General features: G+C 36.2%; 3 protein-coding genes and 1 non-coding gene across 4 annotated transcripts; 1 reads left to right on the plus strand and 3 right to left on the minus strand.

The window, feature by feature from the left end:
* Positions 1 to 8,077: 8,077 nt before the first annotated feature.
* LOC133798853 (small nucleolar RNA R71) lies at positions 8,078 to 8,184 on the minus strand. The gene has a single exon (XR_009876070.1). It is a non-coding gene; the product is annotated as a small nucleolar RNA R71 (small nucleolar RNA).
* An 8,264-nt stretch (positions 8,185 to 16,448) lies between these two features.
* LOC133797833 (phosphatidylinositol-3-phosphatase myotubularin-1-like) lies at positions 16,449 to 26,708 on the plus strand. Its single transcript, XM_062235911.1, has 19 exons — positions 16,449 to 16,763; positions 16,884 to 16,952; positions 17,569 to 17,643; positions 17,872 to 17,943; positions 18,741 to 18,810; positions 19,300 to 19,349; positions 19,889 to 20,178; positions 20,293 to 20,366; positions 20,450 to 20,513; positions 20,621 to 20,686; positions 21,629 to 21,728; positions 21,826 to 21,939; positions 22,363 to 22,532; positions 22,635 to 22,719; positions 23,142 to 23,369; positions 23,921 to 23,980; positions 24,080 to 24,144; positions 24,801 to 25,080; positions 25,780 to 26,708. Exons 1-19 carry the CDS (start codon positions 16,653 to 16,655, stop codon positions 26,299 to 26,301), a joined length of 2,565 nt encoding a protein of 854 aa, XP_062091895.1. The 5' UTR covers positions 16,449 to 16,652; the 3' UTR covers positions 26,302 to 26,708.
* Positions 26,709 to 36,980: 10,272 nt separating this feature from the next.
* Positions 36,981 to 40,252, minus strand: LOC133797834 (uncharacterized). The gene is made up of 2 exons (XM_062235912.1): positions 39,720 to 40,252; positions 36,981 to 37,351 (listed from the first exon to the last, which is right to left on the minus strand). The coding sequence occupies exons 1-2, from the start codon at positions 40,026 to 40,028 to the stop codon at positions 37,241 to 37,243; spliced, it is 420 nt and encodes a 139-aa protein (XP_062091896.1). The 5' UTR covers positions 40,029 to 40,252; the 3' UTR covers positions 36,981 to 37,240.
* A 12,295-nt stretch (positions 40,253 to 52,547) lies between these two features.
* On the minus strand, positions 52,548 to 56,141 carry LOC133795643 (uncharacterized). The gene is made up of 4 exons (XM_062233096.1): positions 55,940 to 56,141; positions 55,423 to 55,728; positions 53,055 to 55,294; positions 52,548 to 52,988 (listed from the first exon to the last, which is right to left on the minus strand). The coding sequence occupies exons 1-4, from the start codon at positions 56,139 to 56,141 to the stop codon at positions 52,548 to 52,550; spliced, it is 3,189 nt and encodes a 1,062-aa protein (XP_062089080.1).
* Between the last annotated feature and the right edge of the window lie 15,948 nt (positions 56,142 to 72,089).

The raw sequence follows: 72,089 nt of genomic DNA on the forward strand, positions 1-72,089 counted from the left end.
CATTGGTACCTTCAAAGATTTAGAAACAAAAATTCCAAATAATAGCAATAGATATAAAATCAACCCATGTTATAACAAACAAAACTAAGTAATAAATAAAAAAACTTACATTAGTTGGGCTATTGCTTATGCATCTGAAATCCAATTCCTGAAGAACGTCATCTCTGGAAGAGCCAAAAACTCCACCTACATATTCATGCAACAACATCTTCATCACATACACCCCACAGTCATAATCCATACACTCTTTTTTGTGTGAGGCGGGCTCAGCAATACTGAAATCACGAAAATATACATCATCCCCATGCATGGCCTTCAATAACTCACTAAATGCATTGTCCATTGATTCCAACTGCACAAACAACAGTCAAATCAATAGACCATAAATTATAAATATACTAGTATAAACTAATATCAAGTCAGATAGTGTTTTCCATATATATGACCCAAAATTGGTAAAACCCACCATCTTGTTGATAACAGCAAGACCCAACATAGAAGAAGGGATCTGAAAGTTATCGTACACATCCACTTTCTTAAAAGGCAAACGTAATATGGCAAGGAACCAATGTCTCTTAGCAAGGACAGGGACATAGATCTATAATCATAAAACATGCATCATTTCGCATATCATACAGAGTATAATTGAATACTCATACACAAAAATATGAGATAGTACCTTTTCACAATGTCCGAGTTCTCCACACCACTCAAACCATTTACTTCCCTCACTTTTAGTACTATAACATAACAGATCGGGACGCTTCAATAGAAAAATTACAAGCAATTCCAAAACATCAATGATACGTATTTCTTAGTAATCGATCAGCAAAGAAAGATTCGAAAAAAAACATATAACACTCACACATAAAGATGTCGGGATCCACCAAATTTTACTCTTCTGACCATGTTCATCCACCTCAACGGCTGATAAAACTTCAACTAAACAGTTCACAACCTTTAAAAATGCACAGGTTAATGTACGTACTCTTCTTCGTAAGTATTGAAATGTAAAACATGTGCAAAAAAATTAGGAACTTACTCTAGCACTAACAAGTTGCTTTTCTGCTAGCGTCCAGAAGTCTACCCTCCGTCCAATGACTTTATTGCCAACAAACACAATCTCACTATAGAAAACAAAATACAAAAATTATACTACTGGCAACTAACAACCAATCAAACAAAGAAAATCTAAACAAAATAAACATTCACTGGAGCACAAAACTACTACTTATAAAATTACTTTGGGGGTAATTTACGGTCCATGACATAATTCATCAACAGTTTATCAACCCCATTAAAACCATCCAATTCTCCCCAATCACCACGATTCAAAATCGATGATGGAAAAACAAAATTCTCACACAACTCCTGCATAAACAAAAAATTACACAATCCTCAAAAGAAGTCCTAGATAAACTATTTCATAACTCACAAAATTTAATTTGGTATAGAAATAAATAACATCAAATGGAAAATACTCACCTCTGAATCAACCAATAAATTTTCACCAACTTCAACATGAAACAAATCACAGTCAAATCCAGAACCACCATACTTTGACACCAACACCCTCTCATCATCAAAGCGTTTCTTTATTTTGTTTGGTTCATTTTAGTTTTGTTTTAGAGATTGTTTTATGTTATGTTTTTAGTTATTTAGGATTGTTTAGCGCAGATTTATGCTTGTTTTCTTCTTGTTTCAAGCTTTAATGGTCAAGTACATAATATGGAGTGAAATGAGAAGAAACATGTTAAATATGTAAATAAGATGGATTTCGTGTTGATTGTGGAGTTTCAAGACATTATGTGTGGAAAATACTACATTGAAGATGCTCAACACACGTCGTTTATGCTCTATAACGCAAGTCTGAGACTTCAAGCCGCATTTTGACCATGATTTATTCACTTTCTGGAAACACTTATAGAAATAGAAGTTGTAGATATTTCTCTTAGCTTTCCATATCTTTTTGAACCATTCAATTCGGAGTTATATCGAAGGAGTTATGATCAAAATACGAAGAGCATTCCTACGACCACAAGAAGTGTGTCTTGCGGCCGCAGCTTCAGAGGAGTTTCACATTCTAGAGCATTCCTGCGACCACAGGAATGGAATCCTGCGACCGCAGGATACGCCTAAAAAAGAGAAAAATGCAGATTTTAATTAAGGGGTTTTTAGTCATTTGAAGCTAAACAAAACAGGGATTAGGTTAAAAAATGACGAGCAATTAGACAGAGAGGGGCGTTTTTGAAGTGCTGAACAGAGGGAGACAACGGCACCAAAAACTTGTTGCGAAACTTTAGCTATGCAAGTGCACACAGTCGCAATTCATAATAAAATGGTAAAAACCAAGTATCGTCCTCAAGGACTGATTTATCAATTACCAATCAACCAATCTTTTTAATTCTATTTGATTAAACAATTTCAGAGATTTCAAACAAAGAAAAATACTAATGAAGTACAATGAGAAAGATAAAAAAAAAAAGAGAAAAGAAAGTGAAAAGTGATTATGCTCCCAAATAATTATTTATTGAAAAATCAAAGTTTGGGGGAGTTTTTTGAAAAAAATATATAAATAAATTAAAAAAAAGAAAAAGAAAATATATATGTATATTCTCAATCATGGCACAGAAAAATAGGTAACAAGGGATGAGTGGTGTGAAATTGTTGGGAAAGCTTGTTTAGTGGAATGCTTGTGGTATGTGTAACGCCCTGGCTACCCCAGAACAGTTACGGAGAACGGTGAACTGGAAATTTGACCCGCTACCCGAGTCCTTTGGTTAAAAACGTGATCTAAGTGTTATTATCAGGTTAAGGTGTGAAACCAGTAAAAAGGAAAGGGTACTTTTCATTAAGTAAATAAACTGCTCATGAGCCTTTTAAAATGTTTACAAGTAGTTCATATTACAAAAGAGTTGCTACAGTTCCAATTTACAAACTCCGCCGGCCTAAGCGGCAAAAATAGGGTAAACCCCTAGTCCCTCTGAGAACTCCTCGACCGTGGCGGTCAAGCGGCCCTGTATGTACATTACATCGCCCAAGCTCTCCACTCAAGGCTGGCCAAGCTTTTCCTTTCCTTTACCTGCACCACGTAGCACCCATGAGCCAAGGCCCAGCAAGAAAACATAATAGAACATGATGTAATATCAACAATGACCATAATAACCACTCAGGACTATCAGTTCAACAAATAGGTGACAATAGCCAAAAGTCACAGTAATGAGCATCGCTCCCTCTAGCCATGTGACGATGGGGTCACCAGGGCTTAATCGATAAGTGTTTCATTCATAAGTTTGTTCAGGGTAGGTGCATGGTGATTGGTCACCAACATAACCTTCCTCACGACTCTAGAGTCGAAACTATGGACAACGTCCCTTAGCCACGTGACAAACGGTCACCGAGGTCATATACCTTGGCTATAGTCATCTGGTCGTAGACCAGGCAAGCGCTTGTAAGTTTCTTCGACCTTAGGTCGGTCTCGCATTAATGCCATAGAGCCACTCAATGCGTGATCATCGACTTTAGAGTCGGTCCCTGACTAGTCAGTGTCTTTAACAGGTGATTAGCAATCATTAGCATTTGATATGCAATCCACGTTCACATATAACAAACAACATGCCTCAATATCAAACCATGCATGTCATATACCTGTACAGGGTGCAACTGTGTCCATACACTGTTTTCTTACCTCAAGTTCGAGCGAGAAGTATGATAAAGACGACCCCTGAGAACGATCGGTCTTTTAGTTCCTTAGCGGTTACCTAATCACAACCAATCATAACCTCCATTAATGAGAATCCATAATAATAGGGTCTTAACCTAAGCACCACCCTCGGGACCTCGAAACATGCCCACACGGTGAGTAGAATCGATCCCGGGCCTTAAGGATTGAAACCCCAAGTCAAAAACCCTTAAAAACACTCAAAACGGGGTTTGGAAGGAGCAGGGTAGCGCTACAGCGCTCAACCCCTAGCGCTACAGCGCTATACTCAGAACCGCCCAAGTGCCAGAAACCCTCCTGAGGAGCGCTATAGCACCCTAGGGTGGGCGCTGTAGCGCTACCTCCAGCCCAGAACACCCCTGAACCGACCTTCTTCATCTCCTTCGATTCTAACTCGATTCCCAAGCTTCCAAAGCCTATTCTTGATGCCAAATGAACCCAAAAAACCATCCCAACACATCCCAAACATCACAAGCATGGGAACCCTAGCCAAAACTCCCAACAAAACCCATGAATTCACCCTAGAAAACTCAGCTGCAAAACAAAACTAAAACAGAGCAAACCAGAGAAACTATGGTTAGAAACTTACCCAAAGCTTGGCTTATGAAGCTCTTCAATGATGGAACACACTCCCAAACTCCCAAGGCTTGCTTCCCAAGCTAGAATCCTCAAAGTTGGCTCAAAAACCACAAAGAACAGAGAGAAAAAGAAGGTACGGGAGAACTCTCAAAGACACTCTATTTTTTTTCCATCACCTTTTCAGCTGAATAAGGTTATATCTATCCTAGGGGTGAAATGACCATTTTACCCCTAGGTCAACTAATGGTTTCTAAAGACTCCCAAGGGCATTTTTGGTACTTTCCTCCTAACTCGTTAATCATAATTAACGCTCTCCAATTCCCGTTATTCTCGATAATCATAAACACCAATAATTCACATCCCGTTACCCTTTATCTCCCGGTAACGCTCTAATCATCAAAATCACCCCGAGACTCAAACCAAGTCCCGACACTTAATCCCGTTGTGACTAAACCGCTAATCAATCATCTACGATCGTCTCATGTCGAACAGCTCGAACAAACCCACATCATAATGTGGTCTCAACATATATCACCGACATGCATACAATTAACATTATATTATAATATAATTCTCATAAACGTACATAAACACGTTTAACAGCATAATTAAGCAATTATGGCCCTCCCGGCCTACTAATCCAACCGTTAAACCACATTAGGGAATCCGGGGCATTACAACTATCCCCTCCTTACAGAAATTTCGTCCTCGAAATTTCTCTGAACAGCTCGGGATACTGACTCCGCATATCAGACTCCAGCTCCCAGGTCGCCTCCTCGACCCTGCTGTTCCTCCACAATACCTTAACCAAAGGTATTGTCTTGTTCCTGAGGACTTTATCCTTCTGATCAAGTATCTGAACAGGCTGCTCCTCAAAGGAGAGATCTGGCTCAAGCTCCAGATCCTCATAACTCAAAACATGTCTCTCATCAGATACATACCTCCGAAGAGCGGAGGCCCTTATGTCTCATAACCTTGGCATTGCTCTGATACCCATTATGTGACGCCCCACATCACTATGGCTGCTTTCTGGAATGACGACTGGCCCTACAAACCAAGACAAGTCTTTCCAGCGTGCTTTGTCCTCACTCGCACACTTCCTGGGAAAACTTCCCAGGAGGTCACCCATCCCTAGATTACTCCAGGCCAAGCACGCTTAACCATGGAGTTCTCAAGTGATGGGCTACCGAAAAGAAGACGCACCTTCCTGATATAGGTAGTACCAATCAATCCATTTAAGCCCTCTTCAACTGTGTAGTCCCATACCTACACAGTCTTAGAATTATTACACTTGACCTTCCCCAGGCGGTGTGGGATTGCACAGCTTACCCGGTCTTTCCCCTTACGGATCACGGGATTTTTGACTGTCACAATCACCCCCCCTTACGGGCCCGACGTCCCCGTCGGCCACACTTCCGGCTGGGTCAAGGCTCTGATAGTATGATTAAGCCTAAAATTGTCTCCTTATCTACCTATACCTAAGCCTTCTATTACAACCCTCATAAAGTCCTATTGAATCTTATTTGTGCATTTGTCTATATTAATGGAGAATAGTAAGCAATGAAAGCATATGGAATACATGAGTTTGTGGTTAGTTGGTGAGAATTTGATGTGCATAAAGTGGTTCAATTATTCTATTTGCAAGTTATGAGTAAATGATCTTTGATGTTGAGAAATTGCAGTGAATTGTGAAGTGGTTAAGACTGAAAATCTAGATTAAAGTTTAAATTGCATGATTGTTTTTCCTGAGAATTATATATGCATAACAGTCTTGAGTGTTTGAATTGGTTAGTTATGTCAACTTGGTTTGTTAGGTCTGAGTCTAGTTAGATTATTTACTAGAGGGCGAGTAAATGTTAAGTTTGGGGAAGTTTGATAAGTGAGTTTTAGACTCATTTATCTATGTGTTTTTCAGGTAAAGTATTAGGTGTTTGTTTTGTTTTGTTCTATTTTACGTTTGTTTTTGTATGTTTTCAGGTGTCAAAGGACTTAGGTAACTTAGGTGTGGAAACATAGACAAAATGACAAAAAAATTGGTGGAAAACGTGTTTTGGAGCACTTCCTGCGACCGCAGGAAGTGTGTCTTGCGGACGCAGCTCCAGAGAAGTTTTTGCATTTCTAGAGCATTCCTGCGACTGCAGGAATGACATCCTGCAACCGCAGGATGTGTCTAGAAATGAGAAAAACGCAGATTTTTTAATTAAGGACTTTTTAGTCATTTCAAGCTAAACAAAACAGGGATTAGGTTAAATGACGATTAAGGAGAGGTATGGAGGCAACTTTTGGAGTTCTGAACAGAGGGAGACGACGGCGGAGAGTGGAGGACACCATTGGAGGATCCATTCTTGAGTTTTCATCATCTATCTTTAATATTTTCATGTTTGTAATTGAATTCTATGACTGCTAGAATGAATATTATGGGCTAATTTCTTCTTTAGGGCTATTATGTGAATCTTTTGGAAACCTTTTTTATGGATTAATGCAAAATTATTGTTCTTCTTCATCTCTTTCAACTCCTTACAATCTGTGTCATTTGTGCAATTATTGATTGATCACCTCTAATTGTTATTTCATGAATCAAATTAAAATCTGAAAAGTGAAATTTGATATGCTTTGATTGTTTGGATGCAAATTCAATTTAGAACGAAAGTATCTAAATTGTTTGCCTATTTTTCTGAGTTGCGTGTTTAATGCCTTCTTCATGATTCAACTTACCATAGAAATATAGGAAGTTGTCATTTAGATTGAATTTTATAAATCTTAACCAGATTATGAATTGTTTTTGCAACTTGTTCTTGAATAGGGAGAAGGGGATATAATTCTTGCATTAGGAAATTAAAGGGTGGAAAATATAGGATCATAATTGTCCTAATTTCATTTTCTCTGTTATTTTGTTTAAATTCTCATTGTACTTCGTTAGTATTTTTTTTTGTTTGAAATCTCTGAAATTGTTTAATCAAATAGAATTAAAAAGATTGGTTGATTGGTAATTGATAAATCAGTCCTTGAGGACGATACTTGGTTTTTACCATTTTATTACGAATTGCGACTGTGTGCACTTGCATAGCAAAAATATCGCAACAAGTTTTTGGTGCCGTTGCCGGGGACTGAAAATAATTATCAATATCAGTCTAATTAATTTTTATTCTAATTTGATTTTAGTTTCTCTTGTTCTAATCTGTTTTGTTGCTTAATTTATCTATCTCAGGTGAATTGTGTTATATGCATAGCAGAAGAAGAGCAGACAATCTTGTTCCTTTAAATCCTGAGATTGAAAAGTCTTGCAAGCAAAACAGAAAGAACAAGAGGGAGGCCCAGAAATCTGTGAAGATGGCACAGAATGAAGGGGATGGCAGGAATGCTTTAATTCCTGGAATTGTACAAGGGGGTCAGGCTCAGAACAATGCGGAGAGGAGCCTGAGAGATTATGTACTGCCCACTCTGACGGGAGTACAAAATAGTATACGCCCACCAGTTGTAGAGGCTAAAAATTTTGAAATCAAGCCAGCTATTCTACAAATGGTGCAATCCTCTGTTCAATTTAATGGGTTGCCTTCTGAAGATCCTCACACCCATTTGTCTAATTTTTTGGAGCTGTGTGGAACTTTTAGATACAATGGGGTGAGTGATGACGCAATTAAACTGAGGCTTTTCCCATTCTCTCTGAGGGACAGAGCTAAAAGTTGGCTGAACTCGCTGCAACCAAACTCTATTGTCACCTGGCAAGATCTAGCTCAGAAGTTTCTGTCAAAATTCTTCCCTCCGTCCAAAGTTGCTAAATTGAGGGGAGAGATCAATAACTTTTGCCAGAATGATGGAGAGTCATTGTATGAAGCTTGGGAACGGTTCAAGGAACTCTTGAGAAGATGTCCTCATCATGGCATTGAACAGTGGATGCTAGTACATAATTTTTACAATGGTTTATGTCCTACAACCAGAACCATTATTGATGCTGCAGCGGGTGGTACTTTTATGAGCAAGAGTGCAACTGGTGCTTATGAGCTGCTGGAGGACATGGCCACCAATAATCATCAGTGGTCGGAGGAAAGATCATCAGGAGTCAGAAAGGTGGCTGGGGTGCATGAGCTGGATGCAATCACTGCTCTAACAGCACAAGTAGCCTCCTTGACAAAACAGTTACAACAGAGCACTGTATCTGCTAATGCGGTTCAAATGGCAGCCAGGTGTGAAATCTGTGGTGGTCCTCACTTTTTTTATCAGTGTACTACCAATATTAATAATAACATTCCGATGGATCAAGCTCAGGTTCAAGCGGTGGGAAACTTTCAGAGGCCAGTAAATAATCCATTCGCCAATACTTACAATCCTGGGTGGCGAAATCATCCTAATTTTTCTTAGAGGAATAATCAAGGCCAGCAACCTCAGTTTCAGGGGCAATTTCAGAATAATATGCCTTAGCCACCAATGCATCAAGGCTCTTCATCACAACAGCCTAGGCCTCAACAGTCAATGAATCAAACTCCACCTGAAAGGCCTAATGAATTGCAAGCTGCATTATTGACTCTCACCAACACTCAAACACAGTTTATGACAGAAACTCGCTCTTCCATCAGGAATCTTGAAATGCAAGTTGGTCAATTGGAAAATATGTTACAAAGTAGGCCTCAAGGAAATTTGCCAAGTAATACAGAGGTGAATCCTAAAGAGCAGTGCAATGCGATCTCTTTGAGGAGTGGGAAGAAGTTGGAAGAACCAGTCAAGAAGTCTATACCTGCACCAAAAGTTGAAGTTGAGAATGAGGGTAAGGTAGAAGAAGAGGTTATTGAAAACCTTGAGAAGAATCAATCACCAGTGAGTTATGAGCACCACATCAAGATTCCATATCCTCAGCGACTTCAAAAGAAGACACTTGACAAACAATTTTCGAAGTTTCTAGATATTTTTCGAAAACTTCACATTAACATACCTTTTGCCGAGGCACTTGAAAAAATGCCAAGTTATGTGAAGTTTATGAAGGAAATATTGTCCAAGAAGAGGAAGATGGAGGATTATGAGACAGTGGCACTCACTGAAGAGTGCAGCGCCATTCTACAAAGGAAGCTTCCTCAGAAACTGAGAGATCCTGGGAGTTTCACAATACCCTGCACTATTGGGAATTTTGAGAGCATGAATGCTCTATGTGATTTGGGGGCGAGCATTAATCTAATGCCGCTTTCTGTGTTCAGAAGATTGAAGCTTGGGGAAGCAAGACCTACAACAGTGACTCTTCAGTTGGCAGATAGATCAATAGCACATCCTCAGGGTATTATTGAAGATGTTTTGGTAAAAGTGGACAAGTTCATCTTCCCAGTAGACTTTATTGTACTTGATATGGAGGAGGATGTCAACGTCCCAATCATTCTTGGAAGGCCATTCTTAGCCACAGGACGAGCTTTAATCGACGTACAAAAGGGGGAGTTAAGGTTGCGAGTCCAAAATGAGGAAATAAGTTTTAATGTCTTTGCAGCAACTGAAATTCCTACATGTTGTCGAGTTGATGTGGTGAATGATTGTCAAGAATCAATTGGTAAAAAGAAGAAGAAGACCAAAGAACGATTTCAAACAGTTCGACGTCGTATGAAAAGATTATTGTGTGGCAAGTTTGAAGGTTTCGATGACATTGGGGATAATTTCAATATTCTTAATAGTGGAAGGGAATTCTCCTCGTATGACACGATGGCTCTCAAGGATGCAAGGGGTGGCCACCACCTCCGCCATCCCGAACTCAAGCCCCCTCCACCTCCGCCATACTGACGTGGCGTGCTTTTTGAGGTAAGTCTTCTTTCGTTACTCTTCACTTCACATTGGGGACAATGTTTGGTTTTTAAGTTTGGGCGAGAGATTTATTTATGGTTTTCTTTGTTGCATTTTTGGTTTGTTTGTTTGTTTTTAATTTTAATCCGGTGTTCGTTTGGAGTCATGTTTTAGAGTATAAATTAAGTTGACAATAATGGCCATTTCAATCTGATTGACTGTTTTGTAGTATAATCCAAAGGAAAAATTGTTGTGCTTCTAAATTAATTTGTGTGCTTGGTTAGATTACTTTGTTTTTCACTGTGATTTGTTGACATCAGAGATCTATTGCATACATTGCAAATGTTATACTTGAGATATTTTATGCATGTCAAATTTGGATTGTGAATTGAAAAGTTTAAAAAATTCTAGAACCTGCTTGCTTACTATTTGAGATGAAATTTGAAACAGTGCACATTTAGGAAAATGATATAGGCAATTTTTGGACTGGTTGTGCCTTTCAAGCTAACCCTATTAAAGTTTATCCTTAGTCAACCATTTCGAGCCTTATAACCATTTTCTTGATTAACACACTCTTTTGAGCCTAACTGTAAAATGAAATACCATTTACTCTTTTTGACCCATACCATGAGCATGAAAATCATTATATGAGGGGAGTGAATGTGTAAGGAGATGCTGGTATTATGTGTTATTCAAGAAATTACTTTTGATTGAGAAAGATAAAAAAAAAAAAAGAGAAAAGAAAGTGAAAAGTGATTATGCCCCCAAATAATTATTTATTGAAAAATCAAAGTTTGGGGGAGTTTATTGAAAAAATATATATATAAATAAATTAAGAAAAAGAAAAAGAAAATATATATGTATATTCTCAATCATGGCACAGAAAAAGGGGTAACAAGGGATGAGTGGTGTGAAATTGTTGGGAAAGCTTGTTTAGTGGAATGCTTGTGGTATGATTAAGCCTAAAATTGTCTCCTTATCTACCTATACCTAAGCCTTCTATTACAACCCTCATAAAGTCCTATTGAATCTTATTTGTGCATTTGTCTATATTAATGGAGAATAGTAAGCAATGAAAGCATATGGAATACATGAGTTTGTGGTTAATTGGTGAGAATTTGATGTGCATGAAGTGGTTCAATTATCTTATTTGCAAGTTATGAGTAAATGATTTTTGATGTTGAGAAATTGCAGTGAATTGTGAAGTGGTTAAGACTGCAAATCTAGATTAAAGTTTAAATTGCATGATTGTTTTTCCTAAGAATTATATATGCATAACAGTCTTGAGTGTTTGAATTGGTTAGTTATGTCAACTTGGTTTGTTAGGATTGAGTCTAGTTAGATTATTTACTCGAGGGCGAGTAAAGGTTAAGTTTGGGGGAATTTGTTAGGTTCATTTTAGTTTTGTTTTAGAGATTGTTTTATGTTATGTTTTTAGTTATTTAGGATTGTTTAGCGCAGATTTATGCTTGTTTTCTTCTTGTTTCAGGCTTTAATGGTCAAGTACATAATGTGGAGTGAAATGAGAAGAAACATGTTAAATATGATAAATAAGATGGATTTCGTGTTGATTGTGGAGTTTCAAGACATTATGTGTGGAAAATACTACATTGAAGATGCTCAACACACGTCGTTTATGCTCTATAACGCAAGTCTGAGACTTCAAGCCGCATTTTGACCATGATTTATTCACTTTCTGGAAACACTTATAGAAATAGAAGTTGTAGATATTTCTCTTAGCTTTCCATATCTTTTTGAACCATTCAATTCTGAGTTATATCGAAGGAGTTATGATCAAAATACGAAGAGCATTCCTGCGACCACAAGAAGTGTGTCTTGCGGCCGCAGCTTCAGAGGAGTTTTACATTCTAGAGCATTCCTGCGACCACAGGAATGGAATCCTGCGACCGCAGGATACGCCTAAAAAAGAGAAAAATGCAGATTTTAATTAAGGGGTTTTTAGTCATTTGAAGCTAAACAAAACAGGGATTAGGTTAAAAAATGACGAGCAATTAGACAGAGAGGGGCATTTTTGAAGTGCTGAACACAGAGAGACGACGGCGGAGAGTGGAGGACACCATTGGAGGATCCATTCTTGAGTTTTCTTCATCTGTCTTTATTAGTTTCATGTTTGTAATTGAATTCTATGACTGCTAGAATGAATATTATGGGCTAATTTCTCTTTAGGGCTATTATGTGAATCTTTTGGAAACCCTTTTATGGATTAATGCATAATTATTGTTCTTCTTCATCTCTTTCAATTCCTTACAATCTGTGTCATTTGTGCAATTATTGATTGATCACCTCTAATTGTTATTTCATGAATCAAATTAAAATATGAAAAGTGAAATTTGATATGCTTTGATTGCTTGGATGCAAATTCAATTTAGAACGAAAGTATCTAAATTGTTTTCCTATTTTTCTGAGTTGCGTGTTTAATGCCTTCTTCATGATTCAACTTACCATAGAAATATAGGAAGTTTTCATTTAGATTGAATTTTATAAATCTTAACCAGATTATGAATTGTTTTTGCAACTTGTTCTTGAATAGGGAGAAGGGGATATAATTCTTGCATTAGGAAATTAAAGGGTGGAAAATATAGGATCATAATTGTCCTAATTTCATTTTCTCTGTTATTTTGTTTAAATTCTCATTGTACTTCGTTAGTATTTTTCTTTGTTTGAAATCTCTGAAATTGTTTAATCAAATAGAATTAAAAAGATTGGTTGATTGATAATTGATAAATCAGTCCTTGAGGACGATACTTGGTTTTTACCATTTTATTACGAATTGCGACTGTGTGCACTTGCATAGCAAAAATATCGCAACATATTTCATCATCAACATTGTACAATCTGCGATTAAAGTACTCCTTATTGCTTGAAAGCATTTTCACGAGTTCATTCAATTGCACAAAAAAGTCATCTCCTTCTTCAACACTATTCGACCCAACATATTCTGAAGAATAATGACTCTCAAGTGTGCAAGGCAAATTAATGTTCAACCTTTTATCCTCCATATCCAATACAACATTTACATCTTCCTCTCTCACATTTTCTCCGTCCAAAAGATTCACATTAACTACACGATGTTCATTCAACTTAAAATCTCTCCTTTCTAAACTCAAAATACCTTTGCAATTATTATTATCATCATCCATGTCTACCTCAACAATTTCAAAACTTAAATCTACCAAGGAATTGTGATTCAACTCTCCTCCAACATTTTCTACATCACATCTACTCCTAAGAACCTCAGGAACATAGTCGCCCCTAGGTCGGTGTTTCTTATCAGCCAAAATACTCTGACACAAATGCCCGTCTACAATATATTCACTGAGGTTGCATGAAATGACCTCCTTGCAATCCATGTTCCCTATCTCTACATTGAAATCATCCCGAGGGTCCTTAACCAAACCACCTTCATTCACCAAATTTGTATTAAAATCAATGCAACAAGCATCATGCAACTCCCCCTCCTCACTTTTCACTTTGAAATTACCTGAAGAAAGCTTACCCATGTTGCAATTTCCAATCTCAGTATTGATCTCACCAAACGAATTGTTAAAAGTTTGAGTACAACATTCACATTTTAACATTATGCGAGCTGCTTCCTCAATCAAGAAATCAAACGAATTCCCCCTCTCAGCTTCTATATTCTGTTGAGCACTTAACTGAGACACATCATGTCTAATACCAGCAACCTGACACTTAAAATCTTCAAATTCGCGCTCGTGTGCACGCAACGATGACAAAATTTCACATAACTTTGCTCTATCCATATTTACCTATAACCATGACATAAAAACAGTCAAATAAAATTATTCAAACGATCGAAAACAAAAAGATAGCATTAACCATTAAATATAAATTATTTATTTCTTCTACTAAATGCTAAACAACTAACATAAACTAAGATTGAGTTCAATTTATTCACCAGTAGTATCAAGGTATCAAAATTCACTTTTCAAAAACAAAATCATTACTTGGTAACCAGTGAGGTGGTTTTCCTAACCTAAAACAACCATAACAACTGATTTATACAAAAGAATAATACAGATACAAAATATTAAACCATACATATTCAGACAAACATGGTAAATTAATATCAACTTCAACTAAATTATAACAACTATACAAATAGCCAGCAAAGACCAAGAATACTTACATACCTCACCAACGACACTTATTTAGTACTCTTCACTTACTATATATGATATTTCAACTATAATAGTATTCAACGCCCAAATTGAACTCCATAGACAACGCCCAAAATTAAAATAAAATTTGTATCACATTTCCACCAAAATTATACCATTCTGAACTCTATATTACATCATTAATATACCAATGAATTTCTGAAAGTTACAAGTGGGATATACTCAATAAAAACATTTCTTCCAACCAATTATACGATAGGACAATATGTGCTACAGCTACAAAATGCAATAAATAGAGTTTACTAGTCCTGGTCGAAGTTGCTTCTTTTGCCTTTTATACAATCGATGCTCTACTTCAACAATGAGATACAGACAATCAACGTGTACTCAACAAATGCAGTAATGGATTCGATTGAAACAACATGAAATTAAAAAACTACAGAAAACAGCTACTCAATGCATTTTTCTCAACAAAACTATTCAATGTGCAGAAGATTTTCTCGACAATGGGGCCTTCTCTTTAACATAACAATTGATATTAATATATACGTTTTCACTTCTCTACTTAATGCCACTGAACAATGACAAATGCAGGTGTATCATAATAAATCTAATTGTTATTAATATTTATCATATAAAATACAATTTCAAACGTTCACATTTCTATCTATACAATAAATAATATTCTTCTATCTTCTTCTAATTCACCCTACTACCAACAAATGACCAAATTCAGAATCTACATACATACTATTAAAATCCCTAATATAATTGTTGGAGAATCAGCTCACAAAACAGAGGACATGTCAGCCACTTCTCTTTTAGGAAATTGATTTGGTTAGTTAGTTACTCTCTCGGATCAACTAACTCCAAACCCTATAAATAGACCACAACACTCCAAACTCGATATACAACTCAACACCTAGATGAAACTCTGCGATCTATAATTCTGTCCAAGAAAACCAGAGTGAAGGAGGGTTGTAAATGGAACACATGTGTATTTGATCATGTGATTCCCAGTGTGAGATTTATGTAATTGGTGTTACCCACCATAGCCGTGTAAGGTTGAGTTGCAATCTCAGTTTGTAATGTGCTGATTCTAGTCAATAAAGATCATTCAATTTTCCATTGTTTTCAAGCTAAGTTTTCTGGTTTTATTAGTTTCTGGTTTTACAGTTTTTGCTATTCTTACAAAGTTTGCAATAATGTGTGTTCTTAATCGTTGTTTACCGATCAAACAATGAATTTATGGTGAATTAATTTCACTACAATAATTTACATCTCCTCAACTAACTGGGTACTGGCCCAACACAAAATAGCTTCATAATTCCTCTATGACTTACATTGCCCCAAATTATATGCTTTCGTAATACTGATTTCAAATAAAAAATTGATGATAACAAAGAAGGTAAAAGAAATATACAAAACAACTTCACAGATGATAATGAAAAAACCACATACCATTCAACCCAAGATCTTTGTTATCGGCTACAAATCTGCAAAAAAATTCGGCATCAAACGGAAAACACAGGGTTTTCTTTCTTTCGGCTCTAGCCGAACCCCAAATAACACCTCACGTTAGTGAGGTGAATAAGCTGAAAGATATATCCTTCATTTTTCAACCAATAAAAACTATCACAAAACAGCCGCACAGGTGCGGGCATTCCGTACGCCCGCACCAAAGATTTTTCCTGTATATATATATTAGTTAACAGGACATAATATTATAATCTCTACGTTTGACCTTGATATAAAAATGCAAATTATTGATTTTTCTTTTTTGTGCACCCGTTGAGTGGTTACTTCTTAAAAAAAGAAAAACTTCTACAATAATAAAGAAGAGGCTAACAAAATATACAAACTTTCAAAGAGAAAAGTACAATAAATTCCGAGACAGGCAATACAGTCCAAATTCCAGCCAAAATTACTTTTCCATTTTTTATTTTATTTCTTTTCACAAAATTTGGTATGACAACCTTCTCTTCCATAACCGACCACAATCAATTATAACAATAATATCACCATTTTCGAATGCGGAGAATAGTCAAGACCAAAAAAAAATAAAAAATAAATTAAAGACAGCAAAAATAAATAAATAAATAATAATAGGCACACAAATTAATAAAAAGTTTTTTCGGACTAAAATAAATAGATTTTCGTGTAAGTGGAATTTCAGATAATGATTAGTTTATTATTATTCAGAAAGGCTGACGTGGCATAATGCTAAGCGTAACAGATCGCGTGGGAGCCGCTTCGCTAGGCAAAGTAAAACTCCTTTGAACGGAAGGCAGAACAGGTAGGTTGGTAGTGCTTACATTCCATTCCAAGACATCCCTCTCTCTCTCCTCATTTCTTTCTTAAAAAAAAAAACGCCATAGTTTCTCTCTCCTATCTCTGTCTCACTGAGTTGGAGGTTCTCCCGACTCGGTTCGCCGCACATGGCCGCCCCGAGGACTCGCTCCGGCCGATCAACGCCGCTTAGAGATTCTTCCTCCGAGAAGATGGACGGTGCTGGTAGTTGGGACGCCATCGAATGGACCAAGATTGAGGTGTTCTTTCTTTCTAGGGTTTCATAATTCATGGTTTTTTTTTTTTTTTGTAATTTGATCACTTACTGCATTTGGATTCTGGTTGAAATTGATTGATTAAGGTTTTTTGTTTTGTTGCAGCCTGTTTCGCGGTCCATTTCGCTTATGAATTTAGAGTTTTTGCTTGAGGAAGAGCAAGTAATTGTGGAGGTACTTGATGAATTTAAAAAATTTCTCAAGGATTCTTTTTAATATTTCTTTAAGAATTCTGTAGTTGAATTCTGGACTAACTTTTATGATCACTCGTGTGCGAGTATTTTAATGTTTTTGAGGTTGAAAGTAGATGTTATAATGAAGAGTGTAAGGTATTATTTTAATATATCTGTGGTTGAAGAGATAATTGAAAGTGGAGCTTGCTTTAACTATGGAGTTTTGTATCAAAATAAAATAATTATATAATAAGTAAGAGTTTGAGAACTGATAGAAGAACATTAAGAGTAAGATGCTAACCTACTTGTCTTGTTAGAAGAAATAGAAATTCTTTTTGGTTTGTGGTTTGGCTTTGTTTGTAGAGGTAAGTTATGCCAAATCAAAAGTTACGTTAGAGCTGACAAGCTGTGATGATACATTTCTTGTTACCTAATTACAAAATAACTTGGGGATTGATTGCATAGTAAGTAATTGTGATAAATTACCGGCGATAGATTTTATCTGTAAAAGTATTCTGTTTTACCAGTGATAGATTTTGTGAATATATTAACTGTTCTATTATCACATTTTTCTGGTATGCACTTTCTAGATTAGTAACAGTTGAATTTACTTTCAGGGTTATGGTGTTGTTCTTGTTAACACTGATGAGGCAGGGACACTGATAGTAACCAATTATCGACTTATTTTTCTGGTATGTGAATCGTGCAGTATTTCCACCTTAGTATCTTTTGTTGAATTTAAGCTAGTATTTGGCCTGCATGTATGACTGCTTTCGTTTGACTGAATTCTCAGACCTCTAGTTTTGAGGAATAGTAATCTTTTGGCTTTATCAAGTCAATATTATTGAATACATTGTGCTTCCTTTTGGTGCATGATTTTCTTTTATCTTTATTTATGTTGAGTAATTTTTTTTTTCAAGAGTGAAGGAACTAGGAATATCATTTCTCTTGGTACCATACCACTCATGACAATTGAGAAGTTCAGCAAATTGGTAAGTTATAGTGATCATACTTTTTTTTTCTTCTAATTATTTACTGGTTCTCTGTTTTATTTGCTAACTTAAAGAAGAAAATGATTTGTTCTCATTTATGGAAAAGACGATTTTACTTGCTTTTAAAAAGTATGTTTTGGTTTATTTTTCTTTGAATTTGTAAAACTTTATGCAATCTATTATTTGCTTAGAAAGATTCTAGATGTGAGGCATTTAATGCACTACTTATCTGATTGATATACTTCTTTTCACATATAACCTGTTTTCTTTTGTTTTAGTTGTTGTCATTTTTTTAATTAAATGATGAGCTATTAACAGAGATTAAGGTTTGATTGTTAAGTTCTTCACACTGAATTATTGAGTTGAGTTAACAATAGGGAGAGGAAGGTTTTTGGGGTGAGGAAAGCTAGATTGACATTGACAGATATGTTAGTTACTTAGCTTTAACTAGAAAGAATTATCAAATTCATTTTCTTTAATAATTATTATTATTCATTTTTTTTAATCATTAAATTTTAAACACTATATGCTTAAGACTCTTTTTTACTTTCTTATGTGCAAGAACACAACTTCAGTTTTCTCTATGTTTTTAGAAGAAAATAGAATATAAACTCTTTTTTTTTTAATGTTTCACCTTGAATTAAATTTTAAACATTACAATGATGTCTGATATGCATCTAACTCTTCATCCTGCTTTGTGGCTAGCTGGTGTGCAACTTATTTTATTTATTTATTTCTCGTTTCATTGTTGAAATTAAAGTAACATGGTATTTCATGTTTTGTTTATGAGATTTTAGTTTGTAAAGACACAATCAGCTCCTCGTCAGTCTGACAAGAGTCCATCTCGTAGACTTCTGCAGATTATTGGTAAGCTTTTTCAAATATTAATTTCCATCATGAATAATTTCTGGACCAGAGACACATATTTTCATTTTAAAAATAGCTCTTATATGGATGAAACTAACTGCTGGCACCCATGAGAATACAGTAACTGTTTTTTTAAGAATAATCCATTTGGAATTCAGCTGTTAGGTTTAACAGAACAGGAAATGGAATTCTTTTGGTATATATATGAGAGGGAGATAGTGTGGAAAGGAGGTGTATGATAGAAACAGTGAAGTTTGATTGGTAAAAAAAGTTGTTACTGGTTATGCGGATGATGGTTAATGGAGGTGGTAGTTGTTGTACTATGCTTGTAGTGTTGTAGTGGTTCTATATATTTGTTGCATTTGCATAGAAGTTCTTCTGGAGAAACATGTGGTGCTCATTGAACCTAGAGTAAGGTTGATGTTGTTGATGAGTCATAGAGGTTGGTGTTGGTGATGGTGACCATAAATGATGTTTCTATATTTTCAGGCAAAGACATGAGAATTATAGTCTTTGGATTTCGCCCTCGAACAAAGCAGGTGAACTTCATCATACTTCTTCATCTCTCATTTTATTTTTAGTTTTGAATTATGTTTCATCCACAACTTTAAACTTTTATCTTAGTCAATTAGTTTTTCTTTGATGGTATTTGAAAAATTATATTTACTATTGTTGTTATTATTATTATTTTATTTTTAAACAAAACATCAGATCTTGTACTATTATTAAATAAAAATAATTCAAGATGGTGTTGAGTGAGAACATTTAATAGAGTACTGGGAAAATTAGTTTACATAAAATATATCGCCAATCTTTAGTCTGAAAGGGACACTCTCTTTTAGACTCTTTTACATTCTATAGTCATAATGCTACTAAGTGTTCAATCTTATTCCACAATCTTTCTCTATTATCCTCCAAATCTTAAAAAAATTCTCTTATTTCTTATAATCCACATGACCCGCCAAACTGCCATTACAGCTACCTTCCATAGGAGTAGCCTAGTCAAAGTATAAGATTGTTTAATGATCATAGTGAATGCTTTATCTGATCTAATTTAGTTTATTGTGGGATGTGACAGAGACGTGCAATATTTGATGCATTATTGAGGTGTACCAAGCCAGCAAGAATCTGGGATCTTTATGCTTTAGTTTGTGGTCCTTCCAAATTCGGAAATTCTAATCCTCAGGTGCGGTTATTAAATGAATATTTTCGGCTTCTTGGCAAAGGGTCCTACCGAGCTTCAATGAGCATGATAGAAGATGGGTCTTTCACATTGTCCAATGACCTGTGGCGAATAAGTAGTGTAAACTCCAGCTATGCAATCTGCCAGACTTATCCATTTGCTTTGATTGTTCCAAAAGGCATTTCGTAAGACTTTAAGATCCATTCATTCTATGTTTTGGCTCTTGAATGTATATTCATATTTGAGGAGGTTTGCTTCAATTAAACTATGTTTCTAATATTCCAATTCGTGAATGATAGTGATGACGAAGTGATTCAGGCTTCCAGCTTTCGTGCAAGATGTCGATTGCCCGTAGTTACTTGGTGCCATCCAGGTATGCAATGAATCTTGATCGTCTTTTTTCTAACATGTTTTGTATTTATATTGATCAGTATCTTTATCTGTGACGTGTCTCAGAAACTGGAGCAGTTCTTGCACGATCATCCCAACCATTAGTTGGTATCATGATGAACATGAGGAGGTAATCAGTCAAGAAACCTTCGCATCTCAAACAATCCTGCAATTAGCTGTTTGCTTGCCCCCATCTGAAAACATGTATTAATTTACTTCTCCTTAATTTTTCTGCAGCAATACTGATGAGAAGCTTGTGGCTGCACTTTGTACTCAACTTGGTGGAACAGGGGTACAACGGAGGTAAGCATGTGATTTTCTAGTTTTTTTTTTTTCCGCTTGATGGATTTATTTTGAAAGAATGTGGAGATATAGAATATTTCTATGAGGCACCATATGGTGCCCCATAGCAATACTCAAAGATACATTAACAATTTAGAGGCTTGATATGACTTTATAAATTTAGAAACTTTAAATGGGTGTTACCCATAAAAAATAACTCTAAAAACTTAAATTAAAAAACACATTAAACTCTTTATAAAAATTGAAAATCATATCCATCTTGTTTTCTCCATATTCTCTCTATTTTATCAATATGGAAATAACTAGCCAATCAAATATTTGAAAAATACATCATTTTCAAATCTTAAAGTTTTCAAACTAACATTTCATTATTATTGTTTATAAATTAAAAACCAATCAACCGCTTAATTGTTTTTCATCTTTGCTTTTACTTTTTTTGGTAATATATTTTTCTTTGTGACATTCTTATCATATGTGTTGCTCTATGTAAGATGCCTTTTACTTGTTTGATTTCATATTAGCAAGACTTAACAGGCAGATGGATGCCAAGAAACAGTTATTATGTCTCTGAATCAACACTCATAGAACTAAGATTTAATCAATCTCTATTGGATTCAATCATACATGTTGCCCTTTAAAAGAAAGTTTCGTTTTTTTGAAAAAATAAAATCATATATGTCTCCAGTGGAGGTTGTTACTCATTTTTGTATTTGCTGTTAAAATAAAGAGTTGTAAATAATATTAGGAAGTTGATCATTTTTTCAGTATTTATCGTTTTATTCTTCCTGTATGATTCATGAAGTCATCCATTGTTAATTATGTGTTTTGACATGACTGTCTTGGCTGTTTTCATCATCCAGACGAGAATCAATATGGTAGTATTGATTTAGCTAGCAAGTAATTTTCTCAATGTTAATTTAATTGATTTGTCATCTCAACTAGGAAGCTTTATATAGCTGATGCAAGACCTAGAAAAAATGCTTTGGCTAATGGTGCAATGGGAGGTGGCTCAGAGTCATCTTCAAATTACTTTCAATCTGAGGTTAGGCTTGGGTTTGAGATTTCTGTTGATGCATGATTTAGTGATGAATATTGACATCATGCTAATGTTCTGTTTGTTTTCTGTTATATTTCACCAGATAGTTTTCTTTGGGATAGACAACATCCATGCAATGCGAGAGAGTTTTGGTCGGCTGAGAGACTACTTAGATACACATGGCGCAACTTCATCAGATGGAATGTCGTCATTCTTGGTCAGTCTTGAAATAGGATTTAGTATTTTTTTTAATATCAAACCACAACATTCAATTTACTATATAATTTTAAGGTTTTGTTAGTCAATCATAGTATGATCAATTTATAAATTAGCAAAACGTAATAGGTTTGAATTGTAAAATTTGACCTTAGAACTCACAGTTATTATTTTAAATATGTTGTGGTGTTGTACCCTGTTATTCCCTTTTTTCATGTACAAATGCGCTGGTAGGCTATGGTATCATTTGTTGAAATTTATCTATTGAAGCACCCAAGTTTAAGAGTATTGGTCAAAATAAAATTAAAAAATGGAACTATATCTTGACTGTGAATTCAAACAACTATGAATAGGCAAACTTTCTTTAGGCCTTCTTTCTAAACATAAGCCAAAAGTAAGTATTTTGTACTATATCTATTAACAGAGACACGGTGGATGGACTTGGGGTGGAGGTAATCTCAGTAGTATGTCTGCTTCTGTGTCAACTCTTGGGGACAGTGGTTGGTTGATACATGTACAAAGTATCTTGGCTGGTTCAGCTTGGATTTCTGCACGTGTTGCTTTAGAATCGGCATCAGTACTTGTTCATTGCAGGTGAGGTCATTTTGAAGTCATTTCATTCATAAGGCTGACAATTCTGCTTTGGTGTGTGTTACTATATTCCATATCTGAGGTTCACATGGCACATTTTTGTAGTGATGGTTGGGATAGAACCACTCAGTTGATTTCACTTGCCAATTTGTTGCTGGAACCATACTATCGGACATTCACGGGGTTTCAGGTATTAGCTGTGCAATAATAGATTTTTTTAGTTGTATGTTCTGCTTTAACCTTGAGTTTTATGAGGTGACATTAACTCTCTTATAACTGCTACTCACATTCTCCTGAATGTTGATATGGGTAATATTTCAATGTTAAAAATTGCATGAATATTCTTTTGTGTGATGCTTTTATTGTTTGCTTTTTTTGGTCCCTTATTTTTTCATTGTGTTCACAATAGCTTTTGAAGTACTTAGAGACTGATGTATCTACTGAGGTTCAATACATTGGTTTGCTATGTTAAAAACTTGATCAAAAGAAGTCTGTATCAGAATCTGACTCTTATCTTGGTCTTAGTTTTAAATTTTATTTGTTTGCAGTTGAATTTCAGGGGGAAAAAAGTTTGCAATTTGACCTAAATTTTGCAATATATACTTTTGTTAGGCACTTGTTGAAAAAGATTGGCTAGCATTTGGTCATCCATTTTCAGATCGTGTGGGCATGCCAACTGTATCTGGGGGTGGCAACATACCTTACGAATTATCTAGGCAGTCTTCCGCTGGTGGTTTTCCATCATCACCCATGCGCCAATCAGCAGGATCGCATACATCCCAAAATCCTAGTTCTACTCATGCACAGAATTCAAACAACTATTCCCCTATATTTTTGCAGGTGTGTCCACTATTGTTTTTAGGTAGTGCGAATATATTGTATCAGTCTCTCAATATATAGGTAAAATGTAAATTTTCTTCTCTTTCTTTGATGATGATTCATGATATTATCATCATCATTATAAATGTTATTTTAAAAAAAAAATCCTTTATCATTATTTATTCTTAAGAAATGAAAATTGGTGTAGTTTAGAAATAAGATTACAGCCAAAGGGTTTGTAAGGAACAAAAATCCTCACCAAAACAAACTCCAGCAAAATTTAACCTTCTTAGCACTAATAACTAAAACAAGGCAACACCATAACAATACAAAAAACCAGACATGGTTGCTCCTCTTCTATCTTAAAATCAAAATGGAAACTTTGGATGCTTTGATAATTTTAGAAAAGAGTGTTTTAATCCCATGAGCCAACTGGGGTTAACTAATGAGGATAAACTTTTTTTCTGTTGCGATAAATGTTTCTTCTAGAAATTGAGTGTTACATGATACGAGTAAGATTGTTCCCCCTTGGTATTTGTATTTGATCTAACCTACTCTTATGTCTGTCACAGTGGATTGATTGTGTTTCACAATTGATGCGGATGTATCCTTTTGCATTTGAGTTCTCCTCGGTGTGTATCCTTCTTTTTTTTTTTTCACTGTGATACTCTTCAATTTAATTAAACAGCTGAGTGTAACTTTAACTTTATTCTGTTTTCTGGGCGAGGTAGGCTTTCTTAGTGGATCTCTTGGACTGTATGCTTTCATGTCGCTTTGGAAACTTCTTGTGTAATAGGTAAAGCCCTTTTGATCCCTGGGATGCAGTTACTTGATATTTCTTAGTCTTGATATAATGCCAAATATAACTTGGTAAAAGAAACAAACTAGTTACTATAGTGAGTCCTTCAGCGGTTAACAAAAATATCATTGTTTTTATGGACATTTAGAAGTTTTATTGAAGTACCGTTCAAGTAAAGGGGTATCACATTATTCTGTGTGTATACCCATCTCTATTTAGAAACTTAAATTGTGCCATAGGGCATTTGTGCACAATTTTTCTCTGCTGTGCCTGTGCAAAGTTAGATTAGATGTGATATTAAATGACTGGTGTAGTGGTTTATAACATGAAATTGGACAAAAGTCTGAAAAAATGTAGAACTTGATGCTTTGTAGAAAAATACAAGTATCGGATTCCTTGAAGGATATAACACAAAGTTTTGGAACAAGTCCCTTTCAATAAACAGTCCTTTTGACTCTTAAAGATCAAAAATGATCTTTAGAGTTGATTTATGAGCAAAACATTAGCATTAAGATGCCAGACAAAAATTGTGAAGAATTACTGTAGGCTCTTAGAGAGAAGAATGACCACTGTTCAAGAATTTATGTTTATTTTAATTATCATTAATTACCTTTCCTCAACTCTTATAAAACTATCTGATTTTGCTAATTTAGTGAAAAGGAGAGGCAACAGTGTAGTATTGCTGAAGCTTCTGGATGCCTGTGGGTATATTTGGCTGATTTGCGTGCTGCAGAAGGGAGTTCTCATGTACACTATAACCTCTTTTATGATCCACTGAAACACAACAGTCCAATATTACCTCCGGCAGCAGCTTTAGCACCGACTCTGTGGCCTCAATTTCATCTTCGTTGGTCTTGTCCCACAGAAGCCCAAGCTGGGGAGGTGGAGGCTGTATGTCGGAAGATGGCTTTTAAATTCTCCGAATTGCAAAAGGTAATTAATGCTCAAATAGTAGTGTCTATTAGTTTCCATACTTTGATTCAATAGATTTATCTCAGATTCTATGGTCTTTTGCCAAAAGTTTATTTCCTTATCATTCATTGCTTCAACATATTTACTTAGGTTTAGTCAATGGGGGTGGGGTGGTGGGGGGTTATGAGATAGACGAGGTGATTATGAATGTCTTAGTTTATTAACCCTGCTCTTAAGCTTTTTTATTGATCAAGTTCGCCAACATGATCCTTCTTTCTACCTTGATCTTATTCCATCATAATGATTAGTATTCGTTTAGTGGTTGGCTAATTAGTTTACTTTGACGTCATGTATCAGTAATTCTACCTTATTAACCATTAATTGTATTAACAAGTACTAAGTAATGGCAGGCCATAATGACAGAAAGAACATGATGAATAATTAGATTAAAAGACTTGATGTTAGTTCAAGTGGTTGGGTGGGTGATTTCTGGGTTTAAGTTCACATAAATGTATCATAAAAGAAGGAAGAAGAGATTAAAAGGGCCGAGTACTATGATACAAGTTTGGCAATTTTGTGCAACTATTAGTTGTTTCACATTAGGCTGAAATTAAAAAAAGAGGGTCCTATCGTTTGTCTTCATTTCAAAGTAGATTAAAATTGTTTCCATTCTTCCGGTAGAAAGGTATAATCTTCTGTTTTATGTGCATATGTTAACAGGAAAAAGAAGTGGCAGAGAACAAAGCTAAGAACATGGTTACTGCTATGGAATCTTTAAGTGCAGAGTTAAGAAATGAACAGAATGCCAGAATTTCAACTATGAGCCAGGCCAAAAGAGCCAGCAAGGAAAACGAGGCTTTTAAACGAGCCATTCAATCACTAGGATGCAAGGTCCACTTCTCCGGAAGTGGCGATTGCACAGTTGACATTGAAAATAGCTTGATTGGTACTCCACAGAAATTTGCTCATTCTCCCTCAAAGAGAGATTCGGACTGTATCACACAGAATGATGAAAAATCAGACCTCTCTGTTTCAATCACAGTTATGGCAGATGATATTGCTCCGAGCAATCAAATTGGTCGAATGTGTGAAACATTATGCCCACTTCGCACTCGAGATGGAGGCTGCAAGTGGCCAGATGCTGGATGTGCTCAGCTCGGCAGCCAATTTGTTGGACTTAAGGCAAATTTTGACGCATTTGACCGACTTTCTATTTACGATGGCTACTTTCAGCCCAAGTGAATAATAGGTTAGGTTAGAGTAGTTCCAAGATTATTTTTCACTTGCCCTCAAATTAAATTGAGTGGCAATGGCCCTTAGAATTTGAAAAATGGGGGTCCCGGAACTGTTTGTACAGAGAATGTAGAGTTACTCTGAATCAACCTATTAGCTTAAGGAATTTTGTTGTATAAGAAGACGAGTTGGTAATCATTTGTGGAGTAACTGTGGTAGTGATCGACGGCCCATACAAGTTTCTTTAGATGTTTCTAGCTTGACCAAATACGTTTCAATTCATTTCCCCAATAAGATTAACCCGTGTACATGTTTTAGGCTTAGCTATGTGTTATAGCTACTCTTTACCAGCATCTATTTATGTGCAATGATACATTTAGTTATTTAATAAAAAAATTGGGTATTGGCGAAAACAATATCAATGTCATCTTCTTTGTTTCACATCTTGTATGCTTGTAATGTTTTTGAAGTGCTATTGTTTCCACCATTTGAATTGTGCTAAATGGTTGTTTTGTTTGTTATCCTTTATTTGGCTTTGATTTAAACATTCGACAATAAAAAGGTACAAATCCGTAAAATACGTCTTTCTGAGTTGATTAGGAATAGCGTTATTGCCATAAACTTAAAATGATTTATATTTTTTTGGACCCTGTGTTTTTTCTAATTATTTGTTTGGACCTTGTGTTTTGACAAATTACTTTTTGGACTTTATGTTTTGTAAAATAGTTAAAATAGAACTCTAAACTCGATTTTAGTTAATGTTTTCTCAACTAAAATCACAAATAATTTACCAAACTAACAATTCAAAAAAAAATAAATTCATTTTACTTAAAAACTGTGATGTTATATTCAATTTTTTCTTCATCAAAATTGAGTTTAGGGTTCTATTTTAACAATTTTACAAAACATATGGTCTAGAAAGTAATTTATCAAAATACAGGGTCCAAACAGGTAATGGTAAAAAACACAGGGTCTAAAAAGGTATAAACCAAACTTAAAAATATATACATAGATTAATTTCAAAAAAAAAAAATCGAAATAGTTTATTTTGCAAATAAAATGTTTGGTTAAAAATAAAACTTAAAACTAAATACTATTTTTATATAAATGTTAAATTAAAAAAAATAATAAATTTTTTTTTAATAAGTGTACCATAATGTTTGATAATTAAGTTATGAAATAAATTAGGATTTTTATACCAAAAGCAAAAGTTTGATCGGAAAAACATTGGCATATCAATATTTCATGTTTTGAAAAATAGGTGTATAATTTTGAGTTTTCGAAAAGGGTAGGTAATCATTTGGTACTTTGTATTTTTGCAAAATATTATTTTGTTATCATTTGTTTTCAATAATGCTCATATGGTACCCTGTATTTTAAAATCGTACATATTTGGTACCCTAAACTCAAATTTAATTAATAAAATTTTACCAATTTAATCAAAATGCTGTCAATTATGTAAGTTCCAAATTTAAATTTAATTACTTAACTATATATAATTGATGACAGTTTGATCATATTGACAAAATTTTATCTATCAAATCTAAGTCTAGGGTATCAAATATGTATAATTTTAAAATACATGGTACTATATAAGCATTATTTAAAACAAATAGTACCAAAATAATACTTTGCAAAAACATAGGGTACCAAATGAGTAAATACCCTTTCGAAAACGTGTGAATTTTGATTAAACATATTATTTAGTAGGGTTTATACTTTTTTGGACCCTGTGTTTTGTCACATTATCTGTTTGGACCCTCTGTTTTGACAAATTACTTTTTGGACCCTATGTTTTGTAAAATAGTTAAAATAGAACCATAAATCCGATTTTGGTCAATATTTTCTTAACTAAAATCATAAATAATTTACCAAACTAATAATTCAGAATAAAAATAAAATCATTTGCTTAAAAACTGTGTTATTATATTCAATTTTTTTTCATCAAAATTGAGTTTAGGGTTCTATTTTAACTATTTTATAAAACATAGGGTCTAAACAATAATTTTTCAAAATACAAGGTCCAAACAAATAACGAGACAAAATACAATGTCTAAAAAAATATAAACCTATTTAGTAATATTAAATGGGTATTTTTTGGTATTATGCATCAGTGATTGCTTAAACCTCGAAATTACCTCGCACTTTCAAAGACATATACAATCAATATAAGTGGTCTTCAAAAGCAAAGACTTGGAGTCGTCTCGCCAATAGAACAAGTAGTCAAATACCATTGACTCACTCAATCTCAATTCAACAATATCGGCCATTTACATTATTATTATTTCATTAATCATGTCCACACATTCTTTAATCACTTTTGTAATAATTATAATAGTAACAACGAGATGCACAAAAATATAGTACATTCCAAATATAATATATAACGTATACTTGGGAACGATAATGAGTTTGTTGGATGAAAAATAATGTCATTACTACTCACTAGTGGATTATGATGAGTCCTGTTTTCCAAAAAATTTGAACACGATGACGTGATAATGAAATAGGATAAGTGGGAATGCATGGTTAGTAAATGACACATTAATAGTCAATAAATGTATCGACTAAAGAAGTACAAAGATTGAAAGTTGACTTGCGAAGTTGTGATATAACTGGTCAGAAAATAGATTTACCTGGTCAGGAAGTGACTTTGTGAAATTGAAATAAAAAATAAAGGTTCGAGAGCAAAGCAAGTTAAGTTGATCGGTTAATTCAATTAAGAGATGGGCGTTAGCACTCGATTTCGTTGGTAACAAATATTCAACCGAATCCAATTCACCCGACTAGGTAATGTGTCTTGGTCGACCAATAATGTGTTTTTGCTGACGAGTAATGTGTCTTGGCCGACCAGTCACTTTAGTAATGTGATATAGCCGACTAGTCATCTCATAGATGGGTTTCATCCGACCAGTCGTCTTAGAAATGAGTTGCATCCGACCAGCTATGTCAAATTGAAGGAGTAGTCACCGGATGTGTCAGAATCTCAAGAGTTAACTGCCCAGTGACTTTCTTTTTATAAAATCTTAGTAATAACTTCAACCTGAATCACTCGTAACTACCGCGCGAATCTCTCAGATATCCCGAAGTAATAGCTATATTGTTGTAATTTTGATTTATTTATTATTTTATTAATTAAAGTTGGTTGAAACAACCAAGGACCCCATCAATACAAGATATTTTTCATGTACGATCCATGAGCCTATAAATAAAGAGCTCATGGCATCATTTTAAGGATTTGATCTTTTGGAGACTTTTAGTCTTTCTAATTTTGAGATTTTAGGACTGTTACTTGGGGCACTTTTGGGGCATTTTCTGAGAGAGCTTAGAGAGAGAAAGCTTGTATTCTCTAGAGAGAAACTCTGTATTTTTCTACTTACACTTGAGAAACTCAGTTGGCTCAGGTCCATCTGATCTTAAGTGTAGGCTTCATATATCACAACTCCAAGTGGATTAGGCTATTACCAACAAATTGAGGCTGAGCCACTATAAAATTATTTGTGTCGTTATTTTCTATTCAACGCTTACTGTCATTTTTGCATCTACTCGCAGTTGGCCAAAATCGTGGTCAACAAGTACATTCATTCATTCTCCCATTTGTTTTGTTTTTACATGAAATGAAAAGTAGCAGTAGTAAATAACAATGGCAGATAGTCTGTTAATATCACAATTGGCTGAGGCTGTTGTATCTCAAGCAGTAGGAAGACTCTCTGAGCTACTCATCAACGAAGATGCATTGTTGAGCAGTGTGAAGGCTGATGTGGAGCAGCTACGAGATGAGCTACATCGGATGCACTGCCTCTTTGAAGATGCCGATTGCAGGCCATAGCACTAAGACAAGCGCCTTCGCAATTGGATATCAGAACTCAGAGACATTGCTAATGATGTTGAGGATGTCATTGAGATCTTCATCTCCAAAGTCTCCTCTCCTTGCCTCTAATTCTTCCATCTCCGTAGACTCAGGTGCCAAATCAACTCCCTCAAAGATAAGATGGAAGATATCTTCAAAAGCGCCCAAACGTACCGAATTGAGTCTGGTTGCAACCATAGTAGTAATAGTAGTAGTAGAAGGGGAGAAGGGACTAGTTCTGTTTCTGAGCTGCAGCGGCGTCTGAGAAGATCGTGTCCAGATGATGATTATGTTGTGAGCATGGAGCATAGTGTTAAGGCTTTGAAAGATGAGTTAATGGTGGATAAGGAAGATGATGATGATCAACTCTCCATTGTTTCTGTGGTTGGCATGGGTGGATTGGGTAAGACTACTCTTGCTAAGTTAGTTTATAAAAGCAATGATGTCAAACAACACTTTGATTGTTGCGCTCGGTTTTCAAATGCCAACAATATGTTTCGAAGGATATTTTGTATGAAATCTTAGTTCAAATTGATAGAGGTAGCGATAGAGAGAAACTAATGAATTTGAATGAGAATGAAACAAGTGATAGGCTTAATAGTGAGTTAAGAGGGAAGAGGTATCTTGTGGTTCTTGATGATATTTGGAGGATTGAGGCTTGGGATTGTATCAAAAGAGCTTTCCCTTTAGGAAATCAAAGTAGTAAAGTGCTTTTCACTACTCGGAACAAAGAATTAGCATTGTCTATTAATCCATGTATCTCTCCAATTGAACCCTCTTTTTTAACTTTTGAAGAGAGTTGGCAAGTACTTATGAAAAGGCAAGCATTTCGAAGAAACGGTTTTGGACCAGAGTTTGAGAAGTTGGGAAAGGACAAGGTGAAAAAATGTGGAGGACTGCCTCTAGAAATTGTTGTCCTTGGAGGGCCGTTGAGAACAAGAAGTTCACTTGAAGAATGGAAAGAGGTGCACGAAGATGTTAGCTCACACTTGAATAAACTCCAATCACATCAAGAGTTGAAGGAGTGAATGGCATTTTAGCCTTGAGCTACTATAATCTACCTTACTACTTAAAAACATGCCTTTGTATTTGGGAAGCTTTCCAGAGGACAGAAAGATACCCAAAAAGACATTGATTCAGTTATGGATTGTAGAGGGTTTTGTACAAAAATCGAAAAGAGAAGAGGCAAATGAGACAACATTGGAAAATGTAGGTGAACAATACTTGAGAGAGCTTACAAATAGGTGTATGATTCAAGTGAGCAAAAGGAACAATTCAAGGGTGGGAGTGAAAACATACAGAGTACATGATCTTATGCGAGACTTGTGCGTGTCTAAGGCAAAAGAATAGAATTTTTTTCAGGTTATTCAACATAATAGTGAGATTAAAATGTCAGAGGCTGGTTCTTCATCTCATCACGGAGCTAATACAATTTGCTCCCGCAAAATTGCTCTTCATGTTGGCTATGATTTCGATGTGTGTAAAGTTCAACTCCGTCTCCATTATCTTTTATGATTCGACAATGGTCATTTTTTTGTGTCTAGCTTAAGAAAGAAGACTTCCATGTTCTTGATAGGGCTGTGCAAAAAAAATCAACCTAAATAAACCGCCCAAACCAATTCGGAAAAATTGAAGAAAAAAAATGCAACCCAAAAAACTCGTTTAACCCACTCAATCTGTTAATTGGGCGGGTTGAAAAATAGGTCCAACCCGCCCAATTAAACTTTTATTTTTTAAAAATATTTTTTTAATATTTTCTTGGACTTTAAGCTTTGATATTTTCTTTTTATTTTAAGAATAAATGTTAGTTTAACACTTTAATGTTGATTCAATTAATATTTTAAAAGTTACAAAAAGTTTTGAAATTTTGAAGTTTTATATATAACAATCACACTAATAACATATTGTAAAAAAAATATTATAATGGTTTGAGTGGGTTAACCCAACCAACCCACCAAAACCGTTAGACGGGTTAAAAAAATTCCTTATTTAGGTAGAATATAAATTAGGTAACCAAAACCAATTATGACATGAACCGATTTAAAATTCTTATAACCTACCCAATGCTCAGCCTTCTTCAGAACATTGATACTTGGGAGCACTTCTTTAGAAGATAACTGTAACGCCCCACGTCACTATGGCTGCTTCCTGGAATGACGACTGGCCCTACAAACCAATACGAGTCTTTCCAGCATGCTTTGTCCTCACTCGCACGCTTCTTGGGAAAACCTCCCAGGAGGTCACTCATCTTGAGATTACTCCAGGTCAAGCACGCTTAACTTTGGAGTTCTCAAGTGATGGGCTACAGAAAAGAAGATACATCTTGTTGATATAGGTAATACCCATCAATCAATTTAAGTCCTCTTAAATTGTGTAGTCCCATACCTACACAGTCTTAGAATCATCACACTTGACCTTCCCCAGGCGGTGTGGGATTGCACAGCTTTACCCGGTCTTTCCCCTTACGGATCACAGAATTCTGACTGCCACAATCACCCCCCCTTATGGGCCCGACGTCCCCGTCGGCCACACTTCCGGTTGGGTCAAGGCTTTGATACCATTTGTAACGCCCCATGTCACTATGGCTGCTTCCTGGAATGACGACTGGCCCTACAAACCAACACGAGTCTTTCCAGCGTGCTTTTTCCTCACTCACATGCTTCTTGGGAAAACTTCCCAGGAGGTCACCCATCTTGAGATTACTCCAGGTCAAGCACGCTTAACTTTGGAGTTCTCAAGTGATGGGCTACCGAAAAGAAGATGCATCTTGTTGATATATGTAGTATCCATCAATACATTTAAGACATTTTCAACTGTGTAGTCCAATACCTACACAGTCTTAAAATCATCACACTTGACCTTCCCCAGGCAGTGTGGGATTGCACAGCTTTACCCGGTCTTTCCCCTTACGGATCACGGGATTCTGACTGCCACAATAAAAACTTTGAAATTCTGAAAGAAATTGATAAACCTTTAATGCTCATGAACAAAGATTCAGGTAATAGGTTTCTTCATTTTGCTATGTTGAGTGTTAGTCCTGCTAAACCAACACCAGCCAATCCAGTGCAGCCTACAACTCCCATGCTTTTAAGGGATGTCCTAATCCTTAAATATGATGCTCTTCTCCAACTCACTAATCTCCAAGAGCTAAAAGTGTTATTGAGAACCAAAGAAGAAGCTACAAAGGTACTCGAGTCAGCCATCATGAAAGACGGTCGAATTCGATCCTTGGATTTGGACATGGTGTGTCATGGACATGTACTAAAAAGTCAACAAGCACCACCACCACAACCACCAATGCCTTTTCCAAGTCTAAAATCACTCTCTAGATGTCGTCTTCTCCATAAACTACGTCTAAGGTCAACTACAATGCATCGAGAATGCGACATATATATGCCGTGATTCTCTCAAAATCACTCCAACCCAATTTCAAATAATACATCATTTAGCCGTGTGTGAGCAGTGCCACGACTTACATGACGTGCACTGTTCACACGACAGAAGACTAATTTTTTTTAATATATATATATTTCATATCTCTTTTAAAAATATATATTTATATGAGTATTATTTGGGTCTAAATTTTATGTTGGATTTTTTAAATTATAAATACACATGTAATTTAATGTTCTAAAAAAAATTCAAATATTTCATAATTAATTTTTTATATAATTTATTTTAATTTGTGTATAAAAATTCTTACTCTACACTATAAGAAAATAAAATTAACATTGAAAAAGATACAAAGATAATGATGCTTACATTGAACTTTGAAATGCATTAATTGAACACTGGTAAGATGAATATACTATCGGAAAAATAGTTTAATTTAATTAATATTTCAAAGATGTGTTATGTTTTAGAGTTAATTAAATATATTTTATTTTGGTAGTGTAATATTTAAATAGGAAAATGTAATGTGTTATTATAATTTGTCAAGTTCATGTAATTAATAATAGCATTTTTACTTAATGGATTAATTAAATAAATAAATGATAAAATAATATAATAATAAATAATATACTTTTTGGTGTAATTTTTGGTGTTGTGGTTGGAATGAAAAAAATATATAATGCTAAGATTTCTTAGTTTTAATATTAGTGCAATACTGGGTTGGAGACGCAGTGAGAGGGCCAATAGAACAAGATTATTTGCAATTTCTGCCCACAAGCCTGGTCAAGTTGACTTTGGAACATACCTGTATTCAGCAGGACCCTATGGTAGTACTGGAGCAGCTACATAATTTAAGGCTTCTACAGTTGCATTCTTTTTCTTATATTGGTTCCAAATTGGTTTGCTCTGCCACTGGATTTTCTAAGCTTGTCACTTGCAAAGACTGAAGGAGTGGGAGATAGAGAAAGATGCCATGCAAAGCCTGAAGAGATTAGAGCTTGAAAAACTTCTGAAACTAAGATGATTCCTGATGGCTTGAAATTCGTCTCTACTCTTCGGCAATTAGATGTTATAGAAATGACAGCTTTTTGAAAATAGGATTAGAGTGAATGATGAAGGAATTGAAGGGGAAGATTACTACAAAGTGCGCCACATTCCCCCCATTTCTACCAAAAGACTTTATTGAGAATTGTAAAATTCATATTTGTCATTTAAGATTTGAAAAATATTTTTGATTTATTGTATTATTTTCGGTTTTATAAAGAAAATTATGCTTCTTTATTAGGTGTTTATTTTTTGAAAAAATAAAGACTTCTTATTCTCAATATCTTTTTAGACTTTATCTTTCTTTCTAAATTCAATTAATTGATAATCTATTTTATAATTAACCGATTATAATTTTAGACAGCTCTCAATCAGCCAAGAATAATAACTACTCAAGTTAGTCAAATGATGAACTTGACCATGAAGAAGTCTAGATTCGTACAATTTTATAACTACAGAATCTGTCTGTTCTTACGGTTTCGACTGTTGTGATTGAAAGTTTATTTTGAAAACTTTCCTTATATGTGTTGTGCCTCTAGAAATGTGTAAAACTAACTTTGGGTGACTATTATGTGTATAAATATGAACCAAAACATCAGCTGTAAGAATCTCTTCTTCTCCATAATTTCTTATACTTTTAGAAGAGTGTGTTTCTTATGTAAATGATAGTTGTTATGCTATTCCTTGGTTATTTTGTGTCTTTGTAATTGCTTATGAGTTAAGCAATCCCAAAGAGAAGAACGTGAAGAGCAACCTTCGGAGAAGGTTTCATCAAATCTTGTCTCGGGAGGAAGCAAGCATTCATCAAACAATTTGAAGGGAGTTCAAACATTGGTGTCTTAAAGAGATTCATTCAACAAAGAGAGAGTAAATCAAGTTTGCGACAAAATCATTAGAGGGAGTCTAAGTTTTGTTTAAGTCAATTACGTTGTACTTGTGAAATATGTCTAATGAATCTTATCTCTGAGCGTGACTCCATAGATTGGTAATATCATAAAGGATATTGACACCACATAAAAATACTGTGTATCATTTCATTATTCAGTCATCTTTATTTTATCTCACTGTTTGATATTTAACTACAGAATACTAATTTGTTGTACCAATTTAATTAATTAAATAAAAAATTACTAATCATAAATTACGAAATTTCAATACTTTATTGAGAATAGCTGCAACTTCATTGTCATTGTTCTTATTAAAAATTGCCTGAAAGGTTCATTTGTAATTGTATGATGCTTTTCTTTTCTTTTATAATTATAGTTTTTTCCATCCTTTACATATTGTATTAATCATAGCCTTTTGTTTTAGGCCTAAAAAGCACTGGCTCACAATTGTGGCTTCCAGGAAACTAGGTTAGGCCGCAGTGTTGTGGAAGGTTGGTGAATATTTAGTGAAGAAAAAAAAAACTAATTTTGCCATATTCTAAAAATTTCAAGGGTATCTTTTCTTTGCCATGTTTTGGAAATCCACTCAGATTCTTTCCAATTAGGACATTGTTAGGAAGGATGGAGGGTTTAAGAATGAAGATGAAATTATTCTTTTATATTGTTTGGCTTTGAGAATAGAAAGAAAGAATGGATACAAAATTTAATATCAAAATTACTAAAATATATATTTAACTTATTTAAAGGGTACAGTATTTATATATTTTTTTCATTTTCTTTCCTTCTCTCATTTTATTTTTGGAGGATTTGGAAGGAGAGCTCTCCCTTTATTTTTCCTCTCCAACTTTCCCTCTTGCCAAACTATGGAATTTTGCTCTCTTCCCACTCTTTTCCCTCCTACCCTCTCCATCCCTCTTGCCAAGCCAAACATAGTGTTAAAAATAATGTTTTGAAATTCACTCAGATTCTTGGAAACTAGAAGAAAATGTGTAAAAATAATAATGCAGAGTGACACTTTACTTGTAGTTGAATTTAGTACCGACCCCACTTATTATAATTTTTAAAAAATAATATTGAATACCATCAGCCACAAATAAATAAAGTATCACCTATGTGATGTTGGACATCATATATTACCCTATAGCAAGGCTCGATAATTCTATTGCTTACCGAGACGGACAAAAATCACGATGTGTTAAAATGTAACGAATTGGAATCTCTTGGATCATCTATGAGGATTTCACTATCTTTGGTCATGTTTTTAACTGGTGAACATTTTTGCACCATGGCAACAGGTACTGAAAAAAGAGATGCCTAGTATACAATTCTTCTCATCAACTATTTTACGGTTTGAAATAAAGCTATTAGAAGAGTAATTGTTATTGATTACGAATATGTATAAATTTCGAGTTCGAAAAATCTAAAACTAAGAATGTTAAATGTTAAATATCAACATTCTTTCTTGTGTGACAAATGTAATCAGCTTGGTATAAAGACATTACGACAACTAAAAAAACCATAATGTGTTTCTGCTCACCGATATTGAGCACATTTTATATGGTAAAAACCCTATATAAAGCTGTAGTTGAAACTCAAGTCTACAAGGAAAGGACCCATGTTGCTGAAAAACATACACCAAACAATTTTTTTGTAACCAAAGGTGACATGTAGGTGATGAAAAGAAGAAAAAAAAAAGCAAACCACCACAAAAAATTAAGAGAGGATTTTGTCTACAATATTCCGATGTTGTATATTACAGGTCAAACCAAGTTACCTATTCAGCTGGTTGTTGATCCTCATCAGAAGAATCATCCTTCTGGTCCTTCCTTTCCTTCCACCTTGCCAAAACCCATTTCAAAACAAGAAAACCTCCGAGTGCATAAACCTGAGAACATACAATATTATTTACAATTGCACCATTTGTGGTAAAATTTCAGTGGTCTCATAACCAAACTTATCTTTGCTGGGAGATGTTAGCATGGCCATAAATCAACAAGGCCCTGAACTGAATATACATGTGTATATATGTGGATGTGGTCTATGTATTGTATTCATCCAAGAACCAAAAATAAGTTGTCCTACAATGTTTGAGAATATATGAGGAATCATCTTGCTTAAACTTTTGTTCATCGCCTAGCTTAATAACCCTTTTAATTAAGACCTGTAAATATGTCAGTGGGAATATACTTTCACCATTTTATGTGGTTTAAATAAAATGTACATTCCCGGGTGCTAACAAAAAAAAACAAAAGATAGTAACTAAGACTTTTCCTTAGTGGTCTCCGGACCAATTAAGCTAGCTAAAAGCTATTTAGCTAGAAAAACTGCACAGTTGTTACTGTATTAAGTAGTGAAAGATGCCTTTTCCAAAGTAATTAAAGAAAGCTTCTGGTACTGGCAAGAGAGAGAAATCAATTAATTGGTGATGGAACCAACCAAAAAAGTAATTGTTTCAACCAAACATTTCAATTCCCTTGAATGCACTGAGACATCTGGAGGCTACAACAAATTCTACATGCTATTTCTGTCATTCATCATTATTAGTTTTCTCAGCCTAAATTTATCAAAAGGAGAATTATAAATCCAACTTTTATTGTCTTATCAGATTTTTCTTGTGTTTGGAGGTGTCATAAATAATAAAGAAAATTTGTGCATAAGTTTTCTGATTATTTGAATGAGATTCTAAAATTCTAAACCACAAAAGTCATAAAGAAAAAGAAGAAGAAACAAAATAAAATAAAATTGAGATGACAAAACATAATTAAAAGCTCTTGATTACTGCACTGGAGAGAGACAAAGATGCACAATGAGATTTCCACAAAAGCAAAGATAAAAGCTTCAAACCAAGTAAGCTAAACATTTCAATGACTGAAGGAGGTAGATTACTGAAGTGCCACCGTGTAAAAGAGATTTGAAGTGCTCAGAAAGGAGATACCACCAAAAGAAGAGGCACCCACAAAATGGTTTCAAAGTCCCAGATACTAAATATGACACCCAAGTTAAAACAAAAAACAGAATGTTCACTTAAAAAAAAACAACTGTTTATGACAAGGCTTAACTTATATCAATGGCATTTCTTATTCAGCTGGCTCTCTACCTTTATGCCTTTGAAATAACTACAGCCATACAATCAGACATGAATTTTGCATCATAACATACCACATGCAGGTCGCTAAAGTAAAATAGACACAATTTTATCAGTCAATCAGATGAAGGTGAAAGTAGAATTATTGTCCAACAAACCTTATTTAACAATAGCATGATTCACAATGTTCTATCTTATTTAAATTCACAATTAACAATAATCAACTTACTTTAAAGTTCCTTAAAATTTTAACTGAAATATGCTCTCAATATTGGAGGTCAAAGCTAATTTTAATGTCATATTCTCATTTCCAGATAATCTCACTCAAACTGTTCGAATTCCTAACAAGAAGAGAGTGCAGGACAAATCACATATTGCATCTCCAGGACTAACTTTTGATCCTCATGCCTCAATAAATATTCAAAAGACCATTACATCATACAATAAACAACAGGTCCCAGAGACCACAGGCTTTTGACTGTCGTAGTTAAGCACTAAAGCATTACTAATCTTAAAACCTTAGACGGAAAACTTTAACTACACATAACCAAATAGATATTCAAAGCATTACTAATCTTAAACTACTCAATAACCACAAATCATTTCAAAGATGCTAAATCCTTTACCCACTTCAACCTAATACACATTAGTAAAGCTTCCAAGCAAAGTCTTCTTATTGCCTTCTTGAGACAAATGATGTATCAAATTTGTTTGAATAAGTTCTTTAACTTCTAATACCTCCCATTCATAGTATCAGATCCCAGCATTAAACACTAAATATCAATAACCACCTTTAGGAAGCATTTCCCAAGACCCTCAAACCATTTTGCTAAAAAGACATTAGGTGAACAGAAATTATAACTATATCAATTATAAACTTGTTTTCTAGTTCTATCAAAAGTTATGAAAATATAAGACCACTTTGGGTAAACTAAATTTTAAACACCGGCAATGCACCCATTATATATAACAAGTTTTCATTTCGTTCTTGATTCTCCTTCTCTTTTCTCCCAATACTTAACCGGACATGATAAACAATCCAATGATTGCCACTGATTCTAAATATAGCAAAACATATTTCACTTTAATGTGTTCCCTCCATTTTCTCGACAGCCAAACAGAATATATATACATACTAGACTAGAAAAGGGAAATATAATAACAATACCTGCCAGATAATGACTGGATTCGAAGTCTTTCCAGTCTCTTGATTTTCCACAGCCACGGGAGGAGGAACCGCCAGCTGAGCCTTGGGGAACCTCACCATGTCAGGCTTCGAACTCTCTCCTCCATTCTCTCCACCATCAACAATAGCCCTTCCTTGCCTCGGTTCAACTTGAGCAACAGAAGCGGATTCTGTGTTTGGCTTTGGCTTGAAAAATGGAATTTGAAGCAGGAATTGGGAAAATAGTGAGAAAATGTTTATGGGTTGTTTTGGGTTGACTTCATTGCTCCCAGTTTGAGTGTTTTCTGCCATTGTTGAGAGAGAAAGAGAGAATTGGAACGTGGGGTTGGGTTAAAAGACGGGGAGAATACAGAGCGGAAAATGTGCATGAATTGAATTGGTATAGAATTGGTTTTTGGTTAGTTCGGGTTTTGTGGTTGCGTTAAGCGCTTTTGGTTCTATGAAACAAGCAGTGAGGTGTATCCCGAAGCTTTTAGCATTATCTCACACTTGTCTTCTTCTGTACACGGGTGACGGCCCTGTTTCTTTATCTAAACATTTCACAAATATAAATATAAAGGAGAATTCATGGGCTTCGCTTTAAGCTTTGTTTGTGGGCTGTCAGTGTCAGTGTTTCTCGAACAATTTTTAGAATGATTTTTCTATGATTGTTTATATTGTAGGTATTTAGAGCATTTTACAAATTTTTTGAAAATTCTAAATAGTTTACAGTACAAAAACTAGTTTCAAACATGGTATTTTTCACGCTCATAAAAAAAAATTAATCACGCACACAACAGCATGTTTGAACTTAGTTTTCGGTACTGTAAACTATTCAAGATTTTCTAAAAATCGCGCTGAAAATTGTTCAAAGGTCGAGACCACTGATAGCCTCACCGATAAGGCTTAAAGTGAAGCCCCTATGGGAGAATTCTCCTAAATATTTATAGGATAACAATATAGTCGGACATGTCTTCGCCCTCACTGATAGTGACGTCTCTACTTTTGGCATATGAGAAAATTATAATACAATTTTTTATATGACAGTGTACATTATAATTATTTAGGATATTCCATCAATTTTTACAAAATTATGAATAATTTATGATACTCAAAACAAGCTTTAAAATAACTTGTTTCACACGCATAAAAAAACAAGCTTCAAAACAACATATTTCTTATTTTCAGCACCGTAAATTCTTTAGAATTTCCCAAAAATTTGTGGGAATTTTAAATAACTATATTGTACACTTTCATAAAAAAAAAATTGAATTGTAATCTTTTCCATATATCGAAAACACGAAAAACATGTTGTTTTTAAACCTGTTTTATACGCGCGTGAAAAAAATTATTTTGAAGTTTTTTTTTGCACCGTAAATTATTCGGAATTTCCTAAAAATTGGTGGGATGCCTAATGTAACTACAATGTATACCGTCATATAAAAAATTGGGTTATAATTTTTTCACGTATTAAAAATAGAAATGTCTCTACCGGTGGAGACAAAAGTCATGTCCCTATTGTAGAATTTCCCAATATTTATATTACATATAAAAAAAGTAAGAATTTTCTTAAGCAACTACATCACTTTTGCCCCTATTGTATGTCATTTTTAATTTTCGGCACTTAGAGAAACTATAACTCAATTTTTTTTGTATGATGGCGTACATTATAGTTATAATAAGAATCTTGTCAATTTTTTGAAAAATTCTGAATAATTTACGGTGTCGAAATCAGAGTTCAAACATTAAGTTGCATGCGTGCCTGATTTCTTTTATACGTGTGGAAAATAGACTATTTGAACTATGATTTTGGCACTATAAATTATTCAAAATTTCCTTAAAATTAGCGCGATGCCTACTATAACTATCAAATATGTTGTCATACAAAAAAATTGGATTATAATTTTTCTAAATACCGAAAATAAAAAATGCATATATGGTAGGGGCAAAAGTAATGTCCCTATATAAGAAGCACCCTAAAAATATATATTTTATAAATCTTGGGGAAATATTCGGAACAACGCATGTTTTGTACTATACTTACTTGTCATTGTTGTTTTTCGCACATGCATAGTTAGAATTTAAAACAAAAAAAACAAAAAAAATATGACAGTTTACATTATACTTATTTAAAACATCCTGTAAAATTCTAATAATTTATAGTGCCGAAAATAAAGTTCAAACTATTTCATACGTTTATATGTATATGTATATGTATATATATAAACATGCACATGTGTGAAACAACCTATTTGAAACACTATTTTCGGCAGTATAAATTATTCATAATTTTTCAAAATTTTGTAGAATGTTTTAAATAATTACAATATAAACAATCATAAACAAAAAAAAAATTGAAATTCTAATTATCAACAAAACGTGTGTACTAGAAATTCTCCCTACAAATCTAATACTCACTGCAAACTACAATAATATACACACCAATATTAAAATTAAATTTGCAAGTACACAACCAAGCAACAAAGTGTAAAACCCTAGGATCAACTTTATTTAAAGATAATTTGTTTTCTACTTAAAAGTTGGCAAGCTGCAGATTCACGCTATTCAACTTCTTGGATCCTAAGAAATCAAAAGTATAGGCCTTAGTTGGCAACACTTTTACTTTCGGCATTGGGCTTCTCAAAAGCTCATTTTGAAGAAGTTACTCTTTGTAGATTCTTGAGAAAGAGCTTTTTAAACTAAAGAGTCTATGTGACACCCTCCTAATCCAGGACCGTTACATTGTGTACCTAAAATTGTGCTAGACCTGCTAATCAGGTCATTTGACTTTAATCGTATAACTAAGGTTAGTGACAAGGGTTAAGGTTAAAATTTTTGGTCAAGAACTATTGACTTTTACTCCAAAAATGTTATACAACATGGGATCCCGAAATATTGCAACACAACCGTTAAAAATGGTAAATACATATCAAAAGTTACATTAGCCAGCCTAAACGGAAAAACTGGGCTATAACCCTAGTTTCTCTGAGATAACCCCGACCGTGATGGTCGAGCAGCCGCATATGTACACGCCGCCACTGAAGCTCTCCACCATAAAGCACCCGTGAGCCGAGGCTCAACAAGAAAACAGAACGTATGACAACAGAGAATATAACTTTAAATAATCATTTAATAACAATCAACAACATTAATTCATAGTCAATGTCATTTAGTTCAAACACACGATCATTGGATCGACCTAGGTCGTTGCCCTATTCAGTTGGCTTTCATGCCAACTCTAGGGCCTATGCCCCAACTATGTGACTATAGAGTCACCTTGGGCGTCGCCCTTAGCTCTGTCTCACTAGCCATAGAGCTAGCCCAACCCCCATGGTTCACCATTGACCTTAGAGTCGATCAACGTAATAGTACGTTACTGGTTTAGGCCAATGCCCTTCGACCAGCGCGCAACGTGCTATTGCCATCCTTGACTCATAAGTCAAGCCCTAATAACAGATGTGGATAGGCACATCCCAAAAAATTAAGTACATCTTCATGCTAATCATATAATCCCATAGAATAATTATTTTCATAATACTAACATATTCATATAACAGGGCCACATGCCCTAACCATAGAGTTCATACAATGAATATAAGCATTTATCAACAAGCATTTAGAACAATAGCCTAACATAACCAATCATGGGGCCCAAGCATTAATCATATCAATATATAACAAAGGGGCCAAGCTCTAATCACATACAACACGTTCTGGGTGCAGTTTTCTTACCTTAGGTCCAAGCAAGCGTAAATGAGAATGACCCTCGAGCACGATCCCAGTTCCGAGCCCTTAGTGATAACCTAAGTCACAACCATAAAATAAGATTCTCTTAATATCGAGTGATCAAAGGCTTCTGGACCAAGTCCTAGCCTCCAAGACCTCGGGTTCCACCAAACCGAGTAGTGGAAGCAATCTTGAGTCCCTAAGGTTGAGTTCCCCTGCTCAAAACCTTCTGGGGGTCCTAAAACCCCTTAAGAGTCGCTGCCCTATGCCCTTATGCCGCAGCACGCCTCCAGCCAGAGGCCCAGCCCCCCCATCCAGCAGACACGCGCTACGGCCCAACCATAGTGGCGCCGCGGCCCGCCTTCATTCCTTGGCTCCCATCTGTTCTAGAGGGCCGCTGCACACCAAGAACAGAGCCGGGACCCGACCCCTTCGAACCCAAAAAAACCTCCATTTTCTGCAGCTAAACCTCAACCAAATTAACCCAAAATCATCCCAATAACATAATTCAACCAACACAACAACTCTAATATGTTCCCAGCAACAAAACCCAACAGAAAACCAAACTCAAAACTCATCAAAACTCCAACTCAACTAGGAACCAGCCAAGAAAATACAGAATAAAATGATCAAAACTCATAATTCAAAGCTTACCTTAATAAAAGTTGAATCTCCCAAATCGCTACTGAGTTAATCCCCAAGTCTTTAGCTCAAATCCTTGTGTTTCTAACCTAATTCCTCATTTTAGCTTCAATGGTTCACTTGGAAAGTATCTAGAGAAAACAAGAGTGAGAGAGAAGGAAGATAGTGTAATGCTCTGAAATCCCTAATGCGGCTTAATGGCTGGATTAGTATGCCGGGAGGGCCATAATTGTTTAATTACGCCATTAAATTATTATATGCATGTTTATGTGAATTATATTATAATATGATGTTAAAAGCATGCAAGTGGGTCCACATTTGATTTTTAGGGTGTTTTGGTAATTTGGCCCGTTGAGGGCATATTTGTGTATTTTGGTGCATAATGTGATTTATGGATGAGATCCCATTATTATGGAGATAAATTCGAGCTATTTGGCATGAGACGGTCTTATTTTGCAAATTAGCGGTTTTGTCATAACATGGTCATTTATAGGGGATATTGGATAATGAGAGTGTTTATTTGATGATAAATTGGGAGTTATTGAGATCATGAGGAAATTCTGAAAGTTTTGACTATTATGTCCCAGGGGGTGTTTTTGGGACCCCAAGCACTAGGTTTTATTTGAGGTTACTTAAGCCTGAAGTAGTCTGTCAGAAGGAAACCGTACGTTTAAAACACCTTTCTCTCTTCCCGTTAGTTACTTTTACCGTTCAAGGCAATTTCGAAGAAATCTTGAGTTCTAGGAGTCGGAATCAAGCGAGGATCGAGGCGTAGCAATCCTAGGAAAGATTAGAAGCTTCTTGACCGAAGGATTTAATGAGATACAACCCAATCAAAGGTAATCTAAGTTTTAAGTTTCGATATTTTAGAGTTTCTAAGCTTTGAATTGGATTTTGTGAATCGTTGAGTTTTCGATTCGTTTGAGCCACGTGATTTGATGATTATGGATCATTGGAATGTTTGGGAACTTTTATTTTTGGATTTGGAAGTGTTTAGGTATGTTTTTGGAAGGTTTAGGATGGGAGAAAACAAGGTTATGGTTGGTTTCTGGGTGGGGGCCGCGGCCCTGTTCTTGGGCGCCGCGACCCAAGCTCGAAGAAGCTGGTGGAGGAATTTGGGTGTGGTGGGCGCCACGGCACTGGGTAGTGGGCGTCGCGGCCCTTGCTCCTGGTGTGGCTGGGGGCCACAGCTCAAGCTTCTAGGGTCGCGGCTCTTGAGTGGTTTTGAGGCCAATTGAGTGTTTTGATCTCGGGAACTTGGTTTTAGGCCTCGATATTGTTCCTACTACTCGGATTAGTGGGGTTTGATGTCCCAGAGGCTAGATCTTGGTTTGGGAGCCTTTGTTATCCATTTTATTGATGGTGTCCCATATTTGGTTATGACTAGGTGACCGCTAAGGAACTTAAAGGTTGATCATTCTCAAGGGTCGTTCTTATATTAACTCTCGCTCGAATCAGAGGTAAGAGAACTGCACCCTGTGTATATGACATGCATGTTATATTATTTTATAATATAATGTAATATTATATTACATTATAATATATTATTTTAGATTAAATAAATGTGACAAAGAGTGCACATATTGTAACATATAATAGAGAGTTACAATATTTAGATATATGAGATATATCCAAATAATGTAACATATTTGGTGTTATAAATTTGTAACTTCCAAATATTACCATTTATTGTGTAAATTTGGTGTTACACAATATTGAGAAGAATTTCATAAAGCCATTTGAGAAATGGCTGTTAGATATATGATTTTAACCCCAATAATATGTTTTGGGGGTTACAAAATCATTTGGGAGGGTTTGGAACCGTTTGGAAAAACAACACAAAATTTTGTGCTGAAAATGGTCAGTGACCGCAGTCACTGAATGTTGGTGGCCGCGGCCACAGGCCAAAAACTGACCATGTTTTCAATTTTTTTTCAATCTTTGTTGAACGGCTCAAAAAACCCAAAAAACTCCAAAATCTCATTTTTAATTCTATATTAATCCAATTAAACATTGGTAATAGCCATGGGGTTTGGTGGAATTTGAAATTCAAAGGGTGTCTCTAAACTCTATAAATAGGAGCCTATAGCTCACTTGAAAGACACAACATTTCTATCCAGTAGAGCATTTGGCTAGAAACACCTTGAGGCTTGATAACTCCATAAAGCATTTCCAATATCTGAGAGAGATCCCTTAATGCTTGAGTTAGGGAGAAATAAGCTTTTGGACAAAGGTTTTAAACCTTGTTCAAGTTGGTGATCCCCAACCCTCTTCACTTAGGTTGTGTAAGTGAGAGTTTACTTGTGTTTTTGTTCTTCATTTTATTCTATTGTTTTTCTTCTTATTCTCTTGTTCTATTTACTTGTATATTTTTTTTAAGAGTTGTAATCTTTTCTTTTGGTTCAAACACTTTATTTACTTGTAATCTTTTGCTTAGAGTTGTATTCTCACTATTCTCTTCTTCTTCATCATTTTCTTTGTTTATTTGTAATTTTCAGTTATAGAGTTGTAACCTTATTTAATCAGTCTATATTTATTTGTAATATTATTGCATAGAGTTGTAATATTCTTACCTATTTGCATTGAGGCAATCTATTTTTTCCTAACATTCAAAAGCTTATCCCTTTGTTTGTTTCAATGGAAGGTGAGACCATCAAAATCATGAATCAAGACCTAGTGAGGTTGGATAGGTTTGATGGGTCCAATTTCACTAGGTGGCAAGACAAGGTAAGATTCCTTTTGACCACTCTCAAAATTGCCTACATCCTAGAATCCACTATAGAATCTCTCCCAACACCATCCTACAAGGACACTCCCGAGGAGGTGGAGAAAAGAAGGAAGAGGGAGGAGAACAATCTCCTTTGTAGGGGCCATATCCTCAACGCCCTATCCGATAGGCTTTATGACCTCTACACCAAGACCAAATTGGCCAAGGAGATATGGGATGCACTTGAGAAAAAGTTCAAGGTGGAAGAGGAAGGTACCAAAAAGTTTTTGATATCTTAATACTTTGATATCAAATTTTTTGGTGATAAACCTATTCTTCCTCAAATTCATGAATTCAAAATAATTGTTAACAAACTGAAAGTTTTAAAGATTGAGCTTCCCAAGGCCTTTCAAGTTGGTGCTATAGTGGCTAAATTACCACCAACTTGGAAGAGCTATAGGAAAATAATCCTTCATAAAAATGAGGATTATTCTTTGGAGGAAATCCAAAAACATATTCGAATCGAAGAGAAATTGATATGTAGAGATAAACTTGTGGAGGGGTCTAATGGAGAGACTTCCAAAGCAAATGCGGTGTCACGACCAAAACATCCCAAAAACAAAGGGAAAAAGGGTAACGAGAAACCTTTGGGTCCAAAAACCAACCCAAACAAGTTTAAGGGCGAGAAAGGTCCTTGCTTTGTGTGTGGGAAAAAGGGTCACTATGCTAGAGAGTGTAGGCATAGAAAAGACCAACAAGAACCTAAGGTGAACGCAACTCAAGAGGAAAACATAGTTGCTACCCTTAGTGAGATGAATGCGGTCCAAGGCAAGGTGAAAGGGTAGTGGTATGATACATGTGCCACCGTCTATGTCACCTATGACAAATCATTGTTCAAGATCTTTGAAGAGTCAAAGGGCAACCATGAAATTCAAATGGGCAATGAGGGCAAATCCAAGGTACTTGGAAAAGGTACCATTAAAGTCTTTTTCACCTCCGGCAAGAAAATTACATTAGTGAATGTACTTTATGTTCTCGAAATGAGTAGAAACTTAGTAAGTGGTGATTTGCTTGGCAAGCCCGGCATTAAAGCCATTTTTTAGTCCAGTAAACTTTTACTTATCAAATAAAATTTATTTTTGGGAAATGGGTACTCTTGTAAGGGTGTGGTTAAATTGTGCACCAATGATGTAACTTTCAATGTTATCAATAAAAATGTTAATTCCGCCTATATTGTTGAGTATGATTCTTTATTTTTGTGGCATCTTAGACTATCGCATATAGGTTTTTCAACCATGAAAAGAGTAGTAAAAGGTGGTATGATTGCATGCAATATTAAAAACTATGGTAAATTTGAAACATGTGTTAAGACGAAAATGATTAAGAAACCATTTCCTAGTGTAGAAAGATCATCTAATTTACTATTTTTAATCCATAGTGATCTTTGTGAATTAAATGGTGTTTTAACTAGAGGTGGTAAAAGGTATTTTCTTACTTTTATAGATGATTTTAGTAGATATACCTATGTGTTTCTTTTAAAGCATAAAGATAAAACTTTTGATGCTTTAAATTGTATAAATTAGAAGTTGAAAATCAACTAAATAAAAAGATTAAGGTGCTAAGAAGTGATAGAGGATGAGAGTACTTCTCTAATGAATTCAATACATTTTGTGAAGAAAAATGGTATAATTCATGAGTGCACTGCACCTTATACACCACAATACAATGGTGTTTCCGAAAGGAAAAATAGGACTTATCTAGAGCTGATAAATTCTATGTCAATGTTTTTTAATTTGAACTTCAACTTATGGGGTGAAGCGCTTTTAACCGCTTGTCACATTCTTAATCGAATACCGATAAAGAAAAATGAGATATCTCCATATGAGTTATGGAAAGGAAGAAAACCCAACATAGGGTACTTCAAAGTGTGGGGGTGTCTTGCATATTGCAAGAAAAATGAACCTAATAGAACAAAGTTAGGTTCAAGAGCCATAAAGTGTGCTTTTCTTGGTTATGCCAACAATAGTAAAGCTTATAGGCTATTATACTTAGAGTCTAACATTGTGATAGAATCTAGAGAAGTTGAATTTTTTGAGAATATGTTATGTGATAACAATTCTCAAGCTTCAACATCTCTAAAGGAGAATTTGTTATATGAGAACAATTCTCAAGCTTCTACATCCAAAGTTGAATCTCAAGAGGAGAATTCTCAAAAGGATGTAAAGCAACCCTTTGAACCTAGAAGAAGTAAAGGGCTTAAAAATCATAAAAGTCTAGTAGTGGATGAGATAGATTCTCAACGAATTTCGTTCTACATGGTAGAAGGAAAGAGAGAGGAAGTTATTAGGAAAATTCCTATTTTACTTCTCGTTGTGGATGATCCTAAGGCTTATAGAGAAGCTATGTAATCGAGAGATAGTGCATTTTGGAAAGAAGCCATCAATAATGAGATGGATTCCATTCTTTCCAATAACACCTGGGAATTGGTAGACTTCCCACCGGGGTCTAAGCCAATTGGGTGTAAGTGGGTATTTAGGAGAAAATACCACACTGACGGCACTATCCAAACCTTAAAAGCTAGATTAGTAGCTAAAGGGTTTAGGCAAAAAGAGGGTATCGATTATTTTGATACCTATGCGCCTGTTGCAAGAACAACTTCTATAAGAATTTTGTTCGCTTTAGCTTCTATACACAACTTGTATGTTCATCAAATGGATGTCAAAACGACATTCCTTAATGGTGACCTCAATGATGAGGTCTATATGGAACAACCTGAAGGGTTTGTCCTACAAAAACATGAACATAAAGTATGTAGACTTGTAAAATCCTTATATGGATTGAAACAAACTCCTAAGCAATGGCATGAGAAATTTGATCAAGCCATCATGTCTAATGGGTTTAGACATAACAATGGAGACAATTGTTTGTATTCCGAAACTTGGAAGGGATATGTGATCATTGTTTGCTTATATGTGGATGACATGCTTATTCTAAGTAATAGCATGAAAGGGATAGAAGAAACGAAGAGGTTTCTATCATCAATCTTCAAGATGAAAGATCTTGGAGAAGTTGACACCATACTTGGTATCAAAGTAAAGAAACATAGTGGGGGGTTTTGCGTTAGGGAAAGCCCACTATGTTGAGAAAGTATTGAACAAATTTAACCATCTCAAGGTTAAAGATGCCAATACTCTATTCAATTATAGTGTAAAACTAGAGAAGAATGAAGGAAGAGCGGTGGCTCAATTGGAGTACGCTAGTGCTATAGGGAGTCTAATGTATGCTGCCCAATGTACTAGACCTGATATAGCATTTGCGGTAAGTAAACTTTGTAGGTTTACAAGTAATCCAAGTGTGGATCACTGGAAGGCAATTGGAAAAGTCCTATATTATCTCAAGAAAACCAAAGGATTAAGCCTTCACTACTTCAAATTTCCTTCGATTTTAGAAGGATATACAGATGCAAGTTGGATATCCAATCTTGGGGACAACTTGTCCACAACTGGTTGGGTATTTACACTTGGTGGAGGTGCAATTTCTTGGGGTTCCAAGAAATAAACGTGTATATCTCTTTCCACTATGGAAGCAGAGTTCATAGCTCTAGCTACTACTGGCAAAGAGGTCGAATGGTTAAGGGTTCTGTTGATAGAGATTCCCCTAATCAAAGATAATGTATCTACTATATCGATACATTGTGATAGCCAAGTGACATTGGCTAGAGCATATAGCGAAGTGTATTATGGGAAGTCTAGACACATTAGTCTAAGACATGGATATGTAAGAGAATTGATTCAAAGAGGAGTCATCTCAATATCCTATGTGAGAACAAATGGAAATCTGGCGGATCCTTTCACTAAGCCACTAACGAGGGATTTAGTGGCTGCATCATCTCGAGGGATGGGACTTAAACTCCCTAAAGAGATTCACAATTGATGGTAACCTATCTTAACACTAGTTAATAACTAGTGTTAGGTTCAATAGGTAACAACAAGTCAATCAAGTGAATATTAGTTGTACTCAAAACAAGTCCCATCTGAGATATTAAGTACTTGTGTGTTACCAAGTTGAGGGTTAAAACTGAAAGGATTTTTAATAGAATTCAATCTTGTGAAAACAAGTATTTTTGGTAACAAAATATTGTAAGAATTCTACCTATATGGACCTAGGGGTGGTGCCGCCTCTCATGAGAATTGGGAGTATTCTCAAGAACGTCCATGAATGGAAAGTGCAAATGGCCATTAATGGTGCAAAGCGAGACATAGAGGTCTTAAGTGAATATCACAAAGGTGTGTGTGTTATCACCGATTTGTTATCATGAAAAGATGGTTCAATGCCTAGTGCAACCAAATTTTCGACAAATTTTGTGATAATTACACTACAGTAAAGTTCAAGTTGAAAAACACTTTGCTTTATGCACTAATGCAATGACTCCTATAAGAGAGAGTTCTTATTTAATCAAGTGGGGGATATGTTATATTTTAAAAATATAATGATTGATTAAATAAGTGTTACAATAGATAACTATTTAATCTAGTGGGGGAATGTTATATTATTTTATAATATAATATAATGTAATATTATATTATATTATATTATAATATAATATTTTTGATTAAATAAATATGACAAAGAGTGTCACATATTGTTACATATAATAGAGAGTTATAATATGAGATATATCCAAATAATGTAACATATTTGGTGTTACAAATTTGTAACTTCCAAATATTACCCTTTATTGTGTAAATTTGGTGTTACACAATATTGAGATGAATTTCATAAAGCCATTTGAGAAATGACTGTTAGAGATATGATTTTAACGCCAATAATATGTTTTGGGGGTTACAAAATCATTTGGGAGGGTTTGGAACTGTTTGGAAAAACAGCACAAAATTTTGTGCTGAAAATGGTTAATGGCCGCGGCCACTGAATGTTGGTGGCCGTGGCCAGTGGGACAGAGAGTGGTGGTCGCGGCCACTAATGTCTCTGGTCGTGGCCACAGGCCAAAAACTGACCATTTTTTTTCTTCAGTTTTTTCAATCTTTGTTGAACGGCTCAAAAAACTCAAATAACTCCCAATTCTCATTTTTAATTCCATATTAATCCAATTAAACATTGGTAACAGCTATGGGGGTTGGTGGAATTTGAAATTCAAAGGGTGTCTCTAAACTCTATAAATAGGAGTCTATAGCTCACTTGAAAGACACAACATTTCTATCCATTAGAGCACTTGGCTAGAAACACCTTGAGGCTTGATAATTCCAGAAAGCATTTCCAATATCTGAGAGAGATCCCTTAGTGCTTGAGTTAGGGGGAAAAAATCTTTTGGACAAAGGTTTTAAACCTTGTTCAAGTTGGTGATCCCCAACCCACTTCACTTAGGTTGTGTAAGAGAGAGTTTACTTGTGTTTTTGTTCTTCATTTTATTCTATTGTTTTTCTTCTTATTCTCTTGTTCTATTTACTTGTATATTTTGTTTAAGAGTTGTAATCTTTTTTTTTTTTGTTCAAACACTTTATTTACTTGTAATCTTTTGCTTAGAGTTGTATTCTCACTATTCTCTTCTTCTTCATCATCTTCTTCATTTTTTATTTTTTTTTTTGATCAAGAAGAAAGGGTGAACTTCATTAATCAAACAACCAGGATTACAAACACAAACAGCTCAAAACCGGCTAACAAAAGCAAGCCTCAACAGACAAAAACACAGCAGCTATAGCCGAACCAAAACAGGGAAAACAGAGCAAAACACTAGCCAATTACATAGTAAATTGAGCAATTAAACAAGTTTCCTGGATAGATAACTTCTTCTTACTAATACTATTAAGCCTGTGCTGCATTAAAAGCTTAACTTCAGCAACTAAACTGGAAGCAATCCGAGAACAAAGATCAAATATACAGCAATTGCGATTCCTCCATATGCAGTACACAACAGCAGCAAACAACATGTTATAAATGTGAGATAGTAACCCATTGTTTCTGCCAGAAAGCCAATCTCTCCATCTGTCAAATTCATAAGGCCATAAACTGATATCCAGCCACTCAGCTAAGAGCTCCAGAACCTTAACTGATAAAGAACAGGCAAAGAATAAGTGAGAGTGGCTCTCTTCAACAACACCACAGACTGGGCACATGACAAAATCAAGAGGCACTTTGAACCTCAACAGATTATCATAATTCAGTAACTGAGAATTTATGACCTGCCATAACAGAAATCTATGCTTAGGTAAGAATAATCTACACCATACAACTTTGTAGTATCCTACCTGAACATGATTCAAGGACTGAATATATAGATTGGCAGAGTTAAACTTCCCATTTAAACCAGCAGCAATGATATCCTCCTTACTGAATTTACCTATGAGATTGCATAATTTCCTCCAATACCAGCTGGTATCCTGAGGTAATCTATAGGACCAGAAATCAGAGTCTTTCAGATAAATTGAGTTAATCCATTTCACCCACAACACATCATGTTTTTCGGAGACAACCCAAATATACTTAGCAAATATAGCATGTTTCCATCGCTGCCCATTTCTGAAACCGAGCCCCCTAAAAGCCTTAGGCAAGCAGACTTTGTCCCAAGAAGCCATATGAATCTTACACCTATTACCATTAAGACCCCAAAGAAAGCCACAACAGAGCCTCTCGATTTCCTTGATAACACTTTGAGGTAGAACAAAAATGCTCATCCAATAATTCCTCAAACCAAACAAAACAGAATGAATAAGTTGCATTCTGCCTGCAAATGACAGATGTCTACTAGCCCAGGTGTGTAATCTCATTTTTATTTTTTGAATGATGACACCACAATCTTCATGCTTCCATTTTGTAGGTCTCATAGGAAATCCAAGATATTTCAGAGGGAACACCCCATCAGATAGGCTCAACTCAGCAGACAAAAGCTCTCGGTCAGTAGCTGAAATTCCCCCATAAAAAACCTGAGATTTGCTCTCATTAATCTGAAGACCAGTCACAGAACTAAACTCCCCCAACACACTCTTGATGATTTTAACTGATGACAAAACCCCTTTACAAAAAATCAATAATTCATCAGCAAAACAAAGGCTAATGAGCTTAAGATTCTTACATAAAGGATGGAATCTGAAGGCTGAGTTCTGCGTAGCTAAATGGAGACTACGAGTAAGATACTCTATAACTAAGACAGATAATAGAGGGGAGATAGGATCTCCCTGTCTCAGCCCCTTCGCCCCTTTGAACCTGCCCTGAATCCTTCCATTCATAATTAAAGAATAGGAAGTTTTGGAAATACAGGTCATTATCCAGCCAATGAATCTAGAAGGGAAGCATAACGCCTTTAGGAGATCCTCAATAAATCTCCAATCTATTGTATCGTAGGCTTTGCTTATGTCAACTTTAATTGCACACCGTGGTGAAATGGACGATCTTCTGTAATTCTTAATGATATCTTGACAAATGAGAACATTATGGGCTATTGATCTGCCTTGAATGAACGCTCCCTGATTAGAGTGAACTAAAAAAGGGAGGACTTTGGCTAATCGAGAGCAAAGTAGCTTTGAAACACATTTGTACAAAGTTGAGCAACACACAATAAGTCTAAAATCCACAACCCGATTAGGAGTATCAAATTTAGGAACCAAAGACAATGAAGTATTCAGCAATTCCTCTGGAATAAAACTTGTCTCAAAAAATTGGAGAACCGCTCTACAAATTTCATCCCCTATGTCCAGCCACATCACCTTATAAAACGCTGACCCAAAACCATTAGGACCAGGCGATTTGATGTTAGAAATACTAAACATGGCATCTCGAATTTCCTTATGCGTGAACGGTTTCAATAATAGAAGCTGCTGGTCTAGATTCAGTTTAACTCCCATATCCACAATCTTACTGTTTAAGCCCTTGAAAACCAAACTGGGACTTCCCATAATACCCTGAAAATGATTCAGAAAATGAGAAACAACTTCCGAGTAGTTGTCCACCACCCTACCTTGCTCATTGATGAACGTGGCTATTCTATTATCCTCTTTACGTTTCTTCATATAGGCGAAAAAGAACGCAGTATTCATATCCCCTTGATTCAGCCACCTTATCTTACTCCTTTGTGCTAAAAAGCTGTAATAGCTTTTCTCATGAACTCTGAAGTTAGCAGCTGCTGTTTTAACTTCTTCTTGAAAGATTATATTACTTGGATAAAGTTGAGCATAATACAAAGCATTCTGAAATTGATCCTTAGCTTTTTGAAATTGAACCCCTATATCTCCAATTCGGTCCATGTTGAACCTTTTTAGTTTATGCTTAAGCCTCATTGTCTTCAAGAAAATGGATTTCAAACCAGATCCCTTCATTGGCTGCTTCCAACACTCCAAAACCAGCTGCTTAAAATGAGCATGCTCAGTCCAAAAATTATAGAATCTAAAAGGTTTAACCCCTAAGTTCTCAATTGGTAAAACAGAAATGGTGCAAGAACAGTGATTGGAGCTAGTTTCCCATTTAAACACAGCAGTAGTATTGGGGAAGTCCACTGTCCAAACCTCATTGATAAAAACATGGTCTATTTTGGAATATATTCTAGACACTCCCTCTTGATTGTTAGTCCAAGTAAAGAAAGAACATGTACTCTTAAGGGCTTCCAAATGGTTTGAGGCAAACCAAAGAGCAGAATCAACCATTTCCATCTGAGAAACTGGCTTCCCCCACTCCTATCCTTCGCTGTAAAAACATCATTAAAATCTCCTAAAATCATCCAAGAATGACTCAGCTGAACAAGCTGAGAAATGCCTTGCCATAAACACTTCCTCTCCTCCAAAGTGTTTCTCCCATACACAAAAGTAATGTAAAAAGCCTGTTTATGACCTATCATTTTAACCAGGCAGTGAACAAATTGAGAATCCTCCTTTATCAAACTAACTTTGACAAAACCTTTCCTCCAAATTAACAATATTCTTCCTTCAGTCACTGAACTAGAAAAATAGTCCCAGTTTATGAACTTATTCATTATTAAGTCCTGCACTTTTTCTCCCTTCATTTTTGTTTCTAAGATAGCACCAATCCCTATTTTATTTTTGCTACAAATATCTAACATAGCAGCATGCTTTTTCGGGCTATTCAAGCCTCTTATATTCCAGCTAAGGATATTACAATTATCCATTAGAAGATTGTAAAATACCCCTGTCTCCAACACTCCCCTCTGTCTGATCCTGCAGGACCCCAAAACCATTTATCAACTTCTTCCCTTGGACCCCTACTTTGTGACCATTCTTGCTATTACTTCCTCTTTGTCCTTGCTTATTTTGAGACCCTAATTTCTTAGGAGTTTGCCAATTATTCTTTGCTGTCAACCCCCCAACATCAGTTACATCCACCAGCATCTCCTTTGCACCTGAAGACTGCCCCTGTCCAGCTTCAGCAACCACAGGCTTCTACTTATCCATTCCAGTATTTGATGGTATTCCTTGCTTGCCTTTACCCCTGTCATTTTCTTCAGAAAGTTGAGGAAGAGAAGTTTTCGGCCCCATTGGTTGCCTCTGCTCCTTGCGACACTCAAACATTGAATGACCATATCCCTCACAGTTTTTGCACTTGACAGGCAGCCACTCATAATCAACCCCTTGCTCCACTAGTTGACCTTGCTCATTCAAATAGTCAATAACCCTAGGAGGATTATCTGAGAGTTCAACCTCCACCAAGATCCTAGCAAACTGAACTCGAGATCTCTCTCGAGTAAATTTGTCGACCACAATCGGTTTACCTATAGTGCTCACTAAGGCACTAAGGCATTTGCTTCCCCAGTATTGAAGGCCAAGATCATGTAAACGAATCCACAAAGGAATTGAATGAATCAACCTAATTGCGTTCAAATCCGTAGTCCATGGGCGAACAATCATAGGTTTTCTGTCAAAGTGAATACAACCAGTCTCCAGCACATGATTTTTAGTAGCCTCGTCGTTAAACTTGACAATTATTAGCCCCATAGTCATCCTAGCATTTTGAGCAATCCCTAGATGACCCCAGACTCTCTTGATAAATCCTTCAAACACAGTCATTGGAGGATTAGCTCCAAGAACCATACAGATGACTGCTGTGTTCCAATTAGCCGCCTGGATTCTCACTTCCTCCTCATCAATTAGGGATATCCTCTTACCATCCTTAGTTAACGGTTCAGTAAACTCTAAGCTCTGTTCGCAGAAAGAGATATTACCCGAATTAAATTGATTCCAATGTTGTTGGGCTGAAGATTGAAAATCTCCATTCTCCACCTTGTCCGCCCAGCTAGTAGCAACAGCCCCATCTCCACATAGATCTTCTTCCTGAACACCATCATCAGCATTCTCTCCTAAATCGGACTCTGATAGAAGCTTACCCCGTATCTGTACATTATCCTCACTACGACCCTCTTCGTAAACAACCTCACACCCAGAATTTTAGATTGAAGGCAGACCTTGAACCTCTGATCTAGTCACTGGTTTCCTGACCGACTTCTTCTTATTCGCCATGGAAGAGGGAAAAACCGAGAGAGAAAACCAAACATTTTTCTTCATTTTCTTTGTTTATTTGCAATTTTCAGTTATAGAGTTGTAACCTTATTTAATCAATTTATATTTATTTGTAATATTATTGCATAGAGTTGTAATATTCTTACCTATTTCCATTGAGATAATCTATTTTTTCCTAACAATGCAGGATTGTTGTTGAGGCATGTTGATTATTAAATGTGGACATTGATTGCATATTAAATGCTTAGCAACTCCTGCTTACTTGTGTATGGCACTGACTAGTCAGGGTCGATATTGGTCGCGTATTACTGATCTGAAAGTCAGAAACGGCATAAGCGTCCTGAACGTAGGGTCAATTAAAGATTAGATCTAATCGATATCAGCGTTGAATAACTCTAGGAGCATTAATGCTGGACCAACCCTAAGGTCGATGAAACTTATAAACGCTTGGCTAGTCTAGGACTAGTTACTCAAAGTCAGGGCCTAAGGCCTAGGTGACTGCTTGTCACATGGCTAGGGAGCAGAATCCCTTGGTTGTGACTCTATGGTCATGTGGTAGGTTATATTGGTGACTATTTCATCAAGCACCTATCTTGATAAGCTAGTGAAATGATCACTTATTTATAAAGCCCAGGTGACCCTAGCGTCATATGGCAAAGGGAACGGAACCCACCTTAGTGACTTTTCAATTGTCACTCATTTATTTTAAACTGAGAGTCCTGAATGATTATTATGATCATTGTTGATATTATATTCATGCAATATTGTGTTTTCTTGCTGGGCTTTGGCTCATGGGTGATATGTTATGCAGGTAAAGGGAAAGAAAAGCTCACCCAGCCTTGAGTGGAGAGCTTAGATGGTGTTGCGTACATATGCGGTCGCTTAACCACCACTGCCAAGGAGTTCTCAGAGAAACTAGAGGGTTTACCCTATTTTTGCCGCTTAGGTCGGCGGGTTTGTATATTTGAAACTGTAATGACCATTTTGAGTTGTATATAACTTGTAAATGTTTTGATGGGCCCATGAACAGTTTTATGCTTTAAATAAAATATATAATTTCCTTTTGATTGGTTTTCCACCTTAGCTTGTTAATAATTCCTAGAAGCACATTTTTAACAAAATAGCTTGGGTAGCGAGTTAAATTCACGGTTCACCGTAACTGTTCTGGGGTAACCAGAGCGTTACAACTTGGTATCAGAGCGTGCCAAGGCTAGGGTTCCTGTAGACTGGCTGGGCATGTACACTCATCACTGAAGTCAAGCTCGACTCATGGTTTGGTAACTATTTATGTAGTTAAATGTATAACTGCTTAAGTATAATATATATGCTTTACATGTATACTTGATACGCCATGTTAAACCTATCCCCTGAATATTGCATCTTCAACAACCGTGTGCAAAATAGTACTGAAATTGCTGGAACATACTTATTAGTATTGTTGATTGTGAATCATTATGTGATACATGCTAAGTGCTAATTGCTATAATCATGTATCGACTTGTATATTTGTATGACTGTGGAATATGATAATTGTCTGCTTGTTTTTGGACCGTAAGGCGACAAGAGGTTTAGTTATCACTACCTGACTGGCCGTATTAACTATTGTTTCAGCAATGTATAAGTGATAAGAATGAATCTAGGACAGACAGAAATGTCAGCTGGCCAGAGTAATCAAGGCCAGAATAATAACAATCAGGGTCAAGAGAATGACCAAGGACAGATTCCATAGCCATCTCCTGCAAACTGGCAGCAGTTAATTAGCGATCTGCAGGCTACAGTGTTGAGACAGGGGGAAGAACTTCGTCTCCTGAGAGAACAGCAAGCACCTGTAGTAGCCAGTGTATCAAAGGCACCTCCTATGTCGGTGCCAGCAGCAGAGCAGCTGCCTGAGGTTGGTAATAAATGGGAGCCTCTCTATGAAGTTCAGGAAGTAGCAATCTCCAGTTTTTGAAGGCAGTGCAGATCCTGCCAAGGTAAAGTAGTGGATGAGTATGATTACCACCATCTTGGACTTCATGAGGGTGACTGGTAATGAGAGGGTGGCTTGTGCCACTTATATGTTTCGGGAGGATGCCCGAATCTGGTGGGAGGTTATTACCCAGACCAGAAATGTTAATGCTCTGAGTTGGGAAGAGTTTCAGACTCTGTTTAATGAAAAATATTATACTGATGTCATTAGGGTAGCAAAGGCTGAGGAGTTCATTAGGCTACTTCAGGGAGGTTTGTCAGTCCCTGAGTATGCCTTGAAATTTGATCGTTTGGCAAAATTTTCCATGGAGCTGGTGCCCACTGATGGGACCAGGAGGGAGAGATTTCTTCAAGGGCTATAGCCCAGATTAGCCCGTGATGTTCGTATTACCACTATGGCTGGGGTTACTACCTATACACAGGTGGTTGAGAAGGAACTCATAGCTGAGAGTGCAGAAAACAAGATCTGGCGAGATAGTGCAACCAGAAAGGAGTTTAGGAGGACAGGTCCTCCTTTTGTGGGTCCAAGTAGGGGTGGAGGCCCCAGTGATCAAAAGAGGAAGGTTCCTGACACCTTCCTGTTGGACAAAACTTATACAAGATCTTTATTTATTTTCATGTATATCTAATATTAAACAAATTAATACGAGATAGCTTAAAATATGTTTCTAAAATTGAGTTCAAAGAGAAACAAAGAATAGAATACTTACACTATGCGCAGTGGAATGAAAGAGTCATTCCTTCAGTTTCTCTAACTCTTGTATCCTCTCTGTCGCAAAGTATTATCAAGAAACTGACCCGATCTTCTATTTTCTTCATAGCCTTCCAGTGTATCCTTAGAATCACCTAGACTAGTGTGGGAAATTCTCAACACATGAGATAGATACAAAGAAGAATAAAAAATAATAATCAAAGAGGCTTAGAAAAGGACTTGTGTTTAGAGAGAATCTAAAACTATCAGAAAACCAGTGATTAAACTTATCTGTCGTCTCAGAAATCTTAACTTATGACTTCTCTCTAAGCACTCCTTTTATAGACTCAATTAGGCCATTAAATTTAATTAAAAAATCAATAAAATAATAGCCATTTTGAAGCCCTAGGTCGAAATTATCATGGGCTTTAGGCCCGTGAAATTTCTCATTTGATTATAAGCCCATTGAACTTAAAATCAAGGCCTGTATTATTTTCTATTGATTTAATTAATTAAATAATTATCTAAATCCTTTATCAAATTAATTGTTTATAATTTGAACCTTGATTTAAACTTATTTATTAATTTAGATACCAATTTATCTTAATTAATAAATCTGCCATAATTTCTCTTTTCTTATCAAAATTACACAACTCTGTGAAACTATCCAAAATTGACTTGGTCAACTTTGATAATTCTAATTGATAATTAAATCAATTAATTGAGACTATCTAGATGACTTTATCCAAGGTACAATGGGGACCATTGGCCTATGAAATCAAGCTCCAATAAATTTTCATAAATCTAACTAATAATTTACTAACTTATTAATTCCTAGTGACTCCACTATAGACTCGGAATTGCACTCTTAAATTCATAGAACGCTCTCTAACAAATATAGATATGCTATTAACTATCCATTGTTACAACCATAATTGTCACTCAATCCTCTATAGACGGTCTACAATGAGATAGGACTAAAATATTGTTTTACCCTTCATTGTATTTTATCCTTAAAACATTTAGTTCCTTGTAAATGATATTTCAGTAAACTAATTTAATTACTGAAATGAGATCTCTATCATTTAACACCTTGAACCAAACTAAAAGGAAACCATCATTTCACTTCTTCATCAGAAGCTATAGATGTTCATATCTATGATTAACACTCCCACTCAATTATACTACCGAGTTTCCAAGATGTAAGTATGAGCTAGTCCGTAGGGTAAGATGGTAACGAACAAGTCAAAGAACTCAAATAATACAATCAGTTAGAATACTAATCACTCAGAATTGAGATTGAATTGACATATGGTCAACTATAAGATATGACTAGAATAGATAATAACGGTATGTTTACTTATCTTATCAACTGTCAATATCGATCCTGTCCGATGTAACAAATACATCTGATCTTATCTACTTTGCTAATGTTCTGGAAAGAATATAACACTGTAATATGTAAGTAGATCATATCGTAGATTGGCAAGTCAGTGTAAATTCGGTGCATTGACTAATCTTAGGACTAACTTATTTTGAACATATAATCATATTTATATTCCACTGTGATTACGTCACTATAAATACGATTAGCTATATGCTTGGGATTTAATAGAAGTTTATATTAAACAAATAATCATGAAAATAAAACATGTGAGCAAAGTGATTGACCAAGTCAAAAAAATGATTTCTAATCTTTTATTGATAATAAAATGAGATTACAAAGAATTTGAGCTTTAATTAGGGCATAAAACCCCAACAATTCCCAGTTCCAGGTCTTGATAGGCGGCCCTGTGGTATTTCAATGGGTCGTCCAGGTGGTAATGAGGCTTGGTAGTCTTATCCTAAGTGCCCTAGGTGCAAGAGGCATCATTTGGGAGAGTGTAGGGCAAGGGCCTGCTTCTCATGTGGAGCAGTGGGTCATCTTAGAAAGGATTTCCCTAAGGCAAGAAAAGAAGAACCCAGGAAAGCGGATAGCTCGGCCCCAGCTCGAGTGTTCGCGTTGACACAAGAAGAAGCTCAGGCTTCTCCCTCAGTAGTTACAGGTTAGCTTCTTAGTGCTGGAACCCCTTATAATGTTTTGATTGATTCTAGTGCTACACCTTCTTTTGTTGCTAGTAGTATTATTGATAGACAGTGTAGACCATGTGATTTTTATGCTGTGGGGTTTGGAAATTTGTTACCCACTGGAAAGTTAGTGGTATCCAGGAGATGGGTCAAATCTTTGCCAGTAATAGTGGAGGGCAGAGAGTTGTCAGTGGACTTGATAGAGTTGGTTATGACTGACTTCGATATGATATTGGGTATGGATTGGTTAGCGAAGTATAGGGCAACCATTGATTGCAAAAGGTTGATGGTTACCTTTGAGCCTGAAGGTGGGATCATTTTTTGTTTGTTGGTACTGTGCATGGACCTCGCATACCTATGATTTCTATATTAAGGGCTAGAGATCCTATGCAAGGGGGTTGCACTGGATTCTTGGCCAGTGTGGTTGATACCACTCAGGTCATGCCAGTGAGACCAAAAGATACTCGACTTGTTTGTGAATTCCTGGATGTGTTTCCAGAAGATTTGCCAAGGTTGCCACCACACAGAGAGATAGAGTTCGTGATAGAACTGGCACTAGGGATGAAACCAGTGTCTAGAACACCTTACAGAATGGCCCCAGCTGAGTTGAAAGAATTATAGGTACAGTTGCAAGAACTGTTGGATTTGGGTTGTATCAAACCCAGTTTCTCACCTTGGGGTGCGCCAGTTCTATTTGTGAAAAAGAATGATGGTTCTCTGAGAATGTGTATTGATTACAGAGAACTGAATAAGTTGACAATTAAGAACAAGTATCATTTGCCAAGGATAGATGATTTGTTTGATCAGTTGCAAGGTAAGAAGGTATTCTCAAAGATCGACCTTCGTTCTGGTTATCATCAGTTGAGGGTCAAGGAGGGAGACATACCGAAGACTGCTTTTCGTACTAAGTATGAGCATTATGAGTTCTTAGTCATGTCTTTTGGATTGACTAATGCCCCTGCTACTTTTATGGATCTGATGAAAATAGTGTTCAAGGATTATCTGGACCAGTTTGTGATCGTCTTCATCGATGATATCCTGGTATGTTCTCAGTCTGAGTCAGAGCATGAGCAACATTTGAGGTTGATTCTACAGAGAGTGAGGGAACACAGACTATTTGCAAAGTTCAAGAAATGTGAGTTCTGATTATCTCAGGTATCCATTCTTGGGCACATTGTCTGTAAGGAGGGGATTAAGGTATATCCAGCAAAGATTGAAGCGGTCAGAGATTGGCTGTAATGCCCTGGTTACCCCAGAACAGTTACGGTGATCGGTGAACCAGAAATTTGACCTACTACCCGAGTCCTTTGGTTAAAAACGTGCTCTAAGTGTAATTAACAGGTTAAGGTGTAAAACCAATAAAAAGGAAAGGATATATTTATTATAAACTGCTCATGAGCTAATCAAAACAATTACAAGTTGTTCTCAATACAAAATGGTCACTACTGTTTCAAATTTACAATCCCGCCGACCTAAGCAACAAAATAGGCCCTAGTTCCTCTGAGAACTCCTTGGCTGTGGTGGTCAAGCGGCCGCATATGTACACATCACCACCTAAGCTCTCCACTCAAGGTTGGGTGAGCATTTCTTTCCCTTTACCTGCACCACATAGCATCCATGAGCCAAGGCCCAGCAAGAAAACACAATATAGCATGATATAGTATCAACAATGATCATAATAATCATTCAGGACTAACAGTCCAAAACAGATAGGTGACAGTCACAAAAGTCACAAAAGTGGGTACAGCCCCCTCTAGCCATGTGACGATAGGGTCACCAGGGCTTAACAGATAAGTGAACCTTTCATAGCTTAAATAGGATAGGTGCATGGTGATTAGTCACCAACATAACCTTCCTCATGACCATAAAGTCATAACCTTGTAACATCGTTCCCTAGCCATGTGACAAGCAGTCAGCTGGGCCCTAGGCCCCGGCTCTAGTAACTAGTCTTAGACTAGACAAGCGCTTATAAGTTCATCGACCTTAGGGTCGGTCCAACGTTAATGCCTTAGAGCCATTCAACGCTGATATCGATTAGATCTAATCTTCATTTGGCCTTGTGTTCATGACGCTATGCCATTTCTGACTCTTAGGTCAGTATCCCTGACTAGTTAGTACATATACAAGTATACAACATTCACCAGCATTTAATAGGCAATCCATGTCCACATTTATCAATCAACATGCCTCTATACGATCTCGCATGTCACATATACACAGGGTGCAGTTTTCTTACCTCAGATTCGAGCTGGAACGATTAAAAGAACGATCCTTGAGAACGATCAACCTTTAGTCCTTTAGCGGTCACCTAATCATAACCAAACACGGGACATCATTAATAATAATGATCAACATAGGTTTCCAAACCAATATCTAGCCTCTGGGACAACAATCCAAACTAATCCGAGTAGTAGGAATACTCCCGAGGCCTATAACTAAGTTCCCAGGGTCGAAACATGCAAACGGGGTGAAAACTGGGCAAGGGCTGCGGCCCTAGCACCTTGGGCCGCGACCCCCAGAACAACCTGAAGCAAGGGCCACGGCGCCCAGCAGGCACAAAGAGCCCCACCTGCTTCTTCATGTCAGGGCCGCGACACCCCAAGAACAGGGCCGCGGTCCCCAACTCTGGGCCATTCCCAAACACGTTTTTAACACTCCAAAGCCTCCAAAATCATACCTAAACATTCCCCAATCATCAAATCAAAGTTCACAAGCGTCCCAATGCTCCAAAACCCTCAAAACCCAAGGTTCAAACGAACTGAAAACTCAACAATTTACAAAATTCAATTTAAAGCTTAGAAACTCGAAAAACTCAAAACTTAAACTTTGATTACCTTCGATTGGGTTGTTTTCCGTCAAATCCTTCAGTTAAGAAGCTTCTAATCTTTCCTAGGATCGCTATGCCTCAATCCTCGCTTGATTCCGACTCCTCGAACTCGAGATTTCTTCAAAAAGGCTCAAACGGTAAAACGAACCAACGAAAGGGAGAACGAGAGGTTTTCTAACGTACTTCTATCTGATAAGCTACTTCAAGCCTAAGGAACCTCAAATAAAACCTAGTGCTCGGGACCCCGAAAACACCCCTGGGGATATTATAGTCAAAACTTCCAGAATTTCATCCTGATCTCAAATATTCCCAATTTATCATCAAATAAACATTCCTATTACCCAATAATTAACCCCGTTATGCTAAAACTGCTAATCCATTATACATGACCGTCTCATGCCGAATAGCTCGAATATATCTCCATAATAATGGAATCTCATTCACAGATCACATTATGCACCCAAATACACAAATATACCCTTAACGAGCCAAATTATCAAAATATCATAATATTCAAATGTGGACCCACATGCACGCATATAACATCATATCATAATATAATTCACATATACATGCATATTATCAATTAATGGCATGATTAAACAAGTATGGCCCTCCCGGCCTACTATTCCCGCCATTAAACCACATCGGAGATTTTGGGGCATTACAACTATCCCTTCCTTACAGAAATTTCGTCCTCGAAATTTACCTGAACAGCTCGGGATACTGATTCTGCATATCTGACTCCAGCTCCCAGGTCGCTTCCTCGACCTTGCTGTTCCTCCATAATACCTTAACCAAAGGTATCGTCTTATTTCTGAGGACCTTATCTTTCCTGTCAAGTATCTGAACTGGCTGCTCCTCAAAGGAGAGATCTGGCTCAAGCTCCAGATCTTCATAACTCAAAATATGATTCACATCAGATACATACCTTCGAAGAGCTGATACATGGAACACATTATGCACAGTCGACAACGTCGGTGGCAAGGCCAACCTGTAAGCCACTTGACCAATCCTCTCTAGGATTTCAAATGGACCTACATATCTAGGGCTTAGCTTGCCCTTCTTCCCAAACCTTCTCACCCCTTTCCATGGTGAGACTCTAAGGAAGACATAGTCTCCTACTTGAAACTCCACGTTCCTGCATTTGGGATCTGCATAACTCTTCTGTCTACTTTGAGAAGTAAGCATTCTAGCTCTAATCTTCTCAATGGCCTCACTGGTCCTCTGAACTGCCTCAGGACCTAAGTATCTCCTTTCACCTGTCTCATCCCAATGAATGAGAGATCTAGACTTCCTGCCATACAACATCTAATAAGGTGCAACTCCAATGGTAGACTGATAACTGTTGTTGTAAGAGAATTCTATCAAAGGCAGATACTTACTCCAAGATCCACTAAAGTCCAGCACACATGCTCGTAGCATGTCTTCCAATATTTGGATCGTCCTCTCAGATTTCCCATCTGTCTGAGGATGATATGTTGGTTTTTATTGATCAAATCAGAGATTATGCGCAGCGGAACAACAATCAAATTGTTAGATTAATCCCATAAGATTTCTAGATCTACTTCTTCACATGCATATATATATTGAATCAAGGACATGAATAAAAAAATTACCTCAGGTCCTTCCTTGCTGCTATATTTTCGTATGGCTAAATCCTCAAGATCTCACACCAAGATCTTCCAAAATGTTCTCAGGCACACAAAGAACGAGTGTGGGCTCGCTATACAAATAATAGGCAATAAACTATTTATCAGATGTTCTCAACACATGAGATCTGATAAAGTTTTGGACCTAGGTTTTGTGAAGAACAATGACTTTTGTTTATGTCACTGTTCTCTTTCTCTGAGAGAGATTCCTGGATATTTTTCAATCCCTGAAAAATTACATTTTGTGAAAAACTGATATCTTATATTTAATATATCCTATATATTAAAATATTTGTTATTTTAAAACAAATTCAAAATAACTGATCAGTTATCAGATTTTTGTTTAAACAATAATATTTTAATCATATTAAAATATCTCATTATTTATTTAATATTTAAATAACTAAAATTGTGGAATCAAGAGACTGAGTACACTCTCTTATGCGTGTAGCACAGTGCATGTGCACTGTGCCACACGTGTACCACATGCCTGTGATGGCATGTGATTTTTCCCAATTTTTATTATTATTTAAATACCAAAAATCCCAAAAATAAATTAACTCAAAATTAATTATATTTTTGTCAAATCAAATAATTAATTAATTACACATAATTAAGCAATAATTATGTTTGATACATAGAAAAATATTTTACTTATCACATAAGTCCTTTTTTGCCAATTTTTGTATTTACCTTTGTCAGTGTTTGTTTGAGCCATTTTGGGGACCATTGACCCATAACATTAAGCTCCAATAAATTGAAACTAAATAATTAAACTCTTTAATTATAATAGTTAATTTATTAATTCTGATATTACTCCACTATAAATTCAGAATTGCACTCTTTATGTTATAGATATACTTTTACAAAAATCTTTTTCTTAAGTCGTCCATTGATATAACCATCTTACAATAGTTCAACCCTCTAATTAATTAGTTCATAAATTAGAATGGAAGAATTACCATTTTACCTTTCTAATTTACTTCTTATTCCTTAAGTACCATTAATTCGCTAGTGAATAATTAATCTATAATCTAATCATAGATTTGAGCTCAAAATCATCCAGTTCCAGAATTAACCCTTAAGGGAACTAATATACGATCCGTTAGGAAATATTAGATTTCGTATTGTTGATACATGTTCCTAGCCATCCATGATATTAAATCTCCAAAACAAAAGTCTTTAGCCTCATTCTTTGAAGAGACCTTAACGAATGAATCAAAAGATTTAATTAATATGAACAGGAGTTCATGAACACTCAAGATTTAGGTTGATTTATAAATGATCATCAGTTATGATATGAATTACAAGTCTTTATTATTAAATGGTTTTTGGATAAAGACTTTAATTCATATCGATTCATGTCATATATAATCATATTATATAAAGCACCTTTACCGAGATGTCTTTCCACATCAATAATCCGAATCTAGATTATTTGTATCATTATGATACTCAGTAAACCGTACTTACAACTCCAATTAAAGAATTCCATAACTTTAATTTGTTGTTGTTGACTATTTTTATTCATTCATGTGATCTTAATTCTCTCATACTAATACAAGATCACATCCTCAATAATGAATATGGAATTTTTCTGATATTTACAAAATTATTCAAACAATAATTTAACAATCTAAATATGACAATAATAATAAACAATTGTATTTATTTATTCACTGAAAAAACAAATGTCTTTACATGCTTTTAGGATACACTCCTAACATGATAAGAAGTACTGAACTTCAATTGTGTTCCCATGGCCTTCTGCAAACTCCCCCAGAACTTGGAAGTAAAAATAGGGTCCCGATCTGACACGATCGACCTAGGCACTCCATGGAGGCGCACGATCTCTCTCACATAGAGATCTGCATACTGGTCAACTGTATAAGTAGTCCTCACTGGCAGAAAGTGAGCTGACTTGGTGTAGCGATCCATTATCACCCAAATAGAATCATGCTGACCAATAGTCCTGGGTAAGCCCACCACAAAATCCATCGTGATGTCTTCCCACTTTCACTCTGGGATATCCAGAGGCTCTAATAACCCTACCGGCTTCTGATGCTCAACTTTGACCTGTTGACATGTCAAGAACTTAGCCACATACTCAACCACATCCCTCTTCATCCACGGCCACCAATACAACGATCTCACATCTTGATACATCTTTGTGGTGCCTGGATGCAAAGAGTAAGGTGTAGTATGAGATTCATCCAGAATCTCTCGCCTCAAAGCAGTGTCTAACGGAACACATATCCGCCCCTTGTATCTCAACAAGCCCATCTCAGACATTGTATAATCTCTAGATGCTCCAGCCAAAACATCATCTTTAATCTTGATCAGCTGTGGATCACTCAGCTGACCCTCCTTAATTCTCTCCAACAGCGTAGACTGCAGCGTAATATTAGCCAATTGGCCCACCAGCAACTCTATACCAGCTCTGGTCATATCATCTGCTAATTCTCTGGCTATCAACCCACACCATGAATCTGTCCCGGACCCTTCCGGCTTAAAGCATCAGCTACCATGTTGGCTTTTCCTAGATGATACAAAATCTCACAGTCATAATCTTTTACTAACTCCAGCCAACGCCTTTGCCTCATATTCAAGTCTTTCTATGTGAAGAAGTATTTCAGGCTCTTGTGGTCTGTATAATCTCACACTTCTCTCCATAGAGATAATGCATCCATATCTTTAAAGCAAAGACCACAGCTGCTAGCTCTAAATCATGGGTGGGATATCTCTTTTCATACTCCTTCAATTGACGTGAAGAATAAGCAATTACCTTCTCTGACTGCATTCGGACACAGCCTAAACCCTGATGAGAAGAATCACAGTAAATCGCAAACTTCTCCTGATCTGTTGGAAGACTCAGAATCTAAGCTGTAATCAACCTGTGCTTCAGTTCCTGGAAGCTATTCTCACATTTATCTGACCACACAAATTTCTGACTCTTGCGTGTCAGTTCAGTCAATGCACCATCAATCTTTGAGAACCCTTCCATGAAACACCTATAATAACCTGCCAATCCAAGGAAACTTCTAACCTCAGAATCATTCTTTGGCCTTGGCCAATCTCTCACCGCTTTGATCTTTGCTGGATCTACCTTAATCCCCTCCTTACTGAAAATATGCACAAGAAAGGATACCTGAGATAACCAGAACTCACATTTCTTGAATTTTGCAAAGAGCCTGTGTTCCCTTAGTCTCTGTAGAACCAATCTCAAATGATACTTATGTTCTGACTCAGACTGAGAATATACCAGAATATCATCGATAAAAACGATCACAAACTGGTCTAGATAATCCTTGAACACTCTGTTCATCAGATCCATAAAAGCAGCAGGGGCATTAGTAAATCCAAATGACATAACTAAGAACTCATAATGCCCATACCTAGAACGAAAAGCAGTCTTTGGTATATCTCCCTCCTTAACCCTCAACTGATTATAACCAGAACGAAGGTCGATCTTTGAGAATACCTTCTTACCTTGCAACTGATCGAATAGATCATCTATCATTGGCAAAGGATACTTGTTCTTAATTGTTAACTTATTCAGTTCCCTGTAATCAATACACATTCTCAGAGAACCATCCTTCTTCTTTACAAACAGAACTGGCGCACCCCAAGGTGAAAAACTAGGTCTGATAAAACCTAAATCCAACAGTTCTTGCAACTGCACTTTTAATTCTTTTAACTCAGCTGGGGCCATTCTGTAAGGTGCTCTAGACACTGGCTCCGCCCCTGGTGCCAGTTCTATAACAAACTCAATTTCTTTATGCGGTGGCAACCCTGAAAAATCTTCTGGAAACACATCCAGAAACTCACAAACTAACCTGGAATCATTTGGTCTCACTGGCACGACCTGGGTGGTATCAACCACACTGGCCAAGAATCCAATGCAACCTCCTTGCAATAGATCCCTAGCCTTCAATACAGAAATCATAGGTATACGAGGTCAATGCACAGCACCAACAAACACAAAAGGATCCTCACCTTCAGGCTCAAAGGTGACAATCTTTCTTCTACAATCAATAGTTGCCCCATACTTTGCCAACCAGTCCATACCCAATATCATATCAACGTCAGTCATAACCAACACTATTAAATCCACTGATAACTTTCTGCCTTCCACTGTCACTGGCAAAGATCTGACCCATCTCCTGGATACCACTAACTCTCCAATGGGTAACAAAGTACCAAACCCCACAGCATAAAAATCACAAGGTCTACACAGTCTATCAATAACACTACTAGCAACAAAAGAATGTGTAGCACCAGAATCAATCAACACATTATAAGGGGTTCCAGCACTAAGAAGCTGACCTGTAACAACTGAAGGAGAAGCCTCAGCTTCTGCTTGAGTCAAAGCGAACACTCGAGCTGGAGCCGAGTTGTCCGCTTTTTTGGGTTCTTCTTTTCTTGCCTTAGGGCAATCCTTTTTAAGATAACCCACTGCTCCACATGAGAAGCAGGCCTTTTCCCTACACTCTCCCAAGTGATGCCTCTTGCATCTAGGACACTCAAGATAAGACTTCCAGGCTTCACTACCACCTGGACGACCCATTGAAATACCACGGGGTCGCCTATCAGGACCTGGAACTGGGAAGGTGTCAGGAACCTTCCTCTTCTGATCACTGGGGCCTCCACCCCTACCTGAACCAACAAATGGAGGACCTGGCCTCCTGAATTCCTTTCTGACTGCACTATCACGCCAGATTCTATTCTCTGCACTCTCAGCTGTGAGTGCCTTCTCAACCACCTGTGCATAGGTAGTAACCCCAGCCACAGTGGTGATATGTACATCTCGGGCTAATCTGGGTTGTAGCCCCTGCAAGAATCTCTCTCTCCTGGTCCCATCAATGGGCACTAGCTCCATGGAAAACTTTGCCAAACGATCATACTTTAAGGCATACTCAGTGACTAATAAGTTCCCCTGAAGAAGCCTGATAAACTTCTCAGCCTTTGCCGCCCTGATGGCATCATTATAATACTTTTCATTAAACAGAGTCTGAAACTCTTCCCAAGTCAGGGCATTCACATTCTTGGTCTGGGTAATCACTTCCCACCAAATCCGGGCATCCTCCCGAAACATATAAGTGGCATAGGCCACCCTCTCATTACTAGTTACCCTCATAAAATCAAGGATAGTGGTAATCATGCTCATCCATTGTTTAGCCTTGGCAGGATCTGCACTGCCTTCAAAAACTGGAGGTTATTGCTTCCTGAACCTTTCATAGAGAGGCTCCCACTTATTTCCAACCTCAGACAGCTGCCCAGCTACTGGCACCGACACAGGAGGTGCCTCTGATACACTGGCCACTGCAGGGCCTTGCGTTGCTTCATAAGACGAAGTTCTTCCCCTGTTTTAATATTGTAGCCTGTAGATCACTCACTATCTGCTGCCAGTTTACAGGAGCTGGCTGTGGAATCTGTGACTAGTCATTCTCCTAACCCTGGCTATTATTATTATTCTAGCCCTGATCACTCTGGCCAGCTGAAGTATCTGTTTGCCCTTGATTCATTCTTATCTGTATACCTTACTGAAACAATGGTCAATACGGCCAGTCAAGTAGTAATAACTAAACCTCTTGCCACCTTACGGTCCAAGAACAAAC

The sequence above is a fragment of the Humulus lupulus genome, chromosome 8, assembly GCF_963169125.1.
Source record: "Humulus lupulus chromosome 8, drHumLupu1.1, whole genome shotgun sequence".
Lineage (NCBI taxonomy): Eukaryota > Viridiplantae > Streptophyta > Magnoliopsida > Rosales > Cannabaceae > Humulus > Humulus lupulus.

What these genes read in the sequence shown, in the direction of transcription:
- LOC133797833 (XM_062235911.1), top strand. Translation starts at nt 16,653, where the DNA reads ATGGCCGCCCCGAGGACTCGCTCCGGCCGATCAACGCCGCTTAGAGAT. An exon ending in ATTGTTCCAAAAGGCATTTC is followed by an intron (nt 20,179 to 20,292) that starts GTAAGACTTTAA and finishes CGTGAATGATAG; the next exon opens with TGATGACGAAGTGATTCAGG. An exon ending in ATTCCCCTATATTTTTGCAG is followed by an intron (nt 23,370 to 23,920) that starts GTGTGTCCACTA and finishes TGTCTGTCACAG; the next exon opens with TGGATTGATTGTGTTTCACA.
- LOC133795643 (XM_062233096.1), bottom strand. Translation starts at nt 56,141, where the DNA reads ATGCTGGTGGATGTAACTGATGTTGGGGGGTTGACAGCAAAGAATAAT. An exon ending in ATGGTTGATTCTGCTCTTTG is followed by an intron (nt 55,295 to 55,422) that starts GTTTGCCTCAAA and finishes AGGTTTGGACAG; the next exon opens with TGGACTTCCCCAATACTACT. An exon ending in AGTCCTTGAATCATGTTCAG is followed by an intron (nt 52,989 to 53,054) that starts GTAGGATACTAC and finishes CTGTTATGGCAG; the next exon opens with GTCATAAATTCTCAGTTACT.
- LOC133797834 (XM_062235912.1), bottom strand. Translation starts at nt 40,028, where the DNA reads ATGGCAGAAAACACTCAAACTGGGAGCAATGAAGTCAACCCAAAACAA. An exon ending in ATCCAGTCATTATCTGGCAG is followed by an intron (nt 37,352 to 39,719) that starts GTATTGTTATTA and finishes GTATGTTCTCAG; the next exon opens with GTTTATGCACTCGGAGGTTT.